The following is a 71896-nucleotide window of genomic DNA, read 5'->3' on the forward strand; positions in this document are numbered from 1 at the left end:
TAGGCCAGTTATACACGAATGAGTTTGTTCCGACAAACTCGTTTCATGTGTGTTCCTAGGATTTTCCAGACTGAACCCAGAACTGCTAAACCAAACTGATCAGTTCAGTGATTATGTGCAGTTCAGTCTGTTAAATCCTGAAATGCATGGTGGCTTAGTGGTTAGCATTACAGCCTTGCAGTACTGTGGCTTAGTGATTAGCACTACAGCCTTGCAGCATGGTGGCTCAGTAGTTAGCATTACAGCTTTGCAGCACGGTGACTCATTGGTTGGCTCTACAGCCTTGCAGCGATGGGGTCCTGGGTTCAAGTTCCAGGGTCAACATCTGCAAAGAGTTTGTATGTTCTGTCCGTGTTTGCATGGGTTTACTCCGGGTCCTCCAATTTCCTCCCACACTCCTAAAACATACTGGTAGGTTGATTAAATTGTGAGCCCCATGGGGACAGGGACTGATTTGGCACACTTTGTGCAGCTCTGGGTAATCTGTGTGTGCTATATAAATAAAGGAAGTATTATTATTAATGCGCACAGCGCTAGTGCGTCTAAAACCCCCCCCCCCCTGTATACAATCCGCCTTGGCCTCCAGCACACACATATACGGTCAGGACCCATGTGGTGGGCACGGAGCAGGGTACGGGGGACCCTACATCATAGACAAATACAATGTTATAAGTCCCTGCCTTCTGGCCAACCTGCAGCGTGTGGACTCGGACCAGCACGTTTATGTGTCCCCCTGCCCCCCTTACTCCATGAACATTGAGAAACCTCTGTACCCCCCTCTCCTTTTAAAACATTGCGCTAAAGAAAAAAAATACCATACAGTAAATCGTAAACATGGAGGCGGAGCTTGCGGACGCGGTTTCTGTCCGTGCATGCTGTGGGAGGGGAGGAGGGAAGACGTGTAAGTGGCATAAAGTATATACTTATATCTAATAACTCTCTGCAAGTATTTAGGAATAAGGGCCGGTAAGACATCTACTACTGATGCCAGTGGTGAGTGGCGCCAACCTGCCCAAATCTCCATCTCCAACACGATGGAATTACATTGCAGTATACTGACAAGAGAGCGAAGCACAGACGCCCCACATGTATTTCCAGTACTAAAATAAAGGATTTACGCTATATGTTATATATGCAATAAACCTGACATCATCTATGGCTGATTTTCTCTTGAGGTCTTTGTCTCGCGCTGAATCTCAACACGATGTGTAATAAAATGTTCTCTGTATTGGTCATTTCTATAGTAGATAAAAATAAACTTTGGCTAAACCTTTGTGTGTAATAATGTGCATGCATTGCTACCAGGCGCTAGAAAAGGATCATCTAAGGTATTTATACAGTATCTTTCCTATTCAAAATATATGTTTCCATTTTCCATCGTAAACTAAGTCCATCTGACCTGGTAGGATTGTGCCATCGGATAGGAGCGTCACCCTGGATTGCATGCAAGGCTTCTGGGAGAGACATCACTGTACGTATGGGCTTAAAGGGCTTGTACATCACATCTGCATTGCACCAAATGAGGGTTAAAGAGCATTTTCCTGTAAGAACTACGGGCTGCTGGAGGCAAAACCTATTAGGAAAAGCTCCTCTTACCCATAACAGGGGCAAGATGTACAAAACAAACACTGAATAACATAAAGTGCAAGTCTACTATAAAGGAAACAGAATACAGTATACACTCGGCTTCTGTGCAATAGATGATTCTCAAAGTAAAGCTGAATCATTATGTCATCACCTCAATATTATAAAAATATTATCAATCTTCACTTAACCCTTATATATAACATCTTACCCATTGCTTTTCTCAATAGAACCAAGTATTTTTAGGAAAATATATAAAAGAAATCTAATTCTAAATAATCTCATGAATTTTGGATACAAATCTATGAATGTCTATGCTGTATCTATCTTATGTCTTTATCTTCAATATCTTTTGCTGTTTAATTTCTCAATATTTCTTTACAATAGTTAAAGCAGCATTTTTTAATCTCATGCAGAACACAAAGTTCCCGCACAGTCGTAAAGTTAATCAATAGAATTCTGATTGTCTGGAGCTGCCACTAGGGGGAGCTTATCGCATACAATTTATACATTGAATTCAGAAAGCTCCCCCTAGGGGTGACTGAAGGCAAACAAAATTTGCAGTGAAGTGGAAGCTCTATTTCAGAAAAAGGTTATGTTATAAATATATTTGTGAATATTATATTATGTATTAAAGCAGTTTACTAGGCCAAATATTTTGTAGACCAATCCCGAGGATAGGACTGCCACAGGACAGTCACCACACGGTGTATGGAGCCAGAAGAATATGTCCCTGTCCACGTGGTGTTACTGCAACCTTAGCGCCCAATGTCCAGCATCAGCCACTAGACAAAGGATGCAGCCACGTGCTTCTGGACCATACAATGTAAAAAGATGGCCCTTCATAAGTCTCATATGATTGATCAGTGTAAAAGCTGCCCAACAATAAGATATTGATGGCTTATTCCATGCACAGACCATCAATAATGTATCCCTTTAAGGTTCACATTCACTTAAAGGACATCTACCACCAGGATGAAGGATTGTAAACCAAGCACACCTACATATTGATGTGCGCCCCCTCTGGCAGGATCCGCTCTTCTTTTAGCTTCTTATGCCCTGTGTTTTACATAAGAAGGCTTTTTGAAATGATGCAAATGAGCCTGAGGGGCTCTAGGCTCCATAGGTGTTAATGGAGACTGGAGCCCCTCAGGCTCATTTGCTTCATTTATAAGTCTTTTTTTCTAAAAAAAAAAACAGGGCATAAGAAACTTTAAGAAGGATAGATCCTGCCAGAGGGAGCACATTCCAGTATGTCAGTGTATTTGGTTTACAATCCTTCATCCTGGTGGTAGATTTCCTTTAAAATGTGTGATTTTTGGCTGCATATTTTTGTAAATACAGGAATATTATCTATGGAGGATGACAGCACAGTATGAATCCCGTCATGTGCCTAGCAGCGTGGATGTCGCTCCTCTATAGACTATATTAAGGTTCTGACGCAGGTTATGAAGCACAATTTTGGTAATAAAAATGAGAAATGATGTGCGGCAGCCAAAATAATACTAAAAATGGCCGATTATTAGATACCTCCCTATAAACATGCAGAAGTGTCTGCGTCCTTTACAAAATTCTAACAAAGATATTTCTTCTTATCCACAGTGTATTGGTTTATGGGGAAAGGGGGTGATCTGTGCCCAAAAATATTTCATATTGTCTATGGATTTCCAATGCTAAGGCTGAGATCGGCTCCAGTCATTGAGGTGATACATACAGCTCCATCATATAGCAGAGCCATGGGAATCAGTCAATAGACTAGAAGTCGCAGAGCAGAGCACCTGATTGGCTGCAAAGCTGCACATTTAAAGAGGACCTGTCACCTGAAAAAAATGGCACTAGGAGGTGATTATTAAAGTAAGCAGCTCCTATTGCTACAACAGTCCCAGCGGTGTTACAATGTTATCGGAAACGCCAGACCGCACTGACTATGGAGGTCATATGACTATGACTATCAGGAGCGGTGACTGATGCATGACGCTCGGCAGTCACTTCCGGCCTATGGAGTGGGGGCGGGGCAGTCCGGGGAAGAGGCAGTGCCTCGGATCACCCCCTCATCAATACGACGGACAGCACGCTTACAGCACGGTCCAGCGTTTCTAGTGTACAGCGCAGCAGTGTTTGTTAGCGTTATCAGAGGTTACACGCTAGCAGTGTAACACTGCTGGGACTGTTGTAGCACTAGGAGTGCACTTTTTACAGGTGTAGCTTAAAAGGGGTATTCTCCTCTTGTCTGGGCATTAACATTCAGTTTGATTAATCTGCCATATATAAACATTTCTTCAATTCGATGTTATTAAAAATTATTTACCTGAGTGAAGATAATTTCTAATAAATGTAGTCATATGGTCCTGTAGAAACAAGACTGTGTCCTTGGATACGACCACCTCTGCTGGAGGAATTGCACAAATAAACAAAAGGTTTTGGTATATGAAATGTCCAGGAGTTACTGCAGGTCCCACAGCCGTCCTGTGGTTATGACTGCTGAATCCAAGAGGTCAGGCAGGACTCAATAGTGCATGTCTGGCCATTGCTGCTTAAATGTGAGGTGGTCGTATCCGAGGATACTACATTTATGAGAAATAATCTTCACACAGAAACATTTTTTTTAACAACATCCAATTGAAGAAATTTTTTACATATGGCAAATTAATTAAATTAAATGTGAATGCCCAGATGGGATACCCCTTTAACTCACTTTGTGAATGTTTCTTGGGCTATAGTTACCCCTGTATTTCCCATAGACCACTGTAGATAAAAGGACCCCACATTCTGACATTTCTAGGTAGTGAATTCTCTATTTCCCATAATGCTATTCTGTATGACATTTGCATTCCGTACTTATTTTGTTCCTTCCTTCTTCGCTTACTGTACATTACGTGTAGAAAAGACGTGTTAATAAAAGATAAAAGTGCATCGGGCTGGCAAGCTAAGAGAAGGGACTGGTGGCACTTCCCACTGTCACATCTAGATTTGGCTTCATGTGATTAGGTGCATTACTGAACTTTCTTCAGGACTTTTTTCGGCATCTCTGGATTTTTTTCTTGTTTTGCCACCTGCAAAAAGAAAAAGGAATTTACTCCCAGAAAACTGCTTTCCACTCCCGCTTATTAGTCTCCTTCCCCCTCTGCCAACCAACAATAAACCTTCTTATTTCCTTTGTATTAGGCGGCTTCTGAGCTATACTGCAATGTACCGCAGAGGCTCTGCTCCTGTCCTGACAAGCAGGCCAAGAAGCCATTTCTATTGGCTAGTCCTCTATGATCATTAATATGCAGAGACCAGGCTGTGGGGGGAGCGACTGAGCATGTGTGTCCACCTTGCAGACAATAAGATGGGCATTTACTTAAAGGGGTTGTCTGGGATTGCAGTTTTTTAGGACTGGCCCTGGGTGCTATAAAAACTAGAATGTACTTACCTTTAAGTCACTCCAGGTCTCAGTTGGTATACAGAGGCTCAGCAATGACATTATTACAATCGCATGCTTGCGCTGCAACGTTGGGCTTAATGCGGCCGCATGCCGTTGTTTGTGGCCTGGCTGACATGGGACATAGACATTTACGGTTGTGTGAATGAGGCCTTATACAGGCCACAACCAGAGGCTATAAGAGAACGGCATGGTAGTGATGTCACTGCTGCTTAGCCTCTGTATACCAAGAGGGGCCTGCGGTGACCAGAGAACTGGAGATAGCTTAGTATAAGGTCTTTCTTGTTTGTACAGCACCCAGGGCAAGTCCTAAAAACAACAGAAATCCCGGAGAACTCCCATTAAAGGAAAGCTACCATTTGATTTGATGCATTATGAATAAAACAGATATAACATTATGATAATGAAGCTCTGCCCCTTCTATGGCTCCTTCAGCGCTTGTCCTAGCCTGTGAGTTTTTCTCTTTGCAGGAGATGATGATGCAATGACTTTTCTCCCTGCCAGACAGAATAATCAATTGCTGCACCATCCCCCAGCTGCTGTGTATGAGTAATCCAGCTCAGGTTCATTAGTCATGCTTGACTAACCTCCATTACAAGCTCCCGTGTGTAATGTGTTTATCTTGGCAGCCAGCCTGACCCAGCTTTCCCAAGTTCCTGAATGTTATAATAGTTTTTTCAGCAAAACCTCTCAAGCTCAGGGATTAACCAAGATATGATCCTGCATCAGTGTAGCTACAGCATTCTCATGGTATGTTTGCTTCATACTGCATCACATCAAATGCTAGGTTTCCTTTAAATGCCCCAGGTGGCGTTATACTATGTCAGCACTTTGTTTACTTGAAGGAAGAAAACTCTCTCAATTGCATCATATAGGACAGTGATGGCGAACCTTTTAGAGACCGAGTGCCCAAACTGCAACCCAAAACCTAATTACTTATCTCAAAGTGCCAGTACGGCAATTTAACCAGAAAACTGACGGTGTAGTTTAGAATCAATTTACACAGGACTGTCTGAGCTGGGATTCCAGCAGTCCTATACACACTGAAACGCCACTTTTACACCATTTTACATCACATAAAAGAGTAATAAAAAGTTATCAAAAGGTCACGCAGTCCTCAAAATGGTAGCAATGAAAACAACGGCTCATTAAGCAAAAAAACCCAAATCTCCCCAGCTCCGTGCACTAAAGTTATTAGCGTCACAAGATGGCGAAACTATTTTCTTTTTCGTACACTGTTTTAATTATAGAAAAAGCATTAAAACACAATAAAACCTACAAATCTGGTATCACTGCGATAGGACCGAACCAAAGAATAAAGGAGACAAACGATTTGGAGCGCACAGCGAAAGTATTAAAATCCAGCTTCCCAGTACACGACATGGAATAATAAATGAGAAGTAAAATATGTTATGCAAAAAATAAGCCCTCACACAGGTATAAATATATAAATGCACATATAAATATATAATATAATATGCATATACATAAATACATAAATAAAAATACATATGTTACTTACTCTTGCTCAGGTGTCTGTTGTTCCAGGGGGGGGGGGGGGGGGTGCAGCATCTGGAGTTCGGTTCAGTGTGGTTATGAGGCATGAGTTCCAGGGGAGGGGGTGATGGGGGGCAGTGCCCGGAGTTGAGCGGGGGGGGGGGGGGATTGGGGTAGTGAGAGCGGCCGGAGTCCTTGCGGGGGTGGGGGGGGTGGGGGGGGTCTTGTAGGGTCGTGCTGCGGCAGGTTGTGGTAGCGGGCATAACAGGCTGGGGTTCGGGCGCGCTGGGGGGGGGGGGGGGGGCTTGTGGTAGCGGGCGCAGTTTGTGCCGTGAGTTTCGGCCCGGTTGCAGGCGGAGTTTTATGGGAGGTGCGGAAGCGGGCAGGATGGATGCGCTGAATTAAAAAAATAAATAAATACACTCACCTCAGACTCGTTCCTCCGGCTGATCACTGCAGCGCACACGGAGTAAGGTTTCCCAGCGCTGGCAGCGCAGCTCCGATACTGCTGGCAGCGCAGCTCCGATACTGCTAACAGCCATGACAACCAGGTGTGGACAGTGGTTGTCCGCACCTGGCAGTGGTTGGGAGGATGGGGCGCGTGCCAGCAGTGAGGGCTCTGCGTGCCCTCTCTGGCACGCGTGCCATAGGTTCGCCACCGCTGATATAGGACGTTATCTGCTAATAGTATGACCCTATATGGAGCCTTAAGACATGACGAGGGATATCAGCCAAACCAGCAATCTTTGCTTTTCATTAGCAGTGATTTGGTTGTATGGCTGAGATTCCCATGAAGCATCACTTAAAAGTTACTTATTCCCCCATAAGACGCTCTGGTCTTTTCTCCGTCAGAGCCATCAGAAAGTAGATAAGACGTACTCAGTGTCCTCAATAACTTCTTCCCGAGCGTCTCCTCTCCACAGTTCACTGCCGACCCGGATATTATATCTGCGCTGGAGGTCTCCACGTCTACAGTGATGCTGCACACTTCTGGTTCTGCCATAAAACACAAACAGAATCATTGTTACATCTCTTGTTAAAAAGAACAACCCATTTCAGCCTGATCAATAAAGGAAACCCTGAAGTCTTTAAATCAAAGACGAAAAGAAACGTGAATTTATTTCATAACCAAATACAAAACAAGGTCTTTTTGCCAATACTGGACCACGTACAGTATACAGGCACATGAATCAGATGCCTTATCCCTTTAGGCTACATGTGAGAGCGATGATATAAACTGTATTGCAGTCTGATCTATAAACCCACTTGTTGTGCAGTTGTAAATGTCTGCCAGCTCCTCTCTTATTTGGGGGATTTCATCCATATGTAAGAACACGGAGTCATTTGGACTTTTCAGAACATCTGATCTGCTCCCAGCTGTAGAGAAAAGACATGTTATATTTCTCATTCTTTACATATATATGTGTGTGTGATTTATTATTATCATTCAGTATTATGTCAAATTTGGAAATTAAGGCAAACTTTGAGTAGAAGGAAGACAACCACAGAACAATGACAAAAAGAGGCAATAATACAGCACTGATAGCCATCGTAACCTGCCTTATTACTTATACACAATTCGCACGGTGGCTCTGTGGTTAGCCTTACAGCACAGTGGCTTAGGGGTTAGCTCTACAGCCTTGCAGCTGCATTAATTTCAAAAAACAACATGTGACTTGTCTGTGCTGCAGACTCCTCAGCTCTCAGCCCCCACCTTTGTGCTCCTTCCTCTCCACTGGTGTCAGCTCATCAGAATGTGAGCTCTGTGAAGGAGCAGGAGGGAGGAACTGTACAAGAGCACAACGGTGGGGGCTGAGAGCTGAGGAGTCTGCAGAACAGACAAGTCACATTTTGTTTTTTAAAATGCATCCAAACCAAAGCCCAACCCCTGGGACTACACAGAGGATTCTGTCAGGGTGTAAGGTAAGTTATGACACACAATTATATTGTAATGTAAATGCTTAGACAAAGCAGAAAGACATATTTGCACTGCAGGTGTCATGGGCTTTTACAATCTGTCTTTAGTGAAAATGAGGTTGCTGATGACAGGTTCCCTTTAAGTGTTTGACATAAAGACTGTATTTCAGCCGTGTATCTTGGATTGTATCTTAGATTGAGCATTTTTGCGTCCTGGGCAGTCATTTTCTATAATCATCAGTGTGTGACCGGAGCTTGCCCGTGGATGACACGCAGCATGCACTTAAATATCATTAAGTCCAGACATTGGTCCAGCGTCCAGACATTGGTCCAGCGAGGAGCTCAGATTCCCATTATCAGATGATTATAATGCTGTGAGTTCAGGTCTCTGCCCAGAGCTCAGTCCCAGAATACAGCGGCGAGCTGTCTGAATTTGGTATAGATGTGTTTTAGACAACTGTTTAACACTCTGTACAAAAAAACCCATCTAACTCCAATCTGTGTGTAATATAAGTGATATTTACCTAGGTTGCAGTTCCTGTCGCTGACTAGCGTGCTCACAGTATCATCTTTTGGAGACTCGGACACTCGGTGATACTTTGTGACTTTTGTAGAATCCCCATCGCTGAATACTTCTATCTCTGGGGACTGGGGAGAGCTGTCCATGCGGCTGGCCGCCAATGCATTCTGATACTGCTGCCTTGTAATCTATTGGGAGAAGTATAAAGCAGTTTTACTACTGCGTCAAATGTTCTTCTGTAACTTACAGGATTTGTAGCAAAGAATTAAAATCATATGTGGCAATAATGGAGTGTAACAGAAACGTGGACAGCAGGCTTTCTCCTGTAACTAGTATTACACGTCTCCTTAAAGGGGTTGGCCACTTTAATATAAAGTGTAACTACGGCCTAGCTGAAGGCTAGCAAACTTTTGTCAAACTTACCTTCATTATGAATTCTCCAGCGTTGTCCCGACCCTCCAGCGCGGTCCTGTGGTCACTGGTCCATCTTCTTTGTTTCCCTGTGTCACTCACTGGAGGAACACGTGATCCTCCTCATATTCGTCGTGCGTGATCCTCCTCATATCCGTCGTGCGTGATCCTCCTCATATGGGTCGTGCGCTCCTATCTTCTCTGTTGGCCGGATGCACAATGATGACTGAGGGCTGTGATGTGCGAGAGCCGTGAAGTACATAGCCATAAACAACGAATATGGCGTCTGCAGATCCATGCTGACTGTTTTACTTTCTGAATTTTTAATGCTGCCTTGTGAGTTCACTGCAAAGGGGCCCACTGAGGCGCCGTCACCCAGGAGCCTACTGATACCTGGAGCCGTAATATTACACACTATGAGATATTTTATTACCTTGATGAACTGGACATCACTTAGGATGTGGACGGAGTAGTCCGGGATGTAGAGGTTGTTGTTGCTGAGCTGGTTGTTGCTGCCCCCGTAATCGTTACGTTCTCTGTTAGGGGATTCAGAACGGTTCAAACCACTGCAGCGAGAAGGGGATCTGTTTACTATGGAGAGCAGGGAGGGGAAGGAAAAGAAAGCAGAAAAATTGGACAGAAAATAGGATAAGGAAGACAGCAAGAAAGGAGGTTTACTATAAAAGAGGGAGGCTAAATGCCATATGTCAAAGGAATATATGAAACATAACATGTCCTAAGCTTCTATAGAGAGGAGGCGTTTCCTAAGGAGGCAAGTAAAGCGAGGCTGCAAGTAGAAATTTAAAGGCTTAATAAATGCCAAACATGTTAGGTGTTGTAAAATTTTTGGCATATAACTACCTGTTCATCTCTATTTTGCATTTATTCACACATTTATTACCTAAGCCTCACAGGACAATGTAATAGGAAGCCACTTAATAGATTGACCCATTATAGGGGGTTTTGAAGACTTGTGAAATGAAGAAACGCAGCAGATCCCATTGGAAGCCAATTGGTGGGATGCTTTGTGCTCCAATCTGTATTGATCATCTGCACTAAGGACAGCGATCAAATTTTTTAAAACAAGGATGAAAACTGCTTTTATTATTTTCATAAGACGTATTCTCACAGATTGACTGCAGAGGCTCTGCTCCTCTCCTGACAAGCAGGACAAGGAGTGATTTCTATTGGCTGACCTGCTGTCATCAGAGGATCACAAATACCTGGCGGTGGGGAGAGGGACTGAGCGTGTGTGTCCACCAGCATTCAGCTCATATGATGGACATGTACATGGCAGTATGTGATTTATATGCTGCATATATCTATACAATGCAGAGAATGAGTTTTCTATTCATACAGTTCATTTAGTGCAATTTAGTCCCATTTATAACATCTCTGCTTGCTGTCAGTCAATAGGAATATCCTTTAAGTGGCTAAATACTTGTGAAATATTACAAGTGGCACCTAACCTCCACCATGGCATGCCAGACCTTGTGTACGTGCGACTTATGTAATCCATGTTATTGACATTTCTACAAACATATATATGACCGGGGATAGTTACATATAGAATTTACTATATGCAACATCCATTTCCACATATGAATTCAACCCATTTTCATCTGATCTCACAGCCATGCATGTTTACCTGGGGAGCCAGCCAATGATTCCCCTCTGCTGAAAGCGAAGGTACGAGATACGGACACAGGTACTAAGAGGGCAAAGCAAAATTGGGAATAAGAAGGGGTAATAGGGATGGTACACATCAATACAATACACAACGGAAAAAGCAAATCATGTAAGAGGGTGAAATGTTTGGCAAATCACCAGTATATTGTAAGAGCATCTTCAGTGCCAAAGTCTACACCAAAGACAATATATTAAGGGGTGGAACAAAAAGGCTTAAAGAAAAACTTTAGGAAATTACAGAAGCTTGAAAATGGGTTGTGGACACATCCAACACCGGGAGGAAAACCTACAAAGTAAGCAAATGTATTGGAAGATATTGCACAAGTGACCAATCAGATTTCCTGTCTCATCTTCAGTTGGCTGCTGGGAAATAAAATGACAAGTCTGATTGGATACTGATAGCGATTCCTCTTTTTTCCTTTTTTCATTGGGTAAATTATCTACTTATCAGTTTATATTTCAGTTTCTTTATGTATTATTACAAATATACAAAATATATTTTGATACTGATTTTAATCAATACCCAATGCACTTCCTTAAAGGGGTTTCCCAGGGTTTTATATTGTTAGCCTAGCCTTAGGATCAGCCATCAATATCAGACTGATGAATGTTTAGCCACAGCGTTGCACTTTAGTAGTGGCAGTATAAGGTACTGCAGATTAATCCTATTCACTTACATGGGATGCAGCTACCAAACATACGGAGCTTTGCCTAGTACATGATAAAGAAAATATGATGGGGACTGTGAAAGTTGCCAGGACTGGTGTGATATTCATTACTCAGGATATCACAGCCTAAGGATTGATGATTGGGAAATGAAACCAAACGCATTAAAAAGTGAGTTTTAGCTAGTGAAATGCAATCAGGTAGGTGATGACATTACTAGGGGGATAGTAGCCACATGAATCACCGATTCCAGAATGATATGTTACAGACATCACTGAGCAATGTTACGGACCTTTGGGAGAACCAGCCATCACTACCTCCGATTACTCCTAACCCATTGCAAGAACTCAGGCAGCACTGATTAGGAAAAATCCAACTGGATTCAATGTGTACAGTATTTTTCGGACTATAAGGCGCACAAAAAATCCAGTGCGCCTTATATATGAACTGTACTTACAGACAACAGCTGCCTGGAACTGTGCACAGGTCTGCCACCTGCTGGTCATTCAGCCTTATAATCCGGTGCGCCTTACAATCCGGTGCACCTTATAGTCCGAAAAATATGGTATATGTGTAAAGCTACAAACCTATTAAAGGCCTGTTAATCATTGTACTTACAGAGAAAGGAGGATCCAGCTAAACTTCCAACTTTCCTAACATCATTGTCTGCAAAGGGAAAAGAAAAACACCATTGAAGTTATCTAGAATATTGTCCACCACTATGAGTGGACTGTGGACTGTGGACTTCACTATGTATGCCTCTACAAGCTATGGACCATACCCATAATCCTGATATGACATTTTAGCAGTTCTTTCTAGAATTATTAAGTGAATTAGAAGAACCCTATACAGGCAGTCCCCGGGTTATGGACAGGATCGGTTCTATAGGTTTGTTCTTAAGTTGAATTTGTATGTAAGTCGAAACTGTATATTTTATGATTGTAGATCAAGACAAAAAAAATTTTTGCCCCAGTGACAATTGGAGTTTCAAAATTTTTAGCTGTAATGGGACCAAGGATTATCAATAAAGCTTCATTACAGACGCCTTACAGCTGATCATTGCAGCCTGGGACTATAGTAACATCCAGAGAGGTCACTAGAGGTTACAGGGGGCAGAGGTGTCCATCTGTAACTAGGGGTCGTCTGTAAGTTGGATGTCCTTATCACGTGGATAGGGCCTAACTTTAGTTTGTGGGAAGACCCCTTTAATGGTATTGAAAATAATCACCGGAGGACACATTGGTCAGTATAGCAGGAACACCATAATAGGTGAAGGCTCCGTTTTCAAAGCGCAATCCTTCTTTACCAACTTCCACTTCCACTTTACCCTAAGAACAAAAACAAAGAAAGATGTTACATCTCTCCCTCTTGTGCAGAAGCTGCAGCACAGGATAAATAACCATCAACAAGCCCCACGTTACAGGTAGGTACCTGGAGGATTAAAATAAAGTAGTCCACAGGTTTATTGCGCTGATAAAGATAATGTTCAGAAGACCTTTTATTTTTCTCATCAAACTTGAGTTCCTGGATCACATGTGGATGTTTTAGCAGCCGTAGTAAAATTTTCTCTGACAGGTAAGGAGCCTTGAAAGGTTCAATCTCTGCAAATGACATTGATGGGTAATCAGAATGGATCCATGTCATCTGCTCGCCATTTTATATGTTCAAACGTTAATAAGAAGATACTTTAAATCTAATCTTTTTTATTGAAAAGTTTTTCATTTTACAATATACAGAAACAAAAAACAAACAAACAGCCCCCCCTCCCCCAAAGGAGAAGAAGATACATTTTAATTCTTATCATAAAGCCAATATGAGATCAGCAACAGAGAGATCCCATGCAATGCATCAATATAAAGTATACAAACCTGTGGCCATGAATCGATGTGTCGCCAGCAGTAGCTGAGGGGAGATCTTTACCTTCATCTCACTGTCCGCCAGCTTGAAGAGGGAGAAGTCATGATTCTTCCTCTCCCGGTGAGGAATTCTCTCTTTCTTTCTATTATCTGCTGCACAACATTATACCACAAGTACAAAAGGTTTAGAATTTTTTTATATCAAATTCAGTATACAAAAACATAAGAAGATTATTATAATGAATCATCATTTCTTTAGATGTAAGACACAGGGATGTCATTCTTCCAGTGGAAATGCTGATCAGAGAATCAGAAGAATCTCTAGAAGACACAACAATGATGTCCCCAAAGAATCAGCAGAACCCTGATTGGAACTGATTTAGAAGTCAATAAGTAAATTTGCAGTGTTTTAACCACAAACTGAACAAAAGATCAACAATCCAATTTAAAGGGAACCTGTTACCAGATTTTACCCCATAAAACGACCAGCCCCTCAGGGAGATGATGACATTTCCTGCCTAGAATCCCCCCCTATGTGAAATCTCATATCTGTAACCTATAAAATCATGTGAAAATGAACAGAGTCATATTTCATTTGAGATGAGTCAAGTTTAGTGGTTGCAGGGCAAATGTCCCGTCAGACGTCCCTCCCTATCTTTGGTTCCTCAGTATCTATAAACATGCTGCTGGTGTCATATTAAAGATAAGAATCTCATGGTGGTTCTGTGATCCACAGAACTGGAGATACTGGCAGTTAAAGACATAGTTAGAAATGTGAGCTGCAGATAGAAACCCAATCCCTGCCAAGATGAGGTTCTTATCTTTAAAAGGGCACCTACCATCACTTTACTGATGATAGATGTGTCCTACTAAGAAGTTCCTGAGGAAGTATGCTCCCCAGGACTTCTGTTACTGTAACTCTATAAATACAGTAAAATACAATGCGCTCCAGTGACGTAGCTGGAGCACCCCGGCTAATTACCATAATTGTATAACTCTATATTGTCGCAATCGCAAGAGTTATAGCAAAAGAAGTCCAAAGGAACATCGCTCCTCCAGAACTTCTTAGTAGGACACATCTATCATCAGTGAAACTCAAGTCCTTAATATAACAGCAAAAGTATAACAGCAAAAGTAGGTGCTAGAGGACTGAACTCCCCCGCAGCTTCTTCTCTGCTCATTAACACATGACTTTGGAGGTGATTTTTTTGGGTAAACAAGTGAGATTTAACGTAAAAGCGGGAACTCTAGGAAATACATTTCACGCCCTACCATGGAGTGTTTGTAGTTTAATGGAGTAAAATCTGGTAGTAGGTTCTTTTCCCAAACGCAGATATAGGGGGTCATTAACTAAGGGCCCGATTCGCGTTTTCCCGACGTGTTACCCAAATATTTCCGATTTGCGCAGATTTTCCCTGAATTGCCCAGGGTTTTTGGGGCACACGATCGGATTGTGTCGCATCGGCGCTGGCATGCATGCAACGGAAATCGGGGGGCGTGGCCGAACAAAAACCCGACGGATTCGGAGAAACCGACGTATTTTTTAAAAAAAGTGTCGCTCGACATGCGCTTACCTTCACCCAAGATAGGACGGTTAACTTCAGTGCACTCCGATTCAGTGCAGCAGCGACACCTGGTGGACGTCGGAGGAACTGCCCTAGGGAATCCCGGCCAGACCCGAATCCAGCGCAGAGAACGCGCCGCTGGATTGCGAATGGACCAGGTAAGTAAATCTGCCCCATAGTCTTTCCTAGTGATTTCTAGGGATTTCAAGGGATTTGACTCCTTAGGGGCAAAGTCATCCCAGACATAGATTTTGTATGGTTGTGCCTTGTAGTAAATCCCAGTCACTTGAGATGCAAACATTTCCAGGACCAGACTCATAGCAGCTGTGGCTGATAAACAACCAAGGGGCAAAGAAAGTGATTATTGGGGGTGTCCAATGATAAGAGTAACAATACCTTAACAACAAATATAAGACTTACTGTACAGATCAGTCTCGTCTAGGATCTCTGACTTTATGATCTCTTCTATGATATCCTCTAGTGTAACAATTCCCATCACTTCATAAAATGGGTCTCCTTCACCTTCATTATTGACCCGCTGCACTATGGCCAGATGAGATTTACCTGGGGAAATCCAAAGGTAAAGCAGTCAAGCTACTTTTTCTCTGTGGCAGGAAATATAAAAAGTACAACATAACAATTAGTCAGGTTTTTATTTCTTTTCCTGGCCAATTAGCTTTATGTAACATTCTATATACTGTTTATATGTATGGGTCAGTGTTATCTATATAGAGGACATTGTACAGGGAGGGGGAGGGGATAAGCTGTGACATCATCTATTGTCAGTAGTGATGTAATGATGGGTCAGTGTTATCTATATAGAGGTCATTGTACAGGGAGGGGAGGAGATAAGCTGTGACATCATCTATTGTCAGTAGTGATGTAATGATGGGTCAGTGTTATCTATATAGAGGTCATTGTACAGGGGGGGAGGAGATAAGCTGTGACATCATCTATTGTCAGTAGTGATGTAATGATGGGTCAGTGTTATCTATATAGAGGTCATTGTACAGGGAGGGGGAGGAGATAAGCTGTGACATCATCTATTGTCAGTAGTGAGGTAATGATGGGTCAGTGTTATCTATATAGAGGACATTGTACAGGGAGGGGGAGGGGATAAGCTGTGACATCATCTATTGTCAGTAGTGATGTAATGATGGGTCAGTGTTATCTATATAGAGGTCATTGTACAGGAGGGGGAGGAGATAAGCTGTGACATCATCTATTGTCAGTAGTGAGGTAATGATGGGTCAGTGTTATCTATATAGAGGACATTGTACAGGGAGGGGGAGGGGATAAGCTGTGACATCATCTATTGTCAGTAGTGATGTAATGATGGGTCAGTGTTATCTATATAGAGGACATTGTACAGGGAGGGGGAGGAGATAAGCTGTGACATCATCTATTGTCAGTAGTGATGTAATGATGGGTCAGTGTTATCTATATAGAGGTCATTGTACAGGGAGGAGGAGGATAAGCTGTGACATCATCTATTGTCAGTAGTGAGGTAATGATGGGTCAGTGTTATCTATATAGAGGACATTGTACAGGGAGGGGGAGGGGATAAGCTGTGACATCATCTATTGTCAGTAGTGATGTAATGATGGGTCAGTGTTATCTTTATAGAGGTTATTGTACAGGGAGGGGGAGGAGATAAGCTGTGACATCATCTATTGTCAGCAGTGATGTAATGATGGGTCATTGTTATCTATATAGAGGTCATTGTACATGGAGGGGAGGAGATAAGCTGTGACATCATCTATAGTCAGTAGTGATGTAATGATGGGTCAGTGTTATCTATATAGAGGACATTGTACAGGGAGGGGGAGGAGATAAGCTGTGACATCATCTATTGTCAGTAGTGATGTAATGATGGGTCAGTGTTATCTATATAGAGGACATTGTACAGGGAGGGGGAGGAGATAAGCTGTGACATCATCTATTGTCAGTAGTGATGTAATGATGGGTCAGTGGTATCTATATAGAGGTCATTGTACAGGGGGGGAGGAGATAAGCTGTGACGTCATCTATTGTCAGTAGTGATGTAATGATGGGTCAGTGTTATCTATATAGAGGACATTGTACAGGGAGGGGGAGGAGATAAGCTGTGACATCATCTATTGTCAGTAGTGATGTAATGATGGGTCAGTGTTATCTATATAGAGGACATTGTACAGGGAGGGGGAGGGGATAAGCTGTGACATCATCTATTGTCAGTAGTGATGTCATGATGGGTCAGTGTTATCTATATAGAGGACATTGTACAGGGAGGGGAGGAGATAAGCTGTGACATCATCTATTGTCAGTAGTGATGTAATGATGGGTCAGTGTTATCTATATAGAGGTCATTGTACAGGGAGGGGAGGAGATAAGCTGTGACATCATCTATTGTCAGTAGTAATGTAATGATGGGTCAGTGTTATCTATATAGAGGTCATTGTACAGGGAGGGGGAGGAGATAAGCCGTGACATCATCTATTGTCAGTAGTGATGTAATGATGGGTCAGTGTTATCTATATAGAGGACATTGTACAGGGAGGGGGAGGAGATAAGCTGTGACATCATCTATTGTCAGTAGTGATGTAATGATGGGTCAGTGTTATCTATATAGAGGTCATTGTACAGGGAGGGGGAGGAGATAAGCTGTGACATCATCTATTTTCAGTAGTAATGTAATGATGGGTCAGTGTTATCTATTAAGAGGTCATTGTACAGGGAGGCGGAGGAGATAAGCCGTGACATCATCTATTGTCAGTAGTGATGTAATGATGGGTCAGTGTTATCTATATAGAGGTCATTGTACAGGGAGGGGGAGGAGATAAGCTGTGACATCATCTATTGTCAGTAGTGATGTAATGATGGGTCAGTGTTATCTATATAGAGGACATTGTACAGGGAGGGGAGGAGATAAGCTGTGACATCATCTATTGTCAGTAGTGATGTAATGATGGGTCAGTGTTATCTATATAGAGGACATTGTACAGGGAAGGGGAGGAGATAAGCTGTGACATCATCCATTGTCAGTAGTGATGTAATGATGGGTCAGTGTTATCTATATAGAGGACATTGTACAGGGAGGGGAGGAGATTAGCTGTGACATCATCTATTGTCAGTAGTGATGTAATGATGGATCAGTGTTATCTATATAGAGGTCATTGTACAGGGAGGGGAGGAGATAAGCTGTGACATCATCTATTGTCAGTAGTGATGTAATGATGGGTCAGTGTTATCTATATAGAGGTCATTGTACAGGAGGGGGGAGGAGATAAGCTGTGACATCATCTATTGTCAGTAGTGATGTAATGATGGGTCAGTGTTATCTATATAGAGGTCATTGTACAGGAGGGGGAAGAGATAAGCTGTGACATCATCTATTGTCAGTAGTGATGTAATGATGGGTCAGTGTTATCTATATAGAGGTCATTGTACAGGAGGGGAAGGAGATAAGCTGTGACATCATCTATTGTCAGTAGTGATGTAATGATAGGTCAGTGTTATCTATATAGAGGTCATTGTACAGGGAGGAGGAGGATAAGCTGTGACATCATCTATTGTCAGTAGTGATGTAATGATGGGTCAGTGTTATCTATATAGAGGACATTGTACAGGGAGGGGGAGGGGATAAGCTGTGACATCATCTATTGTCAGTAGTGATGTAATGATGGGTCAGTGTTATCTATATAGAGGACATTGTACAGGGAGGGGGAGGAGATAAGCTGTGACATCATCTATTGTCAGTAGTGATGTAATGATGGGTCAGTGTTATCTATATAGAGGTCATTGTACAGGGAGGAGGAGGATAAGCTGTGACATCATCCATTGTCAGTAGTGAGGTAATGATGGGTCAGTGTTATCTATATAGAGGACATTGTACAGGGAGGGGGAGGGGATAAGCTGTGACATCATCTATTGTCAGTAGTGATGTAATGATGGGTCAGTGTTATCTATATAGAGGACATTGTACAGGGAGGGGGAGGAGATAAGCTGTGACATCATCTATTGTCAGTAGTGATGTAATGATGGGTCAGTGTTATCTATATAGAGGTCATTGTACAGGGGGGGAGGAGATAAGCTGTGACATCATCTATTGTCAGTAGTGATGTAATGATGGGTCAGTGTTATCTATATAGAGGACATTGTACAGGGAGGGGGAGGGGATAAGCTGTGACATCATCTATTGTCAGTAGTGATGTAATGATGGGTCAGTGTTATCTATATAGAGGACATTGTACAGGGAGGGGAGGAGATAAGCTGTGACATCATCTATTGTCAGTAGTGATGTAATGATGGGTCAGTGTTATCTATATAGAGGTCATTGTACAGGGAGGAGGAGGAGGAGATAAGCTGTGACATCATCTATTGTAAGTAGTGATGTAATGATGGGTCAGTGTTATCTATATAGAGGACATTGTACAGGGAGGGGGGGAGATAAGCTGTGACATCATCTATTGTCAGTAGTGATGTAATGATGGATCAGTGTTATCTATATAGAGGTCATTGTACAGGGAGGGGAGGAGATAAGCTGTGACATCATCTATTGTCAGTAGTGATGTAATGATGGGTCAGTGTTATCTATATAGAGGTCATTGTACAGGGAGGGGGAGGAGATAAGCCGTGACATCATCTATTGTCAGTAGTGATGTAATGATGGGTCAGTGTTATCTATATAGAGGACATTGTACAGGGAGGGGGAGGAGATAAGCTGTGACATCATCTATTTTCAGTAGTAATGTAATGATGGGTCAGTGTTATCTATATAGAGGTCATTGTACATGGAGGGGGAGGAGATAAGCCGTGACATCATCTATTGTCAGTAGTGATGTAATGATGGGTCAGTGTTATCTATATAGAGGTCATTGTACAGGGAGGGGGAGGAGATAAGCTGTGACATCATCTATTGTCAGTAGTGATGTAATGATGGGTCAGTGTTATCTATATAGAGGACATTGTACAGGGAGGGGAGGAGGTAAGCTGTGACATCATCTATTGTCAGTAGTGATGTAATGATGGGTCAGTGTTATCTATATAGAGGACATTGTACAGGTAGGGGAGGAGATAAGCTGTGACATCATCTATTGTCAGTAGTGATGTAATGATGGGTCAGTGTTATCTATATAGATGACATTGTACAGGGAGGGGAGGAGATAAGCTGTGACATCATCTATTGTCAGTAGTGATGTAATGATGGATCAGTGTTATCTATATAGAGGTCATTGTACAGGGAGGGGAGGAGATAAGCTGTGACATCATCTATTGTCAGTAGTGATGTAATGATGGGTCAGTGTTATCTATATAGAGGTCATTGTACAGGAGGGGGGAGGAGATAAGCTGTGACATCATCTATTGTCAGTAGTGATGTAATGATGGGTCAGTGTTATCTATATAGAGGTCATTGTACAGGAGGGGGAAGAGATAAGCTGTGACATCATCTATTGTCAGTAGTGATGTAATGATGGGTCAGTGTTATCTATATAGAGGTCATTGTACAGGAGGGGAGGAGATAAGCTGTGACATCATCTATTGTCAGTAGTGATGTAATGATAGGTCAGTGTTATCTATATAGAGGTCATTGTACAGGGAGGAGGAGGATAAGCTGTAACATCATCTATTGTCAGTAGTGATGTAATGATGGGTCAGTGTTATCTATATAGAGGACATTGTACAGGGAGGGGGAGGGGATAAGCTGTGACATCATCTATTGTCAGTAGTGATGTAATGATGGGTCAGTGTTATCTATATAGAGGACATTGTACAGGGAGGGGGAGGAGATAAGCTGTGACATCATCTATTGTCAGTAGTGATGTAATGATGGGTCAGTGTTATCTATATAGAGGTCATTGTACAGGGAGGAGGAGGATAAGCTGTGACATCATCCATTGTCAGTAGTGAGGTAATGATGGGTCAGTGTTATCTATATAGAGGACATTGTACAGGGAGGGGGAGGGGATAAGCTGTGACATCATCTATTGTCAGTAGTGATGTAATGATGGGTCAGTGTTATCTATATAGAGGACATTGTACAGGGAGGGGGAGGAGATAAGCTGTGACATCATCTATTGTCAGTAGTGATGTAATGATGGGTCAGTGTTATCTATATAGAGGTCATTGTACAGGGGGGGAGGAGATAAGCTGTGACATCATCTATTGTCAGTAGTGATGTAATGATGGGTCAGTGTTATCTATATAGAGGACATTGTACAGGGAGGGGGAGGGGATAAGCTGTGACATCATCTATTGTCAGTAGTGATGTAATGATGGGTCAGTGTTATCTATATAGAGGACATTGTACAGGGAGGGGAGGAGATAAGCTGTGACATCATCTATTGTCAGTAGTGATGTAATGATGGGTCAGTGTTATCTATATAGAGGTCATTGTACAGGGAGGAGGAGATAAGCTGTGACATCATCTATTGTCAGTAGTAATGTAATGATGGGTCAGTGTTATCTATATAGAGGTCATTGTACAGGGAAGGGGAGGAGATAAGCTGTGACATCATCTATTGTAAGTAGTGATGTAATGATGGGTCAGTGTTATCTATATAGAGGACATTGTACAGGGAGGGGGGGGAGATAAGCTGTGACATCATCTATTGTCAGTAGTGATGTAATGATGGATCAGTGTTATCTATATAGAGGTCATTGTACAGGGAGGGGAGGAGATAAGCTGTGACATCATCTATTGTCAGTAGTGATGTAATGATGGGTCAGTGTTATCTATATAGAGGTCATTGTACAGGAGGGGGGAGGAGATAAGCTGTGACATCATCTATTGTCAGTAGTGATGTAATGATGGGTCAGTGTTATCTATATAGTGGTCATTGTAGAGGGAGGGGGAGAAGATAAGCTGTGACATCATCTATTGTCAGTAGTGATGTAATGATGGCTCAGTGTTATCTATATAGAGGTCATTGTACAGGGAGGGGGAGGGGATAAGCTGTGACATCATCTATTGTCAGTAGTGATGTAATGATGGGTCAGTGTTATCTATATAGAGGTCATTGTACAGGGAGGGGGAGGGGATAAGCTGTGACATCATCTATTGTCAGTAGTGATGTAATGATGGGTCAGTGTTATCTATATATGTCATTGTACAGGGAGGGGGAGGAGGAGACAAGCTGTGACATCATCTATTGTCAATAGTGATGTAATGATGGGTCAGTGTTATCTATATAGAGGTCATTGTACAGAGAGGGGGAGGAGACAAGCTGTAACATCATCTATTGTCAGTAGTGATGTAATGATGGGTCAGTGTTATCTATATAGAGGTCATTGTACAGGGAGGGGGAGGAGATAAGCTGTGACATCATCTATTGTCAGTAGTGATGTAATGATGGGTCAGTGTTATCTATATAGAGGTCATTGTACAGGGAGGAGGAGGAGATAAGCTGTGACATCATCTATTGTCAGTAGTGATGTAATGATGGGTCAGTGTTATCTATATAGAGGTCATTGTACAGGGAGGAGGAGGGGATAAGCTGTGACATCATCTATTGTCAGTAGTGATGTAATGATGGGTCAGTGTTATCTATATAGAGGTCATTGTACGGGGAGGGGGAGGAGATAAGCTGTGACATCATCTATTGTCAGTAGTGATGTAATGATGGGTCAGTGTTATCTATATAGAGGTCATTGTACAGGGAGGGGAGGAGATAAGCTGTGACATCATCTATTGTCAGTAGTGATGTAATGATGGGTCAGTGTTATCTATATAGAGGTCATTGTACGGGGAGGGGGAGGAGATAAGCTGTGACATCATCTATTGTCAGTAGTGATGTAATGATGGGTCAGTGTTATCTATATAGAGGTCATTGTACAGGGAGGGGAGGAGATAAGCTGTGACATCATCTATTGTCAGTAGTGATGTAATGATGGGTCAGTGTTATCTATACAGAGGTCATTGTACAGGGAGGGGGAGGAGATTAGCTGTGACATAAGTAGTGATGTAAAGATGGTGTTTTTCTATAGAGGTGGTGTATTTTACTGTACTTTTATCTGTTTTGTTTGTGATATAAATGGGATAAGAGCTACACAGATTTCACTTACAGAAGTAACAGATAGTAGATAGTACTTTAATTTAAATATGGATAGTGACTCGAAAATTTTGCAATTAAAAAAAAATTAATTCCTAAAACATAAAAACTTGGGTAAAAAATGTGATCTTCAGGATGAATGCAGCAGTTTAAGTGCTGTGTCCTTACGCCTCCATTTGAACCTAATTTATTTACAATGGGTACAGAATGTTCAGACCCTTTTAATTTTTCACTGTTTCATTGCAGACAATTTTTCCTCATTAATGTGCCCTCTGCCCCCATCTTAAAAGAAAAAAAAAACAGAAATGCAAATATTTTTGCTAATTTATTAGACAAGAAAAACAGAAATCTCCCCTGGTGATGAGTATTCAGCCCCCGGTGATAAGTATACAGCCCCCGGTGATAAGTATACGGCCCCCGGTGATGAGTATCCGGCCCCCGGTGATGAGTATCCGGCCCCCGGTGATGAGTATCCGGCCCCCGGTGATGAGTATCCGGCCCCCGGTGATGAGTATCCGGCCCCCGGTGATGAGTATCCGGCCCCCGGTGATAAGTATTTGACCCTTTGCTCAGTGTTCAGTAGAAGCTTTGGAGCTGGTGCAGCCAGGAGTCTTCTTGGGAACATGCTACAAGTTTCTCACTCCTGGATTTGGGGATCCTCTGCCTTGCAGATCCTCTCCAGTTTCCTCAGGTTGGATGGTGAACGTTGGTGGAGGCCATTTTCCGGTCTTTTCCGAGATGCTCCATTGGGTTTAGGTCTGGGCCAGACAGGAATGGTCACATAGATGTTCTGAAGCCTCTGCTATGGTATTTTAGCTTAGGGTCATTGTCTTTTTGTAAGGTTGGACCCACCCTGAGGTCCATAGCATCTGGAAGAGGTTCTCATCCAGGATATCTCTGTACTTGGCAGCATTCATTTTACCATTACACCCAGTGGTCCTGTCCACCCCCATAGCATGATGCTGCCCCCTCCATGTGTCACTGCTGGGATTGAGATGAGCAGCACCTGATTTTCTCCACTGATCAAAATTAACACCAAAAAGTAATTCCAAACTTCTTCTATTTAAGGATTATGGAGGCCACTGTGCTCTTAGGAACCTTGAGTGCAGCAGCAATTATTTTGTAACCTTGGCCAGATCTGTGCCTTGCCACAATTCTGTCTCTGGGCAGTTCCTTAAACCTCATGATTCTAATGTGCTCTGAAATTCACTGTGAGCCGTGAGGTCTTGTATAGGCAAGTGTATGCCTTTCCTCATCAAGTCCAATCAGTTTAATTAAAGACAGCTGGACTCCAATGAAGGACTAGAACCATCTCAAGGAGGATGGGAAGGAAATGGACAGAATGCGAGCTAAATGAGTGTCACAGAAAAGTGTCTGAGGCCGCGGTCACACGATCCGCTAGGCGTCCGTTGCGCGAGGACCGCCCCCTGTGCGCTAGCGTCGCGTTATGAACGGAAGCCTAGCGGATCGTGTGACCGCGGCCTGAATAATTATGTCCTTGTAATATTTCAGTTTTTCTTGATAAATAAATTAGCAAAAATTTCTGTTTTTTTTCCTGTCAAGATGGTACCAGTGGGCACATTAATAAGAGAAAAAAACTTTTTTAACCTTACCAATTGGCTACAATGAAACAAATAGTGAAAATTATAATAATTTCTGTACTTACTGTATATTAAATATTATGCTGTTATACAATAAAAGCACTAAAAAAAACCATTGAGTTTTGCAGCGTCATTTCCAAAAACCACAACTTCTATATTTTTCCATAGATGACACTTAAATGATTTATTTTACTATGTAATTTGTACTATTGTTCTCAAGAAAGGTAATGAGATAAATTCTTCTTATAACTGAAACATTTCAACAGAGTGTTAAGTCTCAATGCCCTTTCATTATAGAATACCTGCCTAAGATCAAAATCCATCCTGATAAACCAGGGACATTACTCATAGGTCCAGGCACCGGGACTGTGGTATCTTCTTATATGTGTTATCCATGGCCTCCTTCCAATATCAACTTTTAGAATTATGCTAATGAGTCTGAAGGGGCATTACCAGAGTCCCTCTGTGCTGTGGCTTCATAGGCTATTACACTGTATAGGAGCACTTTCTCCTTTCTATGGTGTGAAATTACAGCAGGCAGAGGGATGGGGAAGTGAGCAGGGTGAGACAGCACAGAGGGGCTCTGGTAATATAAGAAGATCACTATAGTTCAATGATGTCCTTCCTGCTCAGAACTGTACAGGTTAAAAACTAACAATTCTTCCGGTAATTCTTTTTAAAAAGAGAACCTGGTGAGATAATCTGAGACATTAAACCATCAGCATGTCCTTACCCGTGGATTAGTGTTACATATATGTTATGTACACCTGGGGTTATTTAATGGGATTTTCCAGGTATGTATATTACTAGTCTGTACATGGGTTAGTGCAATTATATGAGATTGGTTGGGATTAGACATCCAGCGCCCCATTGATCAGCTGGGCCACCAACAGTGATTGCAGCCTGAAATTATAACTCAAGACTTTCTGTACTATTCCTTGGATAGAGGAAGATGATGTTCACCAGTGATTATGAACCATTATGGCTACAGCTTGTGTAATGGAAACATACTAAGCCAAGATGTTGACATTTTAGAACAGCAAGGCAAATGAGATTGATAAGTTGTTCCTCTGTAATACCAGTCACATGAAAGATGAAATGATCAATAATCATCAAGTGCGTGAGACCTATGAATAGGTGATGTAAGCAATGAGCCTAGGGATGCTGAAGGCAAAGAAGTGGCAGTAGCAATTGACGGGAGATATTAGTAAATTAGAACGTTCCCAGCTACATGATAATGTGCGACAGACACTTGCACTGCATCTGATCAGATTCTGAGACTTGCTACATTCCCCCACAGATTCTTTCTATTCTGAGACTACTGGTATGGGATTAGTGTAGGCAGGATTATGGATTGTCCACAGCTGGAAACATGAGATTTTGCTGTATACTACAGTAATCACTATGCATCGCATGCTAGCTATGTAATAGAGTAAATACAGGAGCAGAAGGATAGTTTGATGACATGATGACTGAGAATAATAGATGATCTAATTCAGTCAATGACGCTAAATATAATGTATATTCCATGGATGGCAGATACCAGGTATATCTGGTATTATTGATGGTTGTGATAGTGAAGAGAATAGCAGCCAACAACGGCACGTACTAGGCATATAATGTAAGATGCTATAATTGCTGCTATAGTGAACATACATTGGGGTGGGGGATGTTATTACCTGAAGCAGATGGTGATGCTGATGACTAGTGCAGCCCTGGGTTTGGGGGTTAAGGATACAGAAGGAGTTTCTGATGTCTGTAGCGAGCAAGATACACACAAGGGATGGGGGTGCCAGGTATGAGACATAGTGGGATGCAGAAAACGCTGATGTTAATAAAAGCTGTGAGGAGGGAAGAGACCTGAATAGGGAATACTGAGGATAACATTTACTAGGGATGATAAATAACTGTAATGAAGAAAATGCAGGCTGGGATGGAGGATACTAGATGCCTGATGTAGGCGCTACTGATTTGTCTGTGAGTAAAGGCAGTGGGACACTAGATATGTAATGATTATAGATGCAGCAGCTCCTATGCTCCACATGAGGCAGCAGAGTGCAGGGGCTGGTAATGTCAACCATAGGAGAATATGATGTAGCAGGATAACCTGGGATGTCAATGTTTGTAGAGATGAAACCCAAGGCTTTGGATGGGTTATGCTGCTTATGTGCTAGGACTTTAGTAGGATACAGGGGTTGAATATAAGGGATTATTGATGCATAGTACACATTATAGAAAAACATGGGGACAGTATGTATGTAGTAATTTAAAAGGAAACAGATAATGACACCCATCACTTGGCTAGATACAGACCAGGGTATACAGATGCAGGGTCTATACATAAGCTTTAGAAGGTAGACTGCTGGGGCTGCTGTTGCTGTAGTGAGGATGAATATGGGGGTTGCAGGATGCTACATGATGGAAGAAGATTGGGGGATGCTGCATCTGTCATGTAGTAGGAGGCAGAAGCAGATTAAGCTAATGACATTAATGAGAATACAGACTAGGGATAGAGGATACTAGATGACGGAGGATACAGTAGCTGGTGGTACAAATGGAGTTGGGCCGGATACAGTACAGGAAGATAATAGGAACACGACGTAGCAGGATGCAGGGGATGATAATGAGGCATGGAGAGGGTATGCTATAAGATCAGGTGACTGGAGTGAGGCTAGGAGATGGGGTGGGTGCTGGTGACTGGAGTGAGGCTAGGAGATGGGGTGGGTGCTGGTGACTGGAGTGAGGCTAGGAGATGGGGTGGGTGCTGGTGACTGGAGTGAGGCTAGGAGATGGGGTGGGTGCTGGTGACTGGAGTGAGGCTAGGAGATGGGGTGGGTGCTGGTGACTGGAGTGAGGCTAGGAGATGGGGTGGGTGCTGGTGACTGGAGTGAGGCTAGGAGATGGGGTGGGTGCTGGTGACTGCAGTGAGGATAGGAGATGGGGTGGGTGCTGGTGACTGGAGTGAGGATAGGAGATGGTGGGTGCTGGTGACTGGAGTGAGGAAGATAGGAGATGGGGTGGGTGCTGGTGACTGGAGTGAGGAAGATAGGAGATGGGGTGGGTGCTGGTGACTATCGATATAGAGGTTGGACATAGGGATACAAATTATGTACTTTAGTATATAGTAGCAGGTGACAGTGAGGATAAGAGATACTAGGTGAGCGCATGATGGGGAATACTAGATACCTGATGTTGTAGATGGAAGGTCTGGGAATACAGACTATACAACATATGTTCTGGAGTAGGACATATATGATGGATGTGATGAGCATACATGCTGGTGATAATGGCAATAGGCTCATATAGGAACACATAGGGATCATGCTGCAGGTGACTGTGCTGGGATGGAGGATAGATGAATGCGGGTGTGCTGCCCTCACCCTTCTTGAACTCCTCCAGCACAGCATCCAGACGGGTGTCATTGAAGACGCAGTGCAATGGGCGGTGATAGAAGCGGGTGACAGTCTGCAAGGGGGTGCAGTCATCCGGGTCCACAAAGGCCAGATCCTTGACGAAGAGTATATCCACGATGTTGGCCCTGTCCTCGCCCTCGTAGACGGGGATACGGGTGTAGCCGCTGCGCAGGATCTCGGACACGGTGCTGAAGTCCAGTACGGCGTCGGCCCGCAGCATGAAGCAGTCCCCCAGTGGGGTGAGCACATCCTCCACCACCTTAGTGCGGAGCTCCAGGGCACCCTGGATGATGTTCAGCTCCTCCTTCACCAGGTCGTTGTAGGGATCGGCCGCCCGCAGCATCTCCAGCAGCTTCTCCCGGGTGTAGAAGGTGCTGATCTCCTGGCGTAGGGCCCAGTCCAGCAGGCGGCTCAGGGGGTAGGACACTGGAAAGGTGATGGCCATCAGCAGGCGGGTGAGCCACAGGGTGCGGGAGGCGATGGCCAGGCCGTGCCGGGAACACACAGAGTAGGGCGCCACCTCTCCGCACAGGAAGACGCAGGCAGTGCAGAGCAGCACGGCCAGCCAGGGCTCCGCGGGGAGGGATGAGCACAGCCAGCCTGCCAGGGAGGCATTGGCCAGGGCATTGCCCAGCAGCAGGGTGCACAGCAGGTAGGAGCCCCGGGCCCGCACACCCTGCACCCGCCACGCGTGCTCCTTCTCCGCGGGGGAGCCGCTGTTCTGCAGCACCCGCAGCTCCACCGGGTCCAGGGACAGCAGGCTGAGGCGGAGGCCGCTGAAGAGAGCGGACATGGCGAGCAGCAGCAGCGCCACCAGCGCCCGCAGCCAGGCCGGCACATCCCCGGCCGCCTCCCGCACCTCCAGCACGAAGTGCTCGCCGCCATGGTGCTCCCAGCGCCGCCCGTCAAAGGCGCACAGAGAGAAGAGCTTCCCGCGCTCCCCCTTGCGCAGCTCCCGCACTCGCACCTCCACCAGGGCCGAGCCCCCGTGCGGGGAGGGCTGCAGCGGCCCGAGCACCTCCACGTCCGAGGCCCAGGCACCCTCATCCAGGCACGGGTCACCGCCCGCCCGCGGCTCCTCGATGAACACCAGCCTGGGCGCAGGAGCGGAGCCGTTACCCGCGGAGCTCGGCGGGTGCTGCAGCTGGGCCGAGAGAGGAGGCTGGAAGTAGAGGCGGAGGGTGAAGCGGGTCCCCTCAGCCGCCCGCAGAGTGCCGCCCTCCAGGGACACCCGGCCGCCCACCGTGTCCTCAGGGCGGAGGCCAAGCAGCCAGGAGCCCGCGGGCCGCGGAGACAGGGAGACCAGGAGGAGGAGGACGGCGCCGGCAGCCTCCGCCATCCTGAGCCCTCCTCACCGCTCTGACAGGACTGCGCGGGGAAGCGGCTGCCAGTCACATGACGCTGGGCTCTCGTGGGTATTGGTCAGGGCCGCGGGCACGTGATCGGTGACGCACCGGCCGCCTCACAGGAGACGTCAACAAACAGAGTGTAGTGGGAAGAGCTGGAGGGGAATGAATGGCGGGAAGATGACAGGAGCGCGAGGGAGGGCAGGGTCACGTGACGAGTCCCGGCGCGCCTCCTGATTGGCTAGAGGTGGGATGCGGGATTCGTGTAGAATTGAGTAGTGAAAAGAAATAGCGGAAAGCTTCCTGTGAGGTAACGACGTGTGAGGTAACGACGTGTGAGGTAACGACGTGTGAGGTATGAGGAGGTTCTGCAACTTTAGGCGCCTATAAGTGTGGTGGCCCCATAGCTTTCTAGTGTGCGCATGCGCAAACCTCACCACTTACCCAGTAGTGAAAAAGGGGCAAAAGTAATGGACGGGGCAAAAGGTGTGAGAGGCAAAAGTTCCCCCTTCAGTAACCCATCTTCCCTTCATACTGTGCCCCCTGCAGTACCAGCTCCCCTTCATACTGTGCCCCCCAGCAGTAGCAGCTCCCCTTCATACTGTGCCCCCAGCAGTAACAGCTTCCCTTCATACTGTGCCCCCTGCAGTACCAGCTCCCCTTCATACTGTGCCCCCCAGCAGTAGCAGCTCCCCTTCATACTGTGCCCCCAGCAGTAGCAGCTCCCCTTCATACTGTGCCCCCAGCAGTAACAGCTTCCCTTCATACTGTGCCCCCTGCAGTACCAGCTCCCCTTCATACTGTGCCCCCTGCAGTAGCAGCTCCCCTTCATACTGTGCCCCCCAGCAGTAGCAGCTCCCCTTCATACTGTGCTCCAGCAGTAGCAGCTCCCCTTCATACTGTGCCCCCAGCAGTAACAGCTTCCCTTCATACTGTGCCCCCTGCAGTAGCAGCTCCCCTTCATACTGTGCTCCAGCAGTAGCAGCTCCCCTTCATACTGTGCCCCCAGCAGTAGCAGCTCCCCTTCATACTGTCCCCCCAGCAGTAGCAGCTCCCCTTCATACTGTGCCCCCCAGTAGTAGCAGCTCCCCTTCATACTGTGCCCCCAGCAGAAGCAACTCCCCTTCATACTGTGCCCCCCAGCAGTAAGAGCTCCCCTTCATACTCTGCCCCCAGCAGTAGCAGCTCCCCTTCATACTGTGCTCCAGCAGTAACAGCTCCCCTTCATACTGTGCCCCCAGCAGTAACAGCTCCCCTTCATACTGTGCCCCCCAGCAGTAGCAGCTCCCCTTCATACTGTCCCCCCAGCAGTAGCAGCTCCCCTTCATACTGTGCCCCCCCAGCAGTAACAGCTCCCCTTCATACTGTGCCCCCAGCAGTAACAGCTCCCCTTCATACTGTGCCCCCAGCAGTAGCAGCTCCCCTTCATACTGTGCCCCCAGCAGTAACAGCTTCCCTTCATACTGTGCCCCCAGCAGTAGCAGCTCCCCTTCATACTGTGCCCCCAGCAGTAGCAGCTCCCCTTCATACTGTGCCCCCAGCAGTAACAGCTCCCCTTCATACTGTCCCCCCAGCAGTAACAGCTTCCCTTCATACTGTGCCCCCAGCAGTAACAGCTCCCCTTCATACTGTGCCCCCCAGCAGTAGCAGCTCCCCTTCATACTGTCCCCCCAGCAGTAGCAGCTCCCCTTCATACTGTGCCCCCCCAGCAGTAACAGCTCCCCTTCATACTGTGCCCCCAGCAGTAGCAGCTCCCCTTCATACTGTGCCCCCCAGCAGTAACAGCTTCCCTTCATACTGTGCCCCCAGCAGTAGCAGCTCCCCTTCATACTGTCCCCCCAGCAGTAGCAGCTCCCCTTCATACTGTGCCCCCCAGCAGTAGCAGCTCCCCTTCATACTGTGCCCCCCCAGCAGTAACAGCTCCCCTTCATACTGTGCCCCCAGCAGTAACAGCTCCCCTTCATACTGTGCCCCCAGCAGTAGCAGCTCCCCTTCATACTGTGCCCCCAGCAGTAGCAGCTCCCCTTCATACTGTGCCCCCAGCAGTAACAGCTCCCCTTCATACTGTGCCCCCCCAGCAGTAGCAGCTCCCCTTCATACTGTGCCCCCAGCAGTAACAGCCTCCCTTCATACTGTGCCCCCCAGCAGTAGCAGCTTCCCTTCATACTGTGCCCCCCAGCAGTAACAGCTCCCCTTCATACTGTGCCCCCAGCAGTAACAGCTCCCCTTCATACTGTGCCCCCCAGCAGTAGCAGCTCCCCTTCATACTGTGCCCCCAGCAGTAACAGCTTCCCTTCATACTGTGCCCCCTGCAGTAGCAGCTCCCCTTCATACTGTGCTCCAGCAGTAGCAGCTCCCCTTCATACTGTGCCCCCAGCAGTAGCAGCTACCCTTCATACTGTGCCCCCAGCAGAAGCAACTCCCCTTCATACTGTGCCCCCCAGCAGTAAGAGCTCCCCTTCATACTCTGCCCCCAGCAGTAGCAGCTCCCCTTCATACTGTGCTCCAGCAGTAACAGCTCCCCTTCATACTGTGCCCCCAGCAGTAACAGCTTCCCTTCATACTGTGCCCCCAGCAGTAACAGCTCCCCTTCATACTGTCCCCCCAGCAGTAGCAGCTCCCCTTCATACTGTGCTCCAGCAGTAGCAGCTCCCCTTCATACTGTGCCCCCCAGCAGTAGCAGCTCCCCTTCATACTGTCCCCCCAGCAGTAGCAGCTCCCCTTCATACTGTGCCCCCCCAGCAGTAACAGCTCCCCTTCATACTGTGCCCCCAGCAGTAACAGCTCCCCTTCATACTGTGCCCCCAGCAGTAGCAGCTCCCCTTCATACTGTGCCCCCAGCAGTAACAGCTTCCCTTCATACTGTGCCCCCAGCAGTAGCAGCTCCCCTTCATACTGTGCCCCCAGCAGTAACAGCTCCCCTTCATACTGTGCCCCCCCAGCAGTAGCAGCTCCCCTTCATACTGTGCCCCCAGCAGTAACAGCCTCCCTTCATACTGTGCCCCCCAGCAGTAGCAGCTTCCCTTCATACTGTGCCCCCCAGCAGTAACAGCTCCCCTTCATACTGTGCCCCCAGCAGTAACAGCTCCCCTTCATACTGTGCCCCCCAGCAGTGACAGCTCCCCTTCATACTGTGCCCCCCAGCAGTAGCAGCTCCCCTTCATACTGTGCCCCCCAGCAGTAACAGCTCCCCTTCATACTGTGCCCCCCAGCAGTAACAGCTCCCCTTCATACTGTGCCCCCCAGTAGTAGCAGCTCCCCTTCATACTGTGCTCCAGCAGTAGCAGCTCCCCTTCTTACTGTGCCCCCAGCAGTAGCAGCTCCCCTTCATACTGTGCCACCAGCAGTAACAGCTCCCCTTCATACTGTGCCCCCCAGTAGTAGCAGCTCCCCTTCATACTGTGCCCCCAGCAGTAACAGCTCCCCTTCATACTGTGCCCCCCAGCAGTAACAGCTTCCCTTCATTCTGTGCCCCCCAGCAGTAGCAGCTCCCCTTCATACTGTGCCCCCAGCAGTAACAGCTTCCCTTCATACTGTGCCCCCCCAGCAGTAACAGCTCCCCTTCATACTGTGCCCCCAGCAGTAACAGCTCCCCTTCATACTGTGCCCCCAGCAGTAGCAGCTCCCCTTCATTCTGTGCCCCCCAGCAGTAGCAGCTCCCCTTCATACTGTGCCCCCAGCAGTAGCAGCTCCCCTTCATACTGTGCCCCCCAGCAGAAGCAGCTCCCCTTCATACTGTGCCTCCCAGCAGTAGCAGCTCCCCTTCATACTGTGCCCCCCAGCAGTAGCAGCTCCCCTTCATACTGTGCCCCCCAGCAGTAGCAGCTCCCCTTCATACTGTGCTCCCCAGCAGTAGCAGCTTCCCTTCATACTGTGCCCCCCAGCAGTAGCAGCTTCCCTTCATACTGTGCCTCCCAGCAGTAGCAGCTCCCCTTCATACTGTGCCCCCAGCAGTAGCAGCTTCCCTTCATACTGTGCCTCCCAGCAGTAGCAGCTCCCCTTCATACTGTGCCCCCAGCAGTGACAGCTCCCCTTCATACTGTGCCCCCAGTAGTAGCAGCTCCCCTTCATACTGTGCGCCCCAGCAGTAGCAGCTCCCCTTCATACTGTGCCCCCAGCAGTAGCAGCTTCCCTTCATATTGTGCCCCCCAGCAGTAGCAGCTCCCCTTCATATTGTGCCCCCCAGCAGTAGCAGCTCCCCTTCATATTGTGCCCCCCAGCAGTAGCAGCTCCCCTTCATATTGTGCCCCCCAGCAGTAGCAGCTTCCCTTCATACTGTGCCCCCCAGCAGTAACAGCTCCCCTTCATACTGTGCCCCCCAGCAGTAGCAGCTCCCCTTCATACTGTGCCCCCTGCAGTAACAGCTCCCCTTCATACTGTGCCCCCCAGCAGTGACAGCTCCCCTTCATACTGTGCCCCCCAGCAGTAGCAGCTCCCCTTCATACTGTGCCCCCCCAGCAGTAGCAGCTCCCCTTCATATTGTGCCCCCCAGCAGTAGCAGCTCCCCTTCATACTGTGCCCCCCAGCAGTAGCAGCTCCCCTTCATACTGTGCCCCCCCAGCAGTAGCAGCTCCCCTTCATATTGTGCCCCCCAGCAGTAGCAGCTCCCCTTCATATTGTGCCCCCCAGCAGTAGCAGCTCCCCTTCATATTGTGCCCCCCAGCAGTAGCAGCTCCCCTTCATATTGTGCCCCCCAGCAGTAGCAGCTTCCCTTCATACTGTGCCCCCCAGCAGTAACAGCTCCCCTTCATACTGTGCCCCCCAGCAGTAGCAGCTCCCCTTCATACTGTGCCCCCTGCAGTAACAGCTCCCCTTCATACTGTGCCCCCCAGCAGTGACAGCTCCCCTTCATACTGTGCCCCAGCAGTAGCAGCTCCCCTTCATATTGTGCCCCCCAGCAGTAGCAGCTCCCCTTCATACTGTGCCCCCCAGCAGTAGCAGCTCCCCTTCATACTGTCCCCCAGCAGTAGCAGCTCCCCTTCATACTGTGCCCCCCAGCAGTAGCAGCTCCCCTTCATACTGTGCCCCCTGCAGTAACAGCTCCCCTTCATACTGTGCCCCCCAGCAGTGACAGCTCCCCTTCATACTGTGCCCCCCAGCAGTAGCAGCTCCCCTTCATACTGTGCCCCCCCAGCAGTAGCAGCTCCCCTTCATACTGTGCCCCCCCAGCAGTAGCAGCTCCCCTTCATACTGTGCCCCCCAGCAGTAACAGCTCCCCTTCATACTGTGCCCCCAGCAGTAACAGCTCCCCTTCATACTGTGCCCCCAGCAGTAGCAGCTCCCCTTCATACTGTGCCCCCAGCAGTAACAGCTCCCCTTCATACTGTGCCCCCAGCAGTAGCAGCTTCCCTTCATACTGTGCCCCCCAGCAGTAACAGCTCCCCTTCATACTGTGCCCCCAGCAGTAGCAGCTCCCCTTCATACTGTGCCCCCAGCAGTAACAGCTCCCCTTCATACTGTGCTCCCCAGCAGTAGCAGCTCCCCTTCATACTGTGCCCCCCAGCAGTAACAGCTCCCCTTCATACGGTGCCCCCCAGTAGTAGCAGCTCCCCTTCATACTGTGCCCCCCAGCAGTAGCAGCTCCCCTTCATACTGTGCCCCCCAGCAGTAGCAGCTCCCCTTCATACTGTGCCCCCAGCAGTAACAGCTCCCCTTCATACTGTGCCCCCCAGCAGTAGCAGCTCCCCTTCATACGGTGCCCCCAGCAGTAACAGCTCCCCTTCATACTGTGCCCCCCAGCAGTAGCAGCTCCCCTTCATACTGTGCCCCCCCAGCAGTAACAGCTCCGCTTCATACGGTGCCCCCCAGTAGTAGCAGCTCCCCTTCATACTGTGCCCCCCCAGCAGTAGCAGCTCCCCTTCATACTGTGCCCCCCAGCAGTAGCAGCTCCCCTTCATACTGTGCCCCCCAGCAGTAACAGCTCCCCTTCATACTGTGCCCCCCAGTAGTAGCAGCTCCCCTTCATACTGTGCCCCCCAGCAGTAACAGCTCCCCTTCATACTGTGCCCCCCAGCAGTAGCAGCTCCCCTTCATTCTGTGCCCCCCAGCAGTGACAGCTCCCCTTCATACTGTGCCCCCCAGCAGTAACAGCTCCCCTTCATACTGTGCCCCCCAGTAGTAGCAGCTCCCTTTCATACTGTGCCCCCAGCAGTAGCAGCTCCCCTTCATACTGTGCCCCCCAGCAGTAGCAGCTCCCCTTCATACTGTGCCCCCAGCAGTAACAGCTCCCCTTCATACTGTGCCCCCCAGCAGTAGCAGCTCCCCTTCATACTGTGCCCCCAGCAGTAACAGCTCCCCTTCATACTGTGCCCCCCAGCAGTAACAGCTCCCCTTCATACGGTGCCCCCCAGCAGTAACAGCTCCCCTTCATACTGTGCCCCCCAGCAGTAACAGCTCCCCTTCATACTGTGCCCCACAGCAGTAGCAGCTTCCCTTCATACTGTGCCCCCCAGTAGTAGCAGCTCCCCTTCATACTGTGCCCCCCAGCAGTAGCAGCTCCCCTTCATACTGTGCCCCCAGTAGTAGCAGCTCCCCTTCATACTGTGCGCCCCAGCAGTAACAGCTTCCCTTCATACTGTGCCCCCCAGCAGTGACAGCTCCCCTTCATACTGTGCCCCCCCAGCAGTAGCAGCTCCCCTTCATACTGTGCCCCCCAGTAGTAGCAGCTCCCCTTCATACTGTGCCCCCCCAGCAGTAACAGCTCCCCTTCATACTGTGCCCCCCCAGCAGTAGCAGCTCCCCTTCATACTGTGCCCCCCAGTAGTAGCAGCTCCCCTTCATACTGTGCCCCCCAGCAGTAGCAGCTCCCCTTCATACTGTGCCCCCCAGTAGTAGCAGCTCCCCTTCATACTGTGCCCCCCCAGCAGTAGCAGCTCCCCTTCATACTGTGCCCCCCAGCAGTAGCAGCTCCCCTTCATACTGTGCCCCCCAGCAGTAAGAGCTCCCCTTCATACTCTGCCCCCCCAGCAGTAGCAGCTCCCCTTCATACTGTGCCCCCCAGTAGTAGCAGCTCCCCTTCATACTGTGCCCCCCAGCAGTAGCAGCTCCCCTTCATACTGTGCCCCCCAGTAGTAGCAGCTCCCCTTCATACTGTGCCCCCCCAGCAGTAGCAGCTCCCCTTCATACTGTGCCTCCCAGCAGTAACAGCTCCCTTTCATACTGTGCCCCCCAGCAGTAGCAGCTCCCCTTCATACTGTGCCCCCCAGCAGTAGCAGCTCCCCTTCATACTGTGCCCCCCAGCAGTAAGAGCTCCCCTTCATACTCTGCCCCCAGCAGTAGCAGCTCCCCTTCATACTGTGCCCCCCAGTAGTAGCAGCTCCCCTTCATACTGTGCGCCCCAGCAGTGACAGCTTCCCTTCATTCTGTGCCCCCCAGCAGTGACAGCTCCCCTTCATACTGTGCCCCCCTAGCAGTAGCAGCTCCCCTTCATACTGTGCCCCCCAGTAGTAGCAGCTCCCCTTCATACTGTGCGCCCCAGCAGTGACAGCTCCCCTTCATACTGTGCCCCCCAGTAGTAGCAGCTACCCTTCATACTGTGCCCCCAGCAGTAACAGCTCCCCTTTATACTGTGCCCCCAGCAGTGGCAGCTCCCCTTCATACTGTGCCCCCCAGCAGTGACAGCTCCCCTTCATACTGTGCCCCCCAGCAGTAACAGCTCCCCTTCATACTGTGCTCCCCCAGCAGTAGCAGCTCGCCTTCATACTGTTCCCCCCAGCAGTAACAGCTCCCCTTCATACTGTTCCCCCCAGCAGTAACTGCTCCGCTTCATACTGTGCCCCCCCAGTAGTAGAAGTTCCCCTTCATACTGTGCCCCCCAGCAGTGACAGCTCCCCTTCATACTGTGCCCCCCAGTAGTAGCAGCTTCCCTTCATACTGTGCCCCCCCAGCAGTAACTGCTTCCCTTCATACTGTGCCCCCCAGTAGTAGCAGCTCCCCTTCATACTGTGCCCCCCAGCAGTGACAGCTCCCCTTCATACTGTGCCCCCCAGCAGTAGCAGCTCCCCTTCATACTGTGCCCCCCAGTAGTAGCAGCTCCCCTTCATACTGTGCCCCCCAGCAGTAGCAGCTCCCCTTCATACTGTGCCACCCAGCAGTAACAGCTCCCCTTCATACTGTGCCCCCAGCAGTAGCAGCTCCCCTTCATACTGTGCCCCCCAGCAGTAGCAGCTCCCCTTCATACTGTGCCCCCCAGCAGTAGCAGCTCCCCTTCATACTGTGCCACCCAGCAGTAACAGCTCCCCTTCATACTGTGCCCCCAGCAGTAGCAGCTCCCCTTCATACTGTGCCACCCAGCAGTAACAGCTCCCCTTCATACTGTGCCCCCCAGTAGTAGCAGCTCCCCTTCATACTGTGCGCCCCAGCAGTAGCAGCTCCCCTTCATACTGTGCCCCCCAGCAGTAGCAGCTTCCCTTCATACTGTGCCCCCCAGTAGTAGAAGCTCCCCTTCATACTGTGCCCCCCAGCAGTAACAGCTCCCCTTCATACTGTCCCCCCAGCAGTAACAGCTCCCCTTCATACTGTCCCCCCAGCAGTAGCAGCCTCCCTTCATACTGTGCCCCCCAGTAGTAGCAGCTCCCCTTCATACTGTGCCCCCTGCAGTAACAGCTCCCCTTCATACTGTGCCACCCAGTAGTAATTGCTCCGCTTCATACTGTGCCCCCCAGCAGTAACAGCTCACCTTCATACTGTGCCCCCCAGCAGTGACAGCTCCCCTTCATACTGTGCCCCCCAGCAGTAACAGCTCCCCTTCATACTGTGCCCCCAGCAGTAACAGCTCCCCTTCATACTGTGCCCCCCAGCAGTAACAGCTCCCCTTCATACTGTGCCCCCAGCAGTAGCAGCTCCCCTTCATACTGTGCCCCCCAGCAGTAGCAGCTCCCCTTCATACTGTGCCCCCCAGCAGTAGCAGCTTCCCTTCATACTTTGCCCCCCAGTAGTAGCAGCTCCCCTTCATACTGTGCCCCCAGCAGTAACAGCTCCCCTTCATACTGTGCCCCCAGCAGTAGCAGCTCCCCTTCATACTGTGCCCCCCAGCAGTAGCAGCTCCCCTTCATACTGTGCCCCCCAGCAGTAAGAGCTCCCCTTCATACTGTGCCCCCCAGCAGTAGCAGCTCCCCTTCATACTGTGCCCCCCAGCAGTAGCAGCTCCCCTTCATACTGTGCCCCCCAGCAGTAGCAGCTCCCCTTCATACTGTGCCCCCCAGCAGTAAGAGCTCCCCTTCATACTGTGCCCCCCAGCAGTAACAGCTCCCCTTCATACTGTGCCCCCCAGCAGTAGCAGCTCCCCTTCATACTGTGCCCCCCCAGCAGTGACAGCTCTCCTTTATACTGTGCCCCCAGCAGTAGCAGCTCCCCTTCATACTGTGCCCCCAGCAGTAGCAGCTCCCCTTCATACTGTGCCCCCCAGCAGTAGCAGCTCCCCTTCATACTGTGCCCCCCAGCAGTAGCAGCTCCCCTTCATACTGTGCCCCCCAGCAGTAGCAGCTCCCCTTCATACTGTGCCCCCAGCAGTAACAGCTCCCCTTCATACTGTGCCCCCCCAGCAGTGACAGCTCCCCTTCATACTGTGCCCCCAGCAGGAACAGCTTCCCTTCATACTGTGCCCCCCAGCAGTAACAGCTCCCCTTCATACTGTGCCCCCCAGCAGTAGCAGCTCCCCTTCATACGGTGCCCCCCAGTAGTAGCAGCTCCCCTTCATACTGTCCCCCAGCAGTAACAGCTCCCCTTCATACTGTGCCCCCCAGCAGTAGCAGCTCCCCTTCATACGGTGCCCCCCAGTAGTAGCAGCTCCCCTTCATACTGTGCCCCCCAGCAGTAGCAGCTTCCCTTCATACTTTGCCCCCCAGTAGTAGCAGCTCCCCTTCATACGGTGCCCCCCAGCAGTAACAGCTCCCCTTCATACGGTGCCCCCCAGCAGTAACTGCTCCGCTTCATACTGTGCCCCCCAGCAGTAACTGCTTCCCTTCATACTGTGCCCCCAGCAGTAACAGCTCCCCTTCATACTGTGCCCCCCAGCAGTAGCAGCTTCCCTTCATACTGTGCCCCCCAGCAGTAACAGCTTCCCTTCATACTGTGCCCCCCAGCAGTAACTGCTCCGCTTCATACTGTGCCCCCCAGTAGTAGAAGCTCCCCTTCATACTGTCCCCCCAGCAGTAGCAGCCCCCCTTCATACTGTGCCCCCCAGTAGTAGCAGCTTCCCTTCATACTGTGCTCCCCCAGCAGTAGCAGCTTCCCTTCATACTGTGCCCCCCAGCAGTAGCAGCTCCCCTTCATACTGTGCTCCAGCAGTAGCAGCTTCCCTTCATACTGTGCCCCCCAGCAGTAACAGCTCCCCTTCATACTGTGCCCCCCAGTAGTAGCAGCTCCCCTTCATACTGTGCCACCCAGTAGTAGCAGCTCCCTTTATACTGTGCCCCCCAGCAGTAGCAGCTCTCCTTCATACTGTGCCCCCAGCAGTAACAGCTTCCCTTCATACTGTGCCCCCCAGCAGTAACTGCTCCGCTTCATACTGTGCCCCCAGCAGTAACAGCTCCCCTTCATACTGTGCCCCCCAGCAGTAGCAGCTCCCCTTCATACTGTGCCCCCCCAGTAGTAGAAGCTCCCCTTCATACTGTGCCCCCCAGTAGTAGCAGCTCCCCTTAATACTGTGCCCCCCAGCAGTAACAGCTCCCCTTCAGACTGTGCCCCCCAGCAGTAACTGCTTCCCTTCGTACTGTGCCCCCCAGTAGTAGCAGCTTCCCTTCATACTGTGCCCCCAAGCAGTGACAGCTTCCCTTCATACTGTGCCCCCCAGTAGTAGCAGCTCCCCTTCATACTGTGCCCCCAGCAGTAGCAGCTCCCCTTCATACTGTGCCCCCCCAGCAGTAACAGCTCCCCTTCATACTGTGCCCCCCAGCAGTAACAGCTCCCCTTCATACTGTGCCCCCCCAGCAGTAGCAGCTCCCCTTCATACTGTGCCCCCCAGCAGTAGCAGCTCCCCTTCATACTGTGCCCCCCAGCAGTAACAGCTCCCCTTCATACTGTGCCCCCCAGCAGTGACAGCTCCCCTTCATACTGTGCCCCCCAGCAGTAACAGCTCCCCTTCATACTGTGCCCCCCAGCAGTAACTGCTTCCCTTCATACTGTGCCCCCCAGTAGTAGCAGCTCCCCTTCATACTGTGCCCCCCGGCAGGAGCAGCTCCCCTTCATACTGTGCCCCCAGCAGTAGCAGCTCCCCTTCATACTGTGCCCCCCAGTAGTAGCAGCTCCCCTTCATACTGTGCCCCCCAGCAGTAGCAGCTCCCCTTCATACTGTGCCCCCCAGCAGTAGCAGCCTCCCTTCATACTGTGCCCCCCAGCAGTAACAGCTCCCCTTCATACTGTGCCCCCCAGCAGTGACAGCTCCCCTTCATACTGTGCCCCCCAGCAGTAGCAGCTCCCCTTCATACTGTGCCCCCCAGCAGAAGCAGCTCCCCTTCATACTGTGCCCCCCAGCAGTAGCAGCTCCCCTTCATACTGTGCCCCCCAGCAGTAGCAGCTCCCCTTCATACTGTGCCCCCCAGGAGTAACAGCTCCCCTTCATACTGTGCCCCCCAGCAGTAGCAGCTCCCCTTCATGCTGTGCCCCCAGCAGTAGCAGCTTTCCTTCATACTGTGCCCCCCAGCAGTAGCAGCTCCCCTTCATACTGTGCCCCCCAGCAGTAGCAGCTCCCCTTCATACTGTGCCCCCAGCAGTAGCAGCTCCCCTTCATACTGTGCCCCCCAGCAGAAGCAGCTCCCCTTCATACTGTGCCCCCCAGCAGTAGCAGCTCCCCTTCATACTGTGCCCCCCAGCAGTAGCAGCTTCCCTTCATACTGTGCCCCCCAGCAGTAGCAGCTCCCCTTCATACTGTGCCCCCCAGCAGTAACAGCTCCCCTTCATACTGTGCCCCCCAGCAGTAGCAGCTCGCCTTTATACTGTGCCCCCAGCAGTAGCAGCTCCCCTTCATACTGTGCCCCCCAGCAGTAGCAGCTCCCCTTCATACTGTGCCCCCCAGCAGTAGCAGCTCCCCTTCATACTGTGCCCCCAGCAGTAGCAACTCCCCTTCATACTGTGCCCCCCAGCAGTAGCAGCTCCCCTTCATACTGTGCCCCCCAGCAGTAACAGCTCCCCTTCATACTGTGCCCCCCAGCAGTAAGAGCTCCCCTTCATACTCTGCCCCCAGCAGTAGCAGCTTCCCTTCATACTGTGCCCCCCAGCAGTAACAGCTCCCCTTCATACTGTGCCCCCCAGCAGTAGCAGCTTCCCTTCATACTGTGCCCCCCAGTAGTAGCAGCTCCCCTTCATACTGTGCCCCCAGCAGTAACAGCTCCCCTTCATACTGTGCCCCCCAGCATTAGCAGCTTCCCTTCATACTGTGCCCCCAGCAGTAGCAGCTCCCCTTCATACTGTGCCCCCCAGCAGTAGCAGCTCCCCTTCATACTGTGCCCTTTGCAGTAGCAGCTCCCCTTCATACTGTGCGCCCCAGCAGTAACAGCTCCCCTTCATACAGTGCCCCCCAGCAGTAGCAGCTTCCCTTCATACTGTGCCCCCCAGCAGTAGCAGCTCCCCTTCATACTGTGCCCCCCAGCAGAAGCAGCTCCCCTTCATACTGTGCCCCCCAGCAGTAGCAGCTTCCCTTCATACTGTGCCCCCCCAGCAGTGACAGCTCCCCTTCATACTGTGCCTCCCAGCAGTAGCAGCTCCTCTTTATACTGTGCTCCAGCAGTAGCAGCTTCCCTTCATACTGTGCCCCCCAGCAGTAGCAGCTCCCCTTCATACTGTTCCCCCCAGCAGTAGCAGCTCCCCTTCATACTTTACCCCCAGCAGTAGCAGCTCCCCTTCATACTGTGCCCCCCAGCAGTAGCAGCTCCCCTTCATACTGTGCCCCCCAGCAGTAGCAGCCCCCCTTCATACTGTGCCCCCTGCAGTAGCAGCTCCCCTTCATACTGTGCCCCCCAGCAGTAGCAGCTCCCCTTCATACTGTGCCCCCCAGCAGAAGCAGCTCCCCTTCATACTGTGCCCCCTGCAGCAGCAGCTCCCTTTCATACTGTGCCCCCCAGCAGTAACAGCTTCCATTCATACTGTGCCCCCCAGCAGTAGCAACTCCCCTTCATCCTGTGCCCCCAGCAGTAACAGCTCCCCTTCATACTGTGCCCCCCAGCAGTAGCAGCTCCCCTTCATACTGTGCCCCCTGCAGTAGCAGTTCCCCTTCATACTGTGCCCCCAGCAGTAACAGCTCCCCTTCATACTGTGCCCCCCAGCAGTAGCCGCTCCCCTTCATACTGTGCCCCCCAGCAGAAGCAGCTCCCCTTCATACTGTGCCCCCCAGCAGTAGCAGCTCCCCTTCATACTGTCCCCCCCCAGCAGTAACAGCTCCCCTTCATACTGTGCCCCCCAGCAGTAGCAGCTTCCCTTCATACTGTGCCTCCCTAGCAGTAGCAACTCCCCTTCATACTGTACCCCCACCAGTAGCAGCTCCCCTTCATACTGTGCCCCCCAGCAGTAGCAGCTCCCCTTCATACTGTGCCCCCCAGCAGGAGCAGCTTCCATTCATACTGTGCCTCCCAGCAGTAGCAGCTCCCCTTCATACTGTGCTCCCAGCAGTAACAGCTCCCCTTCATACTGTGCCCCCCAGCAGTAGCAGCTCCCCTTCATACTGTGCCCCCCAGCAGGAGCAGCTTCCATTCATACTGTGCCCCCAGCAGTAGCAGCTCCCCTTCATACTGTGCCCCCCAGCAGTAACAGCTCCCCTTCATACTGTGCCCCCCAGCAGTAACAGCTCCCCTTCATACTGTGCCCCCCAGCAGTAGCAGCTCCCCTTCAAACTGTGCCCCCCAGCAGGAGCAGCTTCCATTCATACTGTGCCCCCCAGCAGTAGCAGCTCCCCTTCATACTGTGCCCCCCAGCAGTAGCAGCTCCCCTTCATACTGTGCCCCACAGCAGTAGCAGCTCCCCTTCATACTGTGCCCCACAGCAGTAGCAGCTCCCCTTCATACTGTGCCCCCCAGCAGTAACAGCTCCCCTTCATACTGTGCCCCCCAGCAGTAGGGGGTCTGGTTTTATACTGGGGAGCTGTCTGGCTATTTACAGGAGGGGCTGTGTATACGGGGGGCTGTCTGGCTATATACAGGGGGGTCAGGTTGGCTGTATACTAGGGGGCTGGCTGGCTGTATACCGGGGGGACTGGCTATATACTACACAGGCTGGCAGCCTATACACTGGGGGAGGGGGGGCTGGCTGGCTATATACTGGGGACTGTCTATATACTGGAATGCTCGCTGGCTATATACTGGGGAGCTGGCTGGCTAAATAGTGGAGGGCTGGCTGGCTATATACTGGGAGGCTGGCTGGCTATATACTGGGGGTACTGGCTATATACTACACAGGCTGGCAGCCTATATACTGGGGGAGGGGGGGCTGGCTGGCTATATACTGGGGGGGGCTGGCTATATACTGGAATGATGGCTGACTATATACTGGGGAGCTGGCTGGCTATTTAGTGGGGGGCTGGCTGGCTATATAGTGGGAGGCTGGCTGGCTATATAGTGGGAGGCTGGCTGGCTAAATACTGGGAGGCTGGCTGGCTATATACTGAGGGGCAGGTTGACTATATACTGGGGGGCTGGCTGGCTATATACTGGGATGCTGGCTATATACTGGGAGGCTGTCTGGCTATATACTGGAGGTTGTCTGGCTATATACTGAGCGGATGGCTGGCTATATACTGAGGGCATGGCTGGCTATATACTGGGGGGCTGGTTGGCTTTATACTGGGAGGCTGGCTATATACTGGGAGGCTGGCTGGCTACATGCTGGGGGGCTGGCTGGCTATATACTGGGAGGCTGGCTGGCTATATACTGGGGGCTGGCTGGCTATATACTGGGGGGCTGGCTATATACTGGGAGGCTGGCTGGCTATATACTGGGGGGCTGGCTGGCTATATAGTGGGGGGCTGTCTGGCTATACACTGGGGAGCTGGCTATATACTGGGGGTCTGGCTGGCTATAACTTAGGGGTTGGCTGGCTATATACGGGGGGGCTGGCTGGCTATACACTGGGGGGCTGGCTGGCTATATACTGAGGGGCTGGTTGACTATATACTGGGGGGCTGGCTATATACTGGGGAGCTGGCTGGCTATATACTGGGGGACTGGCTGGCTATATACTGGGAAGCTGGCTGGCTATATATGGGGGGGCTGGCTGGCTATATACTGGGGGGCTGGTTGGCTTTATACTGGGAGGATGGCTGGCTATATACTGAGGGGCTGGCTATATACTGAGGGGCTGGCTGGCTATATACTGGGGGGCTATATACTGGGAGGCTGGCCTGGCTATATACTGGGGGGCTGGCTGGCTATATATACTGGGGGGCTGGGTGGCTATACACTGGGGGGCTGGCTGGCTAAATACTGGAAGGCTGGCTGGCTATATACCGAGGGGCTGGTTGACTATATACTGGGGGGCTGGCTGGCTATATACTGGGAGGCTGGCTGGCTATATATGGGGGGGGCTGGCTATATACTGGGGGTCTGGCTGGCTATATACTGAGGGGCTGGCTGGCTATATACTGGGAGGCTGGCTGGCTATATATGGGGGGGGCTGGCTATATACTGGGGGTCTGGCTGGCTATATACTGGGGGTCTGGCTGGCTATATACTGAGGGGCTGGCTGGCTATATACTGGGGGTCTGGCTGGCTTTATACTGGGAGGATGGCTGGCTATATACAGAGGGGCTGGCAATATACTGAGGGGCTGGCTGGCTATATACTGGAGGGCTGGCTATATATGGGGCTATATATGGGGGGCTGGGTATATACTGTGTAAACATATTGTACGGTTCTCGCAGAATTATATTTTAAAATATGTGGGCTTATGGCTCTTCAAGCTCTCTTCTGTAATAGAAAAGAAAAGATATCCGTAGCTTACACTCTATGTGCTGGTGGTGCACGTCACGGACTCCGCACAGACCAAATCGGTAGGAACAATTTTCAAACAAGAGGTGAGGTCCAGCGTGCCACATCCAGAGAGATTGACAACTCTTGTGCTTTATTATCCCAGGTATAAAATCACTGTCGTAGTCACAACATGGTATGTCACAGGATACAAGAATCAGCCCACTCCGGCCAACGCGTTTCTAGTGTCATCCGACACTCTTAGTCATGACTAATACATGGGATTGCGTATCCATAATAAAGCACAAGAAATTTTAATATCTCTGGATGTGGCACCCTGGATCTCATCTCTGCTGTCCTTGCTGTGCTCTGCTCCTGAGCTATCTGCTGTCACTGCTGTGCTCTGCTCCTGAGCTATCTGCTGTCCCTGCTGTGCTCTGCTCCTGAGCTATCTGCTGTCACTGCTGTGCTCTGCTCCTGAGCTATCTGCTGTCCCTGCTGTGCTCTGCTCCTGAGCTATCTGCTGTCCCTGCTGTGACCGGCGCCTGAGCTCTCTGCTGTCACTGCTGTGCTCTGCTCCTGAGCTATCTGCTGTCACTGCTGTGCTCTACTCCTGAGCTATCTGCTGTCCCTGCTGTGCTCTGCTCCTGAGCTCTCTGCTGTCACTGCTGTGCTCTGCTCCTGAGCTATCTGCTGTCCCTGCTGTGCTCTGCTCCTGAGCTATCTGCTGTCACTGCTGTGCTCTGCTCCAGAGCTATCTGCTGTCCCTGCTGTGCTCTGCTCCTGAGCTATCTGCTGTCACTGCTGTGCTCTGCTCCTGAGCTATCTGCTGTCCCTGCTGTGCTCTGCTCCTGAGCTATCTGCTGTCACTGCTGTGCTCTGCTCCTGAGCTATCTGCTGTCCCTGCTGTGCTCTGCTCCTGAGCTATCTGCTGTCACTGCTGTGCTCTGCTCCTGAGCTATCTGCTGTCACTGCTGTGCTCTGCTCCTGAGCTATCTGCTGTCCCTGCTGTGCTCTGCTCCTGAGCTATCTGCTGTCACTGCTGTGCTCTGCTCCTGAGCTATCTGCTGTCACTGCTGTGCTCTGCTCCTGAGCTATCTGCTGTCCCTGCTGTGCTCTGCTCCTGAGCTATCTGCTGTCACTGCTGTGCTCTGCTCCTGAGCTCTCTGCTGTCACTGCTGTGCTCTGCTCCTGAGCTCTCTGCTGTCACTGCTGTGCTCTGCTCCTGAGCTCTCTGCTGTCCCTGCTGTGCTCTGCTCCTGAGCTCTTTGCTGTCCCTGCTGTGCTCTGCTCCTGAGCTTTCTGCTGTGCTCTGCTCCTGAACTCTCTGCTGTCTCTGCCATGCTCTGCTCCTGAGCTCTCTGCTGTCCCTGCCATGCTCTGCTCCTGAGCTATCTGCTGTCACTGCTGTGCTCTGCTCCTGAGCTATCTGCTGTCACTGCTGTGCTCTGCTCCTGAGCTATCTGCTGTCACTGCTGTGCTCTGCTCCTGAGCTATCTGCTGTCCCTGCTGTGCTCTGCTCCTGAGCTATCTGCTGTCACTGCTGTGCTCTGCTCCTGAGCTATCTGCTGTCACTGCTGTGCTCTGCTCCTGAGCTATCTGCTGTCCCTGCTGTGCTCTGCTCCTGAGCTATCTGCTGTCACTGCTGTGCTCTGCTCCTGAGCTCTCTGCTGTCACTGCTGTGCTCTGCTCCTGAGCTCTCTGCTGTCACTGCTGTGCTCTGCTCCTGAGCTCTCTGCTGTCCCTGCTGTGCTCTGCTCCTGAGCTCTTTGCTGTCCCTGCTGTGCTCTGCTCCTGAGCTTTCTGCTGTGCTCTGCTCCTGAACTCTCTGCTGTCTCTGCCATGCTCTGCTCCTGAGCTCTCTGCTGTCCCTGCCATGCTCTGCTCCTGAGCTATCTGCTGTCACTGCTGTGCTCTGCTCCTGAGCTCTCTGCTGTCCCTGCCATGCTCTGCTCCTGAGCTATCTGCTGTCACTGCTGTGCTCTGCTCCTGAGCTATCTGCTGTCCCTGCTGTGCTCTGCTCCTGAGCTATCTGCTGTCACTGCTGTGCTCTGCTCCTGAGCTCTCTGCTGTCACTGCTGTGCTCTGCTCCTGAGCTCTCTGCTGTCACTGCTGTGCTCTGCTCCTGAGCTCTCTGCTGTCCCTGCTGTGCTCTGCTCCTGAGCTCTTTGCTGTCCCTGCTGTGCTCTGCTCCTGAGCTTTCTGCTGTGCTCTGCTCCTGAACTCTCTGCTGTCTCTGCCATGCTCTGCTCCTGAGCTCTCTGCTGTCCCTGCCATGCTCTGCTCCTGAGCTATCTGCTGTCACTGCTGTGCTCTGCTCCTGAGCTCTCTTCTGTCCCTGCTGTGCACTGCTCCTGAGCTCTTGCTGTCCCTGCTGTGTTCTGCTCCTGAGCTCTCTGCTGTCCCTGCTGTGCACTGCTCCTGAGCTCTTGCTGTCCCTGCTGTGTTCTGCTCCTGAGCTCTCTTATTCCACAGATTCACAGATCTTACAGCAAAGAAACCTTTTCACCACTGGATGTTAAACCTTGATTTCTCCAGTTGGAGACAGCGCCCCCTTGTTTTTTTATGTAATTTCACCTGGAACTTCCCACCATATTTTTTCATATGGCCCATTTATAAATTTATATAAATGAATCATGTCCCCCTTTAGTCGTCTCTTTTCTTTTAAAAATTAAAGGTATGATTTTATCTTATCTGTTATAAGAGGTGTCGTGGTGCACTCAGTTTAAACCCTGCGCGCACCTAGACGTATTAGTACGTCCCTGCGGAAAGATACTTCCTGCATTGGGACGTTCTATTACGTCCCGCTTCTGGCACTGGTTCACGAATGGAGCTGGCACTAGAAGCAGCGGCTGTCTCTAACGCACTCTAACGCTCCCGATCAGAGCCGGCTCAGATTTTCAAGTGTTATCCCCTATGGATTGGATCCCCCAGGCCGCTAACCGGGGGATCCGATCCTCTACTGGGCAGCCTAGAGGTCAACCGAGTGCCCCGAGGTCTGCTGACTGACTGTAAACTGTCTGCGCATGCGTCTGCATGCCAGACAATTTACACTTCTCTACAATGAATTAGTATTGTAGAGCAGTGTATTGAACCTGAACCAGTGATCAGAGCATCACTCGTTCAAGTTTGTATACGTAAAAAAAGGCTTAAAAAAAGTACAGTTTAAACATATATATATCTAAATTAAAAAGTTGTGCTTTTGAAAAGATGGTGATGCTAAATTGAACAAGATTTTCTCCAAATTAGTTTTTATTCAGTAAAATTGAATAAAATACACAAACCCCCCACATATATTTAGTATCCCTGCGTCTGTGACAATCTGCATAATAAAACAGAATCATTCCTGAACCCAGCCCTTAAAAAAACCACAAAAAAACGCTCCGAAAAAAACCATATATACTTGAGTATAAGCCTAGTTTTTCTGAACAAAATTTGTTCTCAAAAACCCTAACTCGGCTTATACTCGAGTCAAGAAAAAAAAATTAGTCAAAACTCACCTTTCCGACATCACACGTAGGTCCTATGCTTGATATGATGCTCCGGTGCCGCCGCGGGTCCTTCGGATCCTCTTCAGGTTTTTCCACTCCCCTCGGAAGAATCCGAAGAGGACCGACGGAACCGAGGCAGCATCGGAGACAGACTGGGCAGGCTATATACTACAGGGGCTGGGCAGGCTGTATACTACAGGGGCTGGGCAGGCTGTATACTACAGGGGCTGGGCAGGCTGTATACTACAGGGGCTGGGCAGGCTGTATACTACAGGGGCTGGGCAGGCTATATACTACAGGGGCTGGGCAGGCTGTATACTACAGGGGCTGGGCAGGCTGTATACTACAGGGGCTGGGCAGGCTGTATACTACAGGGGCTGGGCAGGCTGTATACTACAGGGGCTAGGCAGGCTATATACTACAGGGGCTGGGCAGGCTGTATACTACAGGGGCTGGGCAGGCTGTATACTACAGGGGCTGGGCAGGATGTATGCTACAGGGGCTGGGCAGGCTGTATGCTACAGGGGGCTGGGCAGGCTGTATACTACAGGGGCTGGGCAGGCTGTATACTACAGGGGCTGGGCAGGCTGTATACTACAGGGGCTGGGCAGGCTGTATACTACAGGGGCTAGGCAGGCTATATACTACAGGGGCTGGGCAGGCTGTATACTACAGGGGCTGGGCAGGCTGTATGTTACAGGGGCTGGGCAGGCTGTATACTACAGGGGCTGGGCAGGATGTATGCTACAGGGGCTGGGCAGGCTGTATACTACAGGGGCTGGGCAGGCTGTATACTACAGGGGCTGGGCAGGCTGTATGCTACAGGGGCTGGGCAGGCTGCATGCTGCAGGGGCCGGGCAGGCTATATACTACAGGGGCTGGGCAGGCTGTATACTACAGGGGCTGGGCAGGCTGTATGCTACAGGGGCTGGGCAGGCTGTATGCTACAGGGGCTGGGCAGGCTGTACGCTACAGGGGCTGGGCAGGCTGTACGCTACAGGGGCTGGGCAGGCTGTACGCTACAGGGGCTGGGCAGGCTGTATGCTACAGAGGGCTGGCAGACTGTATACTACAGGGGCTGGGCAGGCTGTATACTACAGGGGCTGGGCAGACTGTATACTACAGGGGCTGGGCAGGCTGTATGCTACAGGGGCTGGGCAGGCTGTATGTTACAGGGGCTGGGCAGGCTGTATACTACAGGGGCTGGGCAGGCTGTATACTACAGGGGCTGGGCAGGCTGTATGCTCCAGGGGCTGGGCAGGCTGTATGCTCCAGGGGCTGGGCAGGCTGTATGCTCCAGGGGCTGGGCAGGCTGTATGCTACAGGGGCTGGGCAGGCTGTATACTACAGGGGCTGGGCAGGCTGTATACTACAGGGGCTGGGCAGGCTGTATGCTACAGGGGCTGGGCAGGCTGTATACTACAGGGGCTGGGCAGGCTATATACTACAGGGGCTGGGGAGGCTGTATACTACAGGGCCTGGGCAGGCTGTATACTACAGGGGCTGGGCAGGCTGTATACTACAGGGGGCTGGCAGGCTGTATACTACAGGGGGCTGGCAGGCTGTATACTACAGGGGGCTGGCAGGCTGTATACTACAGGGGCTGGGCAGGCTGTATACTACAGGGGGCTGGCAGGCTGTATACTACAGGGGCTGGGCAGGCTGTATGCTACAGGGGCTGGGCAGGCTGTATGCTACAGGGGCTGGGCAGGCTGTATACTACAGGGGCTGGGCAGGCTGTATACTACAGGGGCTGGGCAGGCTGTATACTACAGGGGCTGGGCAGGCTGTATAGTACAGGGGCTGGGCAGGCTGTATAGTACAGGGGCTGGGCAGGCTGTATACTACAGGGGCTGGGCAGGCTGTATACTACATGGGCTGGCAGGCTGTATACTACAGGGGGCTGGCAGGCTGTATACTACAGGGGCTGGGCAGGCTGTATACTACAGGGGCTGGGCAGGCTGTATACTACATGGGCTGGCAGGCTGTATACTACAGGGGGCTGGCAGGCTGTATACTACAGGGGCTGGGCAGGCTGTATACTACAGGGGGCTGGCAGGCTATACACTACAGGGGTCTTGCAGACTATATACTGGGAGGCGGTGACCAATGCATTTCCCACCCTCGGCTTATACTAGAATCAATAGGTTTTACCAGTTTTTTGTGTTGAAATTATGGGTCTCAGCTTATACTCGGGTCGGCTTATACTCGAGTATATATGGGGTAATTTTTAATTCATACCCTTTAAAAAATGCTCTAAAAAGTGATTTAAAAATGTTACACGCTCCAAAGACCTTTACAAAGGACAACGCTTCTTGCACAAAATAAGCCCTTAACCAGATTTGTCATCGGTAAAATTTCAGTTATGCATATGAAAAAATGGTGATGTTAAAATTAACAATATTTTTGCCAAATTACTTTCTATTAAGTACAATTGGGAAAAATATTTAAAAAATCTATGAAAATGAGGAATTTTTGTAATCGTGGCAACCCATAGAATAAAAATAGTATAAGGTATGGTAAATAGTCTTGTTATTATTTAGGCCTCTCACAGCCATTCGAAAGTTGAGCAGGTCTTTCTAAATACATGTTTTGGTGATCCTCCAAAAAATGTGAAAAATGGCCGCCAAATTCTGAGCCTCATAACATTCTAGTAAAATATGTGGAATCTTAAAAAGCCATGGCAACATAAAGCAGACATTTGGGAAATGTAAGTTATGAATTTATTTGGGTGCTATGACTATCTGCTTCAAAAGTAGAGAATTAAGAACTTTGAAAATAAAGAATGTTTTAAAATTTTTGCCAAATTTCCGTATTTTCATAACTAGACACCAGAGATATCATCCAAATTCTTAAACTAATTTGAAGTACAATGTGTCACGAGGAAATATTTTCCAAAATCCCCGGGATATCTTATATTCTTCCAAAGCTATAAGCACTTATAGTGACACAGGGCAGATTTGAAAAATGGGGCCGCATCCTAAAGGCCAAAATAGGCCGAGTCCTGACGGGGTTAAGGGCGTGCGCCACAATCATGTTGGACTTCTGACATAAATGCGCACCAGAGCTCCCCTTTAGTTGTGCAGTTTTATGTACATGGCGATTGCTTCAGTATGTTTCTTACTATTACTTACTGAATACAGGCGGTCCCCTACTTAAAGACACCCGACTTACAGACGACCCCTAGACAGACCCCTCTGCCCAATGTGACCTTTGGTGAAGCGCTCTAGATGCTTTACCATAGTCCCAGGCTGCAATGATCAGCTGTAAGGTGTCTGTAATGAAGCTTTATTGATAATCCATGGTCCAAACAAAGCAAAAAGTTTTGAAACTCCAATTGTCACTTGGGAAAAATTTGTCCGGACCTACAATTATAAAATATACAGTTTCGACTTGCATACAAATTCAACTTAAGAACAAACCTATGGACCCTATCTTGTACGTAACCCGGGGACTGCCTGTACTAGTGTATGTACATATGTGAATAACATTTCCTGTTTTTACCTGTATTACTACGTCTCACCACTAGATGGTAGACTTCTCTCAGATATTCACACACTATAGTATTAAACCCTGTGCAAGAGTGGGGGGATCTCACTGGTGATTACTGGGGAAAATGTATATAACTACAAAAAAAACCCCCAGTGTTTGTTACAGTGTGATTGGTTTAATAAAAAAGAGCTTTTAAGATGTGCTAATTAGCCTAAAGAGGCTGAGGCTTACATTATCTGAGCCTGTGATGTCACTCGGCTCCCTGAAAATTACACGCATGCGGGTCAGAATCTTCCTTCTCTGCATGCAGTAAGGGCAGGATGAGGAAGGCCTCCAGGTTTAGAGCAGTCAAGTAAAAGGACAGCGGCGCTGAGAGAGGCACATATTACGCCTCAGGCCCTCATACTAATTAGCATAAAAAATAATAAAAATTTTATTCAGTCGGTTCAAGGATATAACGGAAACACATCCACATAGAAGAAATAAAAGAACAAATGTTTTGCATTCATTTATGAAAAAAAATGGTTACTTGGTGAATATTTGGAAAAATTCACGATTTGGGCAAAATTCGAAATTTTCTACTTATGTTTCATAGTTTATATGGTTGAAAAAAGACATTTGTCCATCAAGTTCAACCAAGGAAGGGAAGGGATTGGATGAGGAAGGGATTTAGGGGAAACAATTCTATATAAAATTCTATGTTTAAAAAGGCATCTAGACCCTTCTTGAAGCTCTCTGCTGTCCCTGCTGTGACCAGCGCCTGAGGCAGGCTATTCCACAGAGTGACAGTTCTCATAGTAAAAAAGCCCTGTCGCCGCTGGTGATTAAACCTTGTTTCCTCCAGGCGGAGACAGTGCCCCCTCGTCTTTTGACCTGATTTAATCTGAAACAACTTACCACCATATTTTTTGTATGGACCATTCATATATTATATAAATTAATCATGTCCCTCGTAGTCGTCTCTTTTCCAGACTAAATAAATCCAGTTGTTTTAATCTCTCCTCATAACTAAGACCCTCCATAGCCCTTATCATTTTTGTGGCTCTATGTTGTCCCCTCTCCAGCTCCAGGGCATCCTTTTTATGGACCGGTGCCCAGAACTGGACGGCATATTCCTTTTTCCGACAAATAATCATTACACCGGAAAAACTTGATAACTAACATTTACGGCGTCTGCTTTATGATGAGATGGTTTTTTTAATGCGTCCTCTCATGTTTGTAGAACGTTAGAACTTTAGGAGCAATTTTTCATTTTTTCTTTCAAAATGCAAAATCAGACTTTTGAGGGACCTGTTCAGCTTTCAAGTCACTTTGAGAGGCCTAAATAATAGTAAAACTCAATAAATGTACTCATTTTAGAAACTACACCCCCCTCAACATATGCAAAATAACTTTTATGAAGTTAGTTTAATTGTTTTGCAGGGGCTAAAACAAAATCGGGTACAATTTTGAAATTGAAATTTGGCTAAAAGAATGTGTTTTTTTTTTGTTTTTTTAAATTACACATTCTCAGTGGATAAAATACCAAAACGTTCCAGAAAGTTTGATAGCCAATGTCTCCCAAGTGCCAACACCCCATGTGGTGGTAACTGGCTGTATGGGCACACGCCAGGGCATTGAAGGGAAGCTGCGTCATTCAGAGCAGATTTGCACTTTTTTTTAAGGCTATAGAACAGTGGTGGCGAACCTATGGCACAGGTACCATAGGTGGCACTCGGAGCCCTCTCTGTGGGCACCTGCGCCATCACCCCAGAATGGAGTTTACCAGACAGAGCTCAAAGAACGCTGGCCCAACAATTCTTCCTGTATTCTGGGACCCTGGAGAGAAGCTGCAATTGCCCAAATTTGCCCTCCTCCCTTCAACTGCGTTTGTGTCCTCAGCAATAAATCACTGCCTAAATTGCTGTGCTGGCACTTTGCCATAAATAAGTGGCTTTTGGTTGAAGTTTGGGCACTCGTGATCTAAAAGGTTCCCCATCACTGCTATAGAATCTTTATAATAATAATAATAATGTTATTATTTTATTTTGCCAATTCGGACATATAAGGGCTTATTTTCTGCTAGATTAGTTTCCCTTTATAAATACTTTATTTTAGTGGGTCTTTAGCTTATTGATGAAATTTTATTACCACATATACCCAAGTATATGCATTTTTGCATAATTTTTTGGGTTGTTCATCGTATCATAAAAATAATATGTTATCTTTATTCTGTGGATCACTACGATCATGGTGCTACTTCATGCATATCATTTTGTTATATAGTTGTGCAATTTTGCTGTAGAAAAACTAATATAGAGAAAATATCATTTGTTTTAGTGTCGCCATCTTTTGGAGGCATAACTTTTGTATTTTTAATTTTTTTTAAACTTTTGAGTTTGAACACGTGATCCTCTGAATCCTCAAGCTCTCATTGAGCAAATTATGTTATGTAGGCTGCACGTGATTAAAGGGGTATTTCCACGAAGACAAGATTCTTAAATATACTCAAGATAACAAAATATCACATTCTCTAATTCATCAACAAACAATTTATTAACAAAAATTCAGCATTTCACAAATCTAATTCCAACCTGTCTCTATCAGTCTTGGTGTACACAATTTCGGTTGCCCCTGGTTCCAACCGTGAATCTTCCAACTTAAGGTCAGAGAGGACACATTGGGGCAGATTTACTTCCCAGTCCCTGCGCGATCCCCGAGCTGCGTTCCCCGACGAGAATGCACAGCTGCCGTGATTCACTAAGATCGTGCACCCGATTTCCTGCATGTGTCGCTTCCCCGATCAGCTCCGCCGGAGTTCACCATCTTCCTCCCGTTGTATGTAAGTGCTTGGTTTGCGACACAATTTAAATGTTAAATCCTGCGGTTTGTCCGAATCCGTCGGATCTACCGACGGCCCAGCCCCCGTCCAGCACAATCCATGAAAAGTCGGGAAACCCGATGGAAATGTGGGACCCTTAGGCTACATTCACACTACAGTATGGGGGACGTATATGCGGCTGATATACGTCCCCCATACACTTCTATGGGCTCACAGCCCTGTACGGGAGCGGTACGGTGCAGCACACGTGCGGCTCCTTAACGCTCCGTAGCCCGGGGAAAGATAGGACATGTCCTATCTTTCCCCGTATTACAGCTCCTCCTCTCTCCGTGCTGCCGTGAGCCCGCCGTGCTACGGTGCGGCGGGCTCACGACAATGGGAATGTAGCCTTAGTAAATAAACTCCATTGTTCTCCTGTCTGTTGCTGCACTGAGCTCCTCTCTGCCTCCAGCCCCCACCCTTGCATTCCAAGACAAGCTCACACACACACAGTAAAGCTACAGACAGATAAGGTCTTTATCCGGGGAGGGGGAGGGAGGCACATCAGATCTGACAGTGTGTGTAGAGCAAAAATGTTGCAGTGCTGAGAATGTCATATACATCTCATGGATCTCATCATCTCTGATCTGTCTCGTCTCTCTTTCTATGTGTCAGATACTAGTACAATGTTCAGAAGCTAAATGAAAGTGTAGATAAACCCTGCACCCTGATAATCTAAGCACATTGTCAGAACACAACATCTCATAGCACACAGGAATCATGTAGTGTCTGCTAACAGAGTTCTGCCCACATTTTCTACCTGGAAAAGGACTCGATTTCACGCCACGGTCGGAGAAATCTCCGGTTGTGGATGCTACAGGGGGGTGTATGGGCAGCTTCTGGCACCTGCTCCGTCTGCAGGAAGCGGGATATAATAGTGGGGCAGGGGTTAGGAGCTTATCTTGGCGTGTGCTGTACTATTACGTCCCGCGTCGGGAAGGGGTTAAAGGGAATCCATGTGGGTGTGTATCTGAGGCTAGGGAACGATTTGGCAAGCTCTGAGCAGCGCTGTGTAATATGTAGGCGCTATATAAATAAAGAATTATTATTAAGGAACAGATTTTTTTACAAAGAGGATGAATTGTAGGTGTCAGGTCCTTTAAGCGAATTATTGTAGCTAAAACATAAGTTCCTGAACACTGTTTCGGTCAAGGCAGCCCCATCCCACAAGCTCAGAATATGGTTATTCATCCAATCACCGTCTATATCTCACTCTACATTATTCGAAACCAGACAAATCTTTGCATTTGTTGATTCTTTTTACTTTAAGTGGCCGTAATGCCAAGACCTTCATGATGTTTCTCCATGTTATTTTATTGTAAATATACAGTCATGTCCATTAAATATCTACTGTATTCCTAAAACATTACTTTGGCCATGAGACGTCTTCTGGAGTGTCGACTATCATTACATCGCCCTACGATGATATCAAACAGATCTTTTGATTGGCGGGAGCGTTGATGTAAAACAGACTGGATGTGAGCATGAAACATCACATGCAGACATCAATGGGAGCCTGAAACAGAATTCAGAGAGAATATATATATATGTGTATATATGTGCAGATTAAATTAGAGATATGAGATTTAACTTGGGAAATTAAGTGTCAAATAATAAGAACTTAACTATGTCATGTTTTAACACTGCAGTCCCAGAGTTCTCCTATATAATTCTTTTTGTGCATTTGTCTCCACCTCCATTCCATATAAGATGTTAATAAGTCTCTGCTTTTTTTCAATGTCTCTTATAGCAATGAACCATCCAGTGTTGCCAGACCTTTGATAATCTTTGTTTTGAAGTTGGTGAGCATAGAAAATGTTGTTTTTTATTGTGTCACTAATACATTGGGGCACATTTACCTACCCGGCCGTTCACGAAATACAGAGTGTCCGACTCCAATGAACTCTGCCGCGATTCACTAAGATTGGTCGCCCGATATCCTGCATGTGTCGCTTCCCCGCTCAGGTCCCCGGAGTTCACCTTCTTCCTGGTGCAAGTAAGTGCATTGTCCGTGTATAATGCGCTGTGCGGGGAGTCACTAAGATCCTGCGCCCGATATCCTGCATGTGTCGCTTCCCCGCTCAGGTCCCTGGAGTTCACCTTCTTCTTCCTGGTGCATGTAAGTGCATTGTCCGTGTATAATGCGCTGTGCAGGGAGTCACTAAGATCCTGCACCCGATATCCTGCATGTGTCGCTTCCCCGCTCAGGTCCCTGGAGTTCACCTTCTTCTTCCTGGTGCATGTAAGTGCATTGTCCGTGTATAATGCGCTGTGCAGGGAGTCACTAAGATCCTGCACCCGATATCCTGCATGTGTCGCTTCCCCGCTCAGGTCCCTGGAGTTCACCTTCTTCTTCCTGGTGCATGTAAGTGCATTGTCCGTGTATAATGCGCTGTGCGGGGAGTCACTAAGATCCTGCGCCCGATATCCTGCATGTGTCGCTTCCCCGCTCAGGTCCCTGGAGTTCACCTTCTTCTTCCTGGTGCATGTAAGTGCATTGTCCGTGTATAATGTGCTGTGCGGGGAGTCACTAAGATCGTGCCCCGATATCCTGCATGTGTCGCTTCCCCGCTCAGGTCCCTGGAGTTCACCTTCTTCTTCCTGGTGCATGTAAGTGCATTGTCCGTGTATAATGCGCTGTGCGGGGAGTCACTAAGATCGTGAGCCCGATATCCTGCATGTGTCGCTTCCACGCTCAGGTCCCCGGAGTTCACCTTCTTCTTCCTGGTGCATGTAAGTGCATTGTCCGTGTATAATGTGCTGTGCGGGGAGTCACTAAGGTCCTGCGCCCGATATCCTGCATGTGACGCTTCCCCGCTCAGGTCCCCGGAGTTCACCTTCTTCTTCCTGGTGCATGTAAGTGCATTGTCCATGTATAATGTGCTGTGCGGGGAGTCACTAAGATCGTGCACCTGATATCCTGCATGTGTCGCTTCCCCGCTCAGGTCCCTGGAGTTCACCTTCTTCTTCCCGGTGCATGTAAGTGCATTGTCCGTGTATAATGCGCTGTGCGGGGAGTCACTAAGATCCTGCGCCCGATATCCTGCATGTATCGCTTCCCCGCTCAGGTCCCCGGAGTTCACCTTCTTCTTCCTGGTGCATGTAAGTGCATTGTCCATGTATAATGCGCTGTGCGGGGAGTCACTAAGATCGTGCGCCTGATATCCTGAATGTGTCGCTTCCCCGCTCAGGTCCCCGGAGTTCACCTTCTTCTTCCTGGTGCATGTAAGTGCATTGTCTGTGTATAATGTGCTGTGCGAGGAGTCACTAAGATCCTGCACCTGATATCCTGCATGTGTCGCTTCCCCGCTCAGGTCCCTGGAGTTCACCTTCTTCTTCCTGGTGCATGTAAGTGCATTGTCCGTGTATAATGCGCTGTGCGGGGAGTCACTAAGATCGTGAGCCCGATATCCTGCATGTGTCGCTTCCCCGCTCAGGTCCCTGGAGTTCACCTTCTTCTTCCTGGTGCATGTAAGTGCATTGTCCGTGTATAATGCGCTGTGCGGGGAGTCACTAAGATCCTGCGTCCGATATCCTGCATGTGTCGCTTCCCCGATCAGGTCCCCGGAGTTCACCTTCTTCTTCCTGGTGCATGTAAGTGCATTGTCCATGTATAATGCGCTGTGCGGGGAGTCAGTAAGATCGTGAGCCCGATATCCTGCATGTGTCGCTTCCCCGCTCAGGTCCCCGGACTTCACCTTCTTCTTCCTGGTGCATGTAAGTGCATTGTCCGTGTATAATACGCTGTGCGGGGAGTCACTAAGATCGTGCGCCTGATATCCTGAATGTGTCGCTTTCCCGCTCAGGTCCCTGGAGTTCACCTTCTTCCTGGTGCATGTAAGTGCATTGTCCGTGTATAATGCGCTGTGCGGGGAGTCACTAAGATCCTGCACCTGATATCCTGCATGTGTCGCTTCCCCGCTCAGGTCCCCGGAGTTCACCTTCTTCTTCCTGGTGCATGTAAGTGCATTGTCCGTGTATAATACGCTGTGCGGGGAGTCACTAAGATCCTGCGCCTGATATCCTGAATGTGTCGCTTTCCCGCTCAGGTCCCTGGAGTTCACCTTCTTCTTCCTGGTGCATGTAAGTGCATTGTCTGCGTATAATGCGCTGTGCGGGGAGTCACTAAGATCCTGCGCCCGATATCCTGCATGTGTCGCTTCCCCGCTCAGGTCCCCGGAGTTCACCTTCTTCCTGGTGCATGTAAGTGCATTGTCCGTGTATAATGCGCTGTGCGGGGAGTCACTAAGATCATGCACCTGATATCCTGCATGTGTCACTTCCCCGCTCAGGTCCCCGGAGTTCACCTTCTTCTTCCTGGTGCATGTAAGTGCATTGTCCATGTATAATGCGCTGTGCGGGGAGTCACTAAGATCGTGCGCCTGATATCCTGCATATGTCGCTTCCCCGCTCAGGTCCCCGGAGTTCACCTTCTTCTTCCTGGTGCATGTAAGTGCATTGTCCGTGTATAATGCGCTGTGCGGGGAGTCACTAAGATCATGCACCTGATATCCTGCATGTGTCGCTTCCCCGCTCAGGTCCCTGGAGTTCACCTTCTTCTTCCTGGTGCATGTAAGTGCATTGTCCGTGTATAATGCACTGTGCGGGGAGTCACTAAGATCGTGCACCCGATATCCTGCATGTGTCACTTCCCCGCTCAGGTCCCCGGAGTTCACCTTCTTCTTCCTGGTGCATGTAAGTGCATTGTCCGTGTATAATGCGCTGTGCGGGGAGTCACTAAGATCATGCGCCCGATATCCTGCATGTGTCACTTCCCCGCTCAGGTCCCCGGAGTTCACCTTCTTCTTCCTGGTGCATGTAAGTGCATTGTCTGTGTATAATGCGCTGTGCGGGGAGTCACTAAGATCCTGCGCCCGATATCCTGCATGTGTCGCTTCCCCGCTCAGGTCCCCGGAGTTCACCTTCTTCTTCCCGGTGCATGTAAGTGCATTGTCTGCGTATAATGCGCTGTGCGGGGAGTCACTAAGATCCTGCGCCCGATATCCTGCATGTGTCGCTTCCCCGCTCAGGTCCCCGGAGTTAACCTTCTTCTTCCTGGTGCATGTAAGTGCATTGTCTGCGTATAATGCGCTGTGCGGGGAGTCACTAAGATCCTGCGCCCGATATCCTGCATGTGTCGCTTCCCCGCTCAGGTCCCCGGAGTTAACCTTCTTCTTCCTGGTGCATGTAAGTGCATTGTCCGTGTATAATGCACTGTGCGTGGAGTCACTAAGATCCTGCCCCCGATATCCTGCATGTGTCGCTTCCCTGCTCAGGTCAGATGGAGTTCACCTTCTTCTTCCTGGTGCATGTAAGTGCATTTTTTGCGACACAATTTGAATATTAAATCCCAGGCGCGGATTGTCCCGTCCCTCCCCGATTTGTGTCGCATGAAAGCCAGTGCCAATGCACCAAAATCCGATCAAATGCAATCTTTTATTAAATATATATATATTGATATCATTAGTGTATAGGGATGTACTATATAGGTTCCAGCGCACCATTGTACTGAGAAGCCGCTCTCACTGGAACGACACAGCCCGTACATGGTTCCAATTGTTGGATCAAACATTGATAGCCAAGAATATTATACACATCAGATAGAAGTCAGGCAATGATTCAACCATCGAACAACAATTGTAAGCAATAGATTTGATGTAAAGAGGAGACATTTTATTGCCATTACAGTCACTTACTTGTTTGACACTGAAGCGCAAGCTTTTGTCTGGCTGTTTTACCACATCCTACTTCTTGTAAGTCATGGTTCCGCTAAAATGATCTTTTATAAATACATTTTACCCCACAAACTATTACTACATTACTCTGCATATCCAGGTCCATTTACATCAACTTTAGCTGATTGTAGTCATTGTCTGTCCAAGTCATAATACATTTATTGTACCATATGTTGGGTAACTAAGCAATTTAGGGATTTAAAAAAAAAATTTTTTCTACACTTACAAAGTTACATTTTTATATACCTGTGTAGAACTGTGAAGCCAAGATTTAAAGAATTGAATATGTGATTTTGCTTTGATAGTGTTCCCTCTATGGTAAAAGTAGTAATTTTGTTTTATTTTACCAATTATGTTTATACCAGATTTATAAATGTTTTGATATTTTTTTTATTTTTTATGAATTTTCCAAAATTAAAATAATTTACGTAAACGAAAAAAAAGATGCTGAAATCCAAACTCCTAATTCACAAGGATGGATTTGTATTAAAGGCTTTTTTTTTTAAAGGGGGAGCCTGTTGTCCTGTTACCACTATGCTCGCTAAAAACTGCTCTGTGCCTGTAAGGTGGCCATAGGATACCTCACCAATAACAGATCAAATCCACTGTCCTCTCAGGTCTCATCCAGCATAGAACAGAACAGAATCTGGGACTTGTTTTGCATTTCCATTTTTTGCTTTGCAACTTTTCAAATTAATAATAATAAAAAAATAAAAAAAAATTGGAAAAATTCAAGATTTTCAAAATTCAAAATGTACACATACATAGTAATAACAGCAAATAACCTTGATGGCTAGACATTTACCGAATGTCTGCTTTATGTTGACATGTTTTTTTACGCATCCTCTCATTTTTGTAGGATGTTATGGGGCTTTGAACTTTAGGTGCGATTTTTCACATTTTTATTTAAAAAAACCCACAAAATTGCGCTATTGAGGGACCTGCTCAGATTTCAAGTCACTTTGAGAGGCCTAAATAATAGTAAAGCCCCATAAATTAACCCATTACTACACCCCCTCAACGTATGTAAAACACCTTTTATGAAGTTTGTTAACTCTTTAATTGCTTTACAGGGGATAAAACTAAATCAGGTGCAATTTTAAAATTTTACTGTTTTTGGCTAAACGAATGTGTTTTTCAAAAAATGTACACATTGTACACAGGGCATGGAGGGGAAGCTGCGCCATTCCGAACAGATTTGCACTGTCACTTTATAATGGCTATATATTTTTATTTTCCTTCCTTTTTGTATTTTTGTAGGGCTGTATACAATACCATGATAACAATATATTGGGGCAGATTTATCAAGTGTCTGAAAGTCAGAATATTTCTATTTGCCCATGGCAACCAATCACAGCTCCCCTTTAAACTATTCATGAGCACTGGTAAAATGAAAGCTGAGCTGTGATTGGTTGCCATGAGGACTTTCAGGCACTTGATAAGTCTGCCCGATTATCTCTATTCTATTGATTACGCTGATACCTCATTTATAAAGTTCTTTTTATATATCTTTACAATTTTACTGAAATAAAGAGAAAATCTCATTTATTTTCATATCATCATCTTTTCGGAGACATAACTTTAATATTTCTTGGTTGACAGAGCTGGTTTAGGGCTTATTTTTTACATGTTGAGTTGTACTTTTCAGTGGTACCATTTTGGCGCACATAACTTTTTTGATCACTTTTTGGAACATTTTTGTTAAGGTATTTTATGAAAAATTAACATTTTTGGATATTTTTCAGGGTTTGTTTTCATACCGTTCACCGAGTGGGTCCAATAAAGTTACAGATTTATTGTACAGATTGTTATGGACGTGACGATTCCAAATATGTGGGGGGGTTTTGGTGCTTTTGTGTTTTTTGTACTTTAAATGTGTATAGGGAATGTGGGTGTTTAGGGGACTTTCAATTTAATTAATTAAAAAGACTTTATTAAGTGCTTAGAAATGTTTTTTTTTCCTTTTACAGGTTGGCTTGAACCAGCAATGCTCTGAACGCTTGTTCAAGCTCTTCTTCACATAACACAGTGTAAAACAAATGTATTAACTTATTTTTCGGATTATAAGGCGCACAATCAATAAATGGCTGCTAAAACGTCTAGGTTCATATATAAGGTGCACCGGACTATTAGGCGCACCATGAATATAGAAGGTGCATTGGATTATAAGGCGCACCGGATTATAAGGATGAATGACCAGCAGGTGGCACAGACCTGTGCACAGTTCAAGGCAGCTGTTGTCTGTAAGTACGGTTCATATATAAGGCGCACTGGATTATAGTTTTTGTGCGCCTTATAGTCCAGAAAATATGGTACATTGTGTTATGTAGCACAGTGAGCATGCTGAGTGTGTTACACCCGGGGCCTGCTAGGACTAGGACTAGAACTAGAGCAGAAGCCCCTTAAATACCACCATGTGTGACCGATGCTTGTAAGGGGTTAACAGAGGCGGTTGTCGGCTGTAATATACAATGTGAAAAGTCCCTGCCACCCTTGACGTACTACTACGTCTAACGTTGGGAAGGGGTTAAAGCAAGATTATGAAAATTAATAGCAGCTCTAAATCAGTATGTATTAAAAAGGCAAATACAAGAATGAATCCCTAATAAAAGACCAACATATAAATGAAATAGCGGCCTATACATAATACACCATGGCAGTGGCATCTCTGAAGAAACATGTACACAAACTATACAAATAGCAAATAGAATAGAAATTAGGAAAAAGGGATGTGGATAAGTAACTGCTACATACATCCCCTCTATAGGAATGCATTACTGCATGGGACATTATTCCAGAATAATGGGGAACATATTGTTAAAATAAAATGTATCAGATTCAAGTTAATATCTGACAAATAATTATTGGACTGTAGGAGCAGAACAAGTCTGGTAATTGAGGTCGCCTCATGTACCGTCTACCATAATGTCTTTACCTTTGACACAGTAAAAGTCCGACGTTGGCTCCCAATGAAAGGGGCTGGTTAATTGAAACCCGACCAGATTTATGTCTTGTTCTAATTAGCATAATGTGTCTTGTGTTGTCATTGCCTTTTACTTCGTCTAAAGACATCTGTGTTTAGATGTCAGGACCAGCTTTTCTCTGCTTTAAGTTTCCATGACTTTTTTTTTTTTTTTTTTCTTGTTAAGAAAAAATAAAATTCTGTTTATTATGAAAACCTCCTTATAACATGAACCCCTTCCAATGCCCCAGTGAAAACCATAGCCGGCACATGCCTCACAAGCCTCTTTTATTGCCGTGTTTCTGGCCTTATGATAATGCGTGGACATATTGAGGATGTTGTGTCTCTCTCCATTACTCTCTTCTGTGTAATGTTGTGCAGCTTTTACCTTAAAAAGAAATTGTTTAGGAAACTTTCTTTTCATGTGAGCACAAAACCTACAAGCCAAGAGCAATACCATTAACAAATTAAAAAGTGAACCTTCTACGAAATTCTTAGTCCCAAAGGAGAATTACATGTGAAAACCCATTTGTACAACATTTTGAAATGCTTGTTATAAAAACTGAATTAAATACATTTTTTTTTAGTAATTTCTTTTACAAATTTCTTTTTTAAATGATTTTTAAGGACCCTTTAATAAAAAAACACCAGTAAAAATATCATGTGCTTTATTTATTTTTTAAATGAACCCCCAAAACATCCCAAAAACATCAGCAACAAAAAGATTTTGCAACACAAAGTTTCCATTGTGGTGTTGCTCTATTATTCCAGAGTTCTTATTTAATTCTGTCTTGAATTAATTTTGGAAGTTAAAAATAAAATACATTTACAAATATCCATTTATAAAGTGTTAGCCCATCAATTACTTCTACATTGAAAGTCCTGAAAGTCATTTTAATCCTTCTGCCCCACAAATACCTTTGTAAAAAAAAAAAAAACCACTAGAGGAAATTGATCCAAGTTGAATCAAGAAATGGACAGGTATATTTAGAGTAGAGTCTTTATATCCATGGAAAGGTCGGATTGGGAAGTTGGATACGGTACATTTTAATGGGTTCCAGAAGCAAAAAAGGGAATAAAATTGTGCATGTTACTTGTAGTGTTCATCGCAGTATTCACTACTGTGTGCAGCCTGTTGTACACAAACATAGCAAATAGACCCAAGCTATACAGTACCGGACAGACTCACCCCTTATCCTATACATCTCCTGCATTGCCCAAATCGTCCTGAAAGGTTCCCTTAAATGAGCACTGGAAGCTCCTCCCTCCACTTCTCCCTTGGATCCAATACCATTTCTTTGGTCTTTTTTACATTTAGTATCAGGCCATTTCTATCACTGCACCCAAGGAAGTCATGGATGGCTTGTCTGTACTCTGTGTCACTTTTTCCACGGATGCACCGTACATCCACAATCATGTTGGATGCATGGATATTTCTCAGGATATATAACAAATGTACAATGCGAATGCGGTGTGCCTGTAACCTAAAGCAGTCAGCGTGCCATCATATATATCAGTTGACATCAGTTTTTTCCTAGCCTCAGTTCAGCACAACTGATGCAATGAGGATATAGAAGATTCCAATCCTAAAACTAACTTTACCTCAGAGCATAACCATAATACATAACTGAGATCAGATTGCTAAACTAATTAAAGAATATTAATCTTTTAACAACATAGGCAGTCCCCGGGTTACATAGAGGATAGGTTCTGTAAGTTGAATTTGTATGTAAGTCGGAACTGTATATTTTATAATTGTAATCCCAGACAAAAAATTTTTTGGTCTCTGTGAAAATTGGATTTGAAAATGTTGGGTTGTCATAAGAACCAGGATTAATAATAAATCTTCATTACAGACGCCTGTGATAACTGTTACAGCTGATTATTGTAGCCCAAGGCTAAAGTACAGTAATTTCCCAACATCCAGAGGTCCGTTTGTAACTATGGGTCGTATGTAAGTCAGGTGTTCTTAAGTAGGGGACCGCTTGTACACAACCTTCACAGATGCATACCTCACCCAGTCCTCTGTGGTGGTTGTATGTAGCACCATATTCATGATGTCACATAAGGTCCTCCGTTCTCATTACAGTTCTCTGTAACAAATCTCTGAGGTTTTTCTATAATGTACTTAGATCCACATTAGGAACAAGGCTGTTTTTGCAAAAGTGTCCTTCTTGGTGCCATTTTGTGCAAATTGTTACAATGCAACAATATGAAAGTGAGTTGTTCTGACGATGGCATCCCCTCCACTATAAGAGAAGGGTTTACCCTGTGTGGTCACAGCGCTGGCACCGCACTCATGCTAGCCCTTGTTTAGGAGTGGAGCTGGCGATGAATCCTGCCATACATTTATTATAGAGATGAAGGAGCTGTAATCACTCGCCTCCCAGGTGCCACGTTGACCACTTTTCTATGGTTGTTCTCTTCTACGCTCCTATTGGCTCCTATTGTGTGGAGGATGTTACCAATGACCATCTCTCTACTTAAAAAATGCCTTTTTTTAACTTTTTTTTTTTCGCGTATGTTTTACGGGAAAGCACCTCTGTCTCTCTGCTCTCTCTTCAAGTTCAACATACTTTTCACTAATGAACAGATCTTTTAACAATGTTTTTTTTTTTAAACCCTGGTAATATTTCACAGATGCATCTCGGATGCTTTATATTTTCACACATGGGTCATATTCTGGAGTTCACTCACTCCTCAATAGCACATGGAATATATTGTGTTTTCTTTCTTGGCCAGCGATTTCTGTGATCTGTACACTACAGCCTTATCCATCCCGATGAGCAGAACATAGATAAAACATAAGTGTTTGATTACTAAGCTTGACATGAGGCTTTTTAGAGCAGCTTTACAAAGTCCTGACATTGGTGTAAACCTTCTCTTTGGCTCCAGATGTATTAACTCCAAAATAGCGCAAAATTATATTGGGTTCCAACAAAAATAGGATGTTTACTACTTTCTGCTCCTTTATGGGTTTGACGACACAGCTTCTTGTTGCCTGCCGTAGGGAGACATGGAAATACAGACCCACACCCTACAAATGATGTCGTCCTAGAAATAAGCAGGGAGAAGGGAAGTTGTTGGCAGGGGGCAATACATAAGGTAGAGAAGACATTTGGACCAAAGTAGAGAAGAAACGGCCAAGATGGGACATTTGAGGAGAATTCCCACCTACCCACTACTATATGCAAGCAAGTAGGTCACGGTAGGCCTGTGGGGGTCAGAAGAAGACCCACGGCCTTTGGCATAAGGTCAGTCAGTGACCTGTAAGAATCACCAGCAGCAGCGCATGTATTGCGCAATCGCCACTGTATGCGATGCGGCGCGCTGACAGTGGCCGCAGTGGGGCTTATTCACAGCGCTGGTTGAATGAGGGGTGTGTCGGCCGGCCCCCTCATGAATACGGCCGACTGCTAGGGAACTTGTACGACGACCCAACCTCTTATTTGATAAGAGGTCAGATCGTTTAAAACTAAATATAAAATCACAAATTTTAATAAAAATTCAATAAATATAAAGGGGCTGGGGACAGGATGAGGAGGAGCTAATTTGGGGGGGGGGGGGTGTTTCGGGGGGTGACAGGTCCTCTTTAAATAATTTTTTCGGACAACGCGTTTTGAGGACGGAACTTCCTCTTCATCAGGTCCAATATAAAACAGTGTACACTGAAGAGTAAATATAGCAAGAAAAACATACGAATAAATAAGTATTAAGGCTTAAATAAATGGTTTTAGGAAAGATGGAACATAATGCAGGGGCAAGGACAAAAATGTACCAATAGGTAAAATCTATGTATAACTTGATGGACGAGTATTTTTACAGTAAAGTAATTAGATAATTTAGTTGAATATAAGTACAGAATATATTTGTACAAGCAAAAATATGTAATAAAAAAATATACCGTATATAAAAATATATCATAATATACATTGTTAATTATGGATTCATGTAAACAGTAGCGACATTACTGGCAGTGGAATTAATATTATAAAGTTCAAAGTAGCATACTATGTTGCCTGATAGCATACTAGCATAGTATAATTTACCACCAGGGTATTTAAACATGGCAGAGCCCATGAGCTGAGCTGTTAGGTGCTGCAATAGGGTTCGGCCATGGCACTGAATAGGTTAACTGCTGCAATTGGTGGCAGCACTGACCACGGCAGTGTTAGCCTGTATAATAGAGCTGACATATGGGAGGTTGTAGCTGGTGTTACTAGCCTCAGCTTCTCAGTGTAGTAGAAACCATTGATACATATATATAATTAAATACAATAAAATATTTGATACAATAAAACATCTGTTTGCTTAATCTCACCCGGGGCTTTTATAGACTGCAATAGCAGTGGTAATCTTTCTTCAGAACCGGCCCAGCATGTCATATAACGGAGCGAGCTTACTTTTAATGGCCATACTAAATCTCTGCACAAATGTACTCGTGCTGCCAGGCGTTTGGGCATCTGAAGCGTGCGCGCACGCCAGTACAAATATCTGAAAGTATGTAAAGGGTTCCTTTCACAAGCAGAATTCCAAAACTACATAATAATTCCCATTCAAAAAGTTTTTGGCCATTTGTTCTTAGATGGAAAATTACAGGTAAAGCCGTCCACAAAATTTCTGTAGCAATTCATTTACCGATCACTGGCCATAAAATGTCATTATTATTTCTGGAGTTCATGTTTGTTTTGATATAGTGACAGGAATCTGTATCCGTGGGTGTGCCTTACTCCCATTATACCCTGCCAAATGTTTGTACTTTGGGCTAAATCCGAAACCATCAGCATGGGCCAAAGAACTGGAACTAGGAGTATGGTAAGGTAGAGGAGGGAGGGCAACATGCATGATCAAAATGGTGCAAATTTTTGCCTCTACTCTTCTTTCCTTGATCACTGAGACCACATAAAGGGGTTTTCCAAGACAAGTTAACCACTTCCTTACCGGGCCCTTTTCCATTTGTGAGTAGACAAATTCTACTTTCTAATGGCAGCATTTTATATTTTGATCAGTATACAGGGAACCTGGAAAAAAATTCCAAATGTGCCAGGATTGCCAAAACCCCCCCACAGTTGTTCCATTTTCCTACGGGCTTTGTTTTTACATCTTTTCCTGAGCGTTACAAATGACACTTCCCTTTCATTCATTGAGTCCATGCAATCACGGAAATACCAAATTTGTATAGGTTTGTTAGGTTTTAATACAAACAAAAAAATGAAAACCTGTTTTAGAAAAATACATTTTTAACTTTGCTGTAGTTGGATGCTAACAGTGTCGATTTGGTCATTTGGGGACTATTTTCTGTTACGGGGAATAATTGTTTTTATATTCTGAGACGCAGTGATACCTAACATGTTTTTTATTTTGATATGTGTTGTAGGAAAGGGCGGGTGATTTGAATTTTTATAATGATATTTTTTTTAACTGTTATTTCAGGCCCCCTAGGGTACTTTAACCCTAGGAGGTCTGATTACTCGTACAATATACTACATTAAAACTGTATTGCAGTATCGTGTGAATATACTGCTTCTGTATTACAGTCTTTCTATGGCAGACTGTGATATAGACTGCCTAATGACTGCTATGGGAGCCTCCAATGATGTCACTGGGTGCGCCGACCGGTAGCAGCGCTCATGAGCAGAGCAGATAGGTGTTGCAGTTGGGTTCGTCCACGGCACTGAATAGGTTAACTGCTGCAATGGGTGCCATCACCGACCACAGCAGTTACCGGCAAGTGTTAGCCTGTATAATAGAGCTGATATCCGGCGCATAGAGGGCTCAGCCTGTGACCTCTCTCCATACAATCCTTACTGCTGTTCACCCTATAGTACAATACTAAGGAAGTGACCAGTATCATCTTTAGACTGTGCCAGGGTTGCTGCTGTGTCGGGGTGGGGGCATCCAGTGGGGTTCCCATCTGTTTTGGAAGTAGGTAAGTAAGAAAGGTTTTTGGAAGGCCCAGTAAGACCCAGAGATAGATGGTAGAATAGATGGTAGTATCAGGAACTTTGTTATTTGGTGTAATAGTATGTCTCAACTTCAACGTATTTCAAGGTCAAAATTATCCCTTTTCAAGATATCAAAGACTCCAGATATTCTCCAAAGTGAGTGCAGGAGAATGGAGGAGATATTATTTTGTGCAATTCACATGAGATTTGAAGGATTGTAGTTTCTACAATGCTATTGGCCAATACAAATGCTCCCCATCGCTTTATAGTCGCTAAATGAAAAGCAATAAACAGGATTTTCTGCCTCTTACAAGTCACAGATATAAAAGATACCGGACGCTTCAGCCTCCATTTTCGCTGTCTTTATCGGTTTACGCTCCTATCAGTTTTGTGAGAGATCTGGCAGATCCTAAGTACAGCACCTACTAAATTATCTTATTCTCTGCCAAAAGAAAATGCTGTTTTCTAGGGTAGAAATGTCTGGTATGACAGAGTGCGTGATACACTCCTTATCCGCCAGCGTGTGTACACAGAGAGCAGAGCGCTGCATGCGTGACTTTCACTTATTCTCCATACAAAACACATTATATACTAAAAATATACATTTTTGGAATATGACTGTGATATTTGCTAGTTCCCAGCAGGTCAATGTCAGATTTATAATTTTAGGATTATTTGTAATGGACCATGTCCACGGCTTAAAACTTTTTCCAGTGCTGGGTTATGAAAACCTTATTGATGGCAATGAGCTTGTGACCATCAGTGTACACAACTAAGGGCTGGGTAAGACGCGGGGGTGGGAATCTTCATGGGATTAAGGCTACATTCACACAAACGTATGGGCAACGTATATACGCCATATACATGTCCCCAATACTCCGCAATGGCCTCACGGCGCCGCACGGGAGCGGTATGGTGCAGCACACGTGCAACATCCTATCGTTCCGTAGCCCGTAGAAGGATAGGACATGGAATACGGTGCTGAGCCCTATGTTACTCTATGGAGAGGGGCGGGGGGCCCTCCTCCTCTCCCCGGATCCGATGTATGCCCGTCGTATTATGGTACGGTGGGCATACATCGTGTTAACGTAGCCTAAGTAAGTAGAGAGGAGCTCAACATTGGCATTGCAAAGTCCCCAGAAACAGTAATATTTAACATGGTGCCAATTGTAACCCTCTCCCCTTTATTCTTGGGGTCAGTACGATCACAGAGATACCAAATTTATATAGGTTTTTTTATGTCTTAATAGATTTAAAGGGATATAGGATCGCACCTACATACCTGGTGGGGATGCCCCATAATTAAACAGTTCTGGCAGGCGGTCTGGGACCTATATACCAAAGTAAGTGGGGAAGTGATTTCTCCTTCTCCGGAATTAGCTTAATCATCGCTATTCCCATATTCTGTTACGAAAGCTAAGAAAGGACTTCTCCGACATTTTCTAGGTGCAGTCTGTACGGTTATAACACACCATTGGAGGTCCCCTTCCCCTCTGTCTAGGGCACAATTTGTGGATCGTCTCAATCATATTATGTGAATGGAAGAGCTTCCGGCTTTAGACAATGATAAAATCAGCACATTTCCGAAGGTTTGGTGTACCCGGTCTACATTTCTGACCTCAGCAGCCATGACCTCTTGTCATTTTTTTGCAGGATAAGATGATGTTTTCTTTGCTCTCATTATGAGGACTGTACGACATTTGATCACTTTATCTCTGCCAGCTCATGAACCCTCTCCATACTACACTTGCTGCCTGCGGACGTACTGCGATTTGAGGGAAGGTGTTTAACTACCAACCCCCTCAGGTAAGGTATGAATATCTTTTGTAGAATTCCCTCTTTTATGTGAAATCTCACCGTTTCAGCTATAAAAAAAAATATCTAATGTCAAGTGAAAATGAGCAGAGAAGAGTTTTTGCCTGCATTCATCTACGCATGCGCCACACTACCTAGGGCATGTTGTCAACGTAGTGTGGTGCATGCGCAGACGAATGTGGAGAA

General features: G+C 47.3%; 1 protein-coding gene and 1 long non-coding RNA gene across 4 annotated transcripts in view; one reads left to right on the forward strand and one right to left on the reverse strand.

Moving 5' to 3' along the window:
* Nucleotides 1–2790: 2790 nt before the first annotated feature.
* CNNM1 (cyclin and CBS domain divalent metal cation transport mediator 1) lies at nt 2791–29656 on the reverse strand. Of its 3 annotated transcripts, none has more exons than XM_072131399.1 (12): nt 28141–29656; nt 15550–15693; nt 13577–13714; nt 13140–13309; nt 12937–13036; nt 12327–12374; nt 11002–11064; nt 9787–9944; nt 8947–9130; nt 7772–7882; nt 7385–7501; nt 2791–4637 (listed from the first exon to the last, which is right to left on the reverse strand). In XM_072131399.1, exons 1-12 carry the CDS (start codon nt 29510–29512, stop codon nt 4561–4563), a joined length of 2682 nt encoding a protein of 893 aa, XP_071987500.1. In that variant the 5' UTR covers nt 29513–29656; the 3' UTR covers nt 2791–4560. The 3 variants fall into 3 exon arrangements, with proteins under 3 accessions (XP_071987500.1, XP_071987499.1, XP_071987501.1); XM_072131398.1 differs by having other exon boundaries at nt 13577–13717; nt 28141–29654; XM_072131400.1 differs by lacking the exon at nt 11002–11064 and having other exon boundaries at nt 13577–13717; nt 28141–29655.
* A 41691-nt stretch (nt 29657–71347) lies between these two features.
* Nucleotides 71348–71896, forward strand: part of LOC140106761 (uncharacterized) — a 16986-nt gene continuing 16437 nt past the window's right edge. The window contains exon 1 of the long non-coding RNA XR_011850850.1: nt 71348–71701. This is a non-coding gene — a long non-coding RNA (uncharacterized lncRNA). The remainder of the gene's footprint in view (nt 71702–71896) is intronic.

This window comes from Engystomops pustulosus, chromosome 11 (assembly GCF_040894005.1).
Source record: "Engystomops pustulosus chromosome 11, aEngPut4.maternal, whole genome shotgun sequence".
NCBI classification, from domain to species: Eukaryota; Metazoa; Chordata; class Amphibia; order Anura; family Leptodactylidae; genus Engystomops; species Engystomops pustulosus.

Excerpts from the sequence above, each read along its gene's own strand:
- CNNM1 (XM_072131398.1), bottom strand. The coding sequence starts at position 29,512 with ATGGCGGAGGCTGCCGGCGCCGTCCTCCTCCTCCTGGTCTCCCTGTCT. Across the intron at positions 12,375-12,936 it reads ACTGACCAATGTGTCCTCCG|ACAATGATGTTAGGAAAGTT; the intron begins GTGATTATTTTC and ends TTCCCTTTGCAG. Across the intron at positions 7,502-7,771 it reads CATTTACAACTGCACAACAA|AACCAGAAGTGTGCAGCATC; the intron begins GTGGGTTTATAG and ends GTTTTATGGCAG.